Source organism: Dermacentor silvarum, chromosome 6 (genome assembly GCF_013339745.2).
Source record: "Dermacentor silvarum isolate Dsil-2018 chromosome 6, BIME_Dsil_1.4, whole genome shotgun sequence".
NCBI lineage: Eukaryota > Metazoa > Arthropoda > Arachnida > Ixodida > Ixodidae > Dermacentor > Dermacentor silvarum.
Window position 1 is genome coordinate 104095223 of NC_051159.1, and position 72089 is coordinate 104167311.

Below are 72089 nucleotides of genomic sequence, written 5' to 3' on the forward strand. Positions count from 1 at the left end.
TACTCGGACGACATTTGGAACGACGGAATGCCTCTGAGCTCTTGAAATCAATTTGCGCCTTTCGAGAGTTGCTTGCGCTCAGAAATATCTTGCGCGGCTTTTTTTTTTTTACTTGCATATTTCAACGTGGCCGGATCCAAGGGTGTCGCTCACTTGTCTGAGGCATGGAATCTTCTGCAAAATCACATCAGAATATTAGTGCCTGGTTGCCACAGCAAGCGAATTGTTACGCGACGTGCAGACAACATGTTTAGTTATTTTTTTTTCTTCAGATTAGTCCTATCTTTGACATTTCGAACAACACTACAAAGAATAGGCACCAGTTTATTCTATTTGCGAAACACAGGCGAAGTAACCTTCGTAAATGAAGTCAGTCAACATATTTAATCTAGAGAAAAGGCCAAATTGAAACGTGATATCACTGACTTCAACCCCACAACATCCATGACGTTTATTTGAGGGAATAGTGCAGAGTTTCCAACGTATTAATATTTAGGTGCGTCTTTGAACATCCCCGAGAACACATGGCCTTGCACATTGTGTTCTAGCTCACCGATCGAATTTCGGGTGTGAATGATATCTAGGACGCATGAATGTCTAGAAGAAATTATTTACATTCATTGTTCTCGTTTCTCTCAATTTGCTTCTATTCAACTTCACGAGCTGTGCCTGAAGTTTTCATTAAAGAACTTCAACGCTTGTTACTAAGGCAGCACTTTTACGAAATCTAGAGAGGTAAATTAGCAGTCACCGCTCCCTCAGTAACTTGGACGTAGTGCGCAACGACGACTGCTCATGCAGCGTTTAAGCCTTCTTTTCGCCTTCCATTTCATTCATCTGCAAAGCAAGGCCTTCTTAAGGACAAAAAAAGACGGCAGCCAGCGTCTTGAATCCCTAAGGGGTCGCTCATGGGGCACTCTTGAGCAAGGCGAAACGCAAAGGAGGATGGATGACTGCGATAAGATTCCCGCAATCCATTAGAGGGAATCCGCCTCGAAAGCCATTTCCCACTTTAGAGGGACTAGCCTGCCTATACATTCTCTAGATAACACTGCCATAGTGGCTTTAGGTGGCCGCCAAAGAAAGTAATAACGGCCGTGCTACGGGTGCTGAAGCTGTGGTTACGGCATTCCATCAGTTTCTGCGAGTAATATGAAAATAGGATCTTTCAAAAAGAATGAAGCTTATTGTCTTCGAAGAAACTAGCGAAACTTCAGTGGATTCTCAATAGCATTGCGTCCATCATGGAGAGTCGAGGGTGTTTTTGTTACGTGAAAGCTTTGAAAGGCCCAATCCGTCTTTCAAACAAAGAGCAGACGTCCGTCGCTGTTTTCGAATGCAAATACAATACTTTCAAAAATTAGTCGCGGCCACAGGACGCGGCTAGCCATTAGCATTGTAAAGGGTTTTGGAACAGTGATTATGTGCAGTAGTAATAACATGAATTGGCAGCCACGGACTGTAATACAAATACTAAAGTAAGGAATTCAGGTAACATTGCCGTATTTAAACTTTCTTATGTCACGTTGCGCATTGAGAATCAAAAAAGATGGCTGACTAATGGAGTAGCACACGAGGAATAAGGATTATAAACAGGGATAAGGTGCCTCAGAAAGGCTGGCCAACGTTTCGATAGGAGGACCTATCTTCGTCAAAGGCGCCTTTGACGAAGATAGGTCCTCCTATCGAAACGTTGGCCAGCCTTTCTGAGGCACCTTATCCCTGTTTATAATTGCGCATTGAGAGTAACATTTGGAAATCGCAGTGCCTCTCAAGCGCAAATAATTTCAATGACGCGAACGTACACCGTTTGTCCCATCTAATGTTATCGAAGTCCTCATTCAAAGAAGAAAAAAAAGCCGGCAGATCACACGCCCTGAGGGAATCGATGTTATGCGAAGCAGTGTGCGGGGAGCCTACCATTTTACCGAAACTACCATGTGAGCACTAAGACGTAGGCGGCTCTTTCATAACCTACATGACACGCATCTGATGACATTCATGACATGAGTCCTCAGGAGTCCCTTCAGCTACACCTAAGTGACCTTAAGGCGAAATCCTTAGTCATGCTCATGACTATGACTTCGACCATAAACCTTTAGGCTTTTCCTTCACTTAGTGCCACATCCGAACCCATTCCATTGGTTTTCGAGTGTTAATCTTTTTTCGCTGAGTCATTCTCATTTTTGCTGATTCATGATCAAGACTATGACTTCTACCACAATTCTTTAGTGTTTCCTTCACTTAGTCATGACATATCACACACTTAGTCAATACACTTCACATGTCATGACATATTATTTATGTTCGTCATAGCTCTTGTATGCCAATTTTGGTATGACCATGAGACCATGAGAGCACAACGTCTTAGGCGGCTAGATAGATAAAAAGATAGATAGATAGATAGATAGATAGATAGATAGATAGATAGATAGATGATAGATAGATAGATAGATAGATAGATAGATAGATAGATAGATAGATAGATAGATAGATACTGTCAAAGTAGCAAACGTTCGCCGAGAAATGCTTCGCATCTTAAAAAAAACACATTAAAAATCATGATGCAAGATACCATCATAAGGCATATAGCGTTCGGTCGTCACAGGTCGTACGACACCGTAGATCGGAAAGTTTTAACTCGCACCATGCTTCTATTTTTTTAAGCGAAAGCTTCATTACTTCATTACGCTACCTCGGGCAGCCGTCGGCGACTCAACAGTTTTCACCTTGAGAGCTAGAGGTCAAACCACAAGAGAGCATTAATGCGCGTTTATAGTCCGACGTTATCGGTACGCGGGCGAGCGTCATCAGACGCCGGGCGCGTCGGAGCGCATTGGCCGCGCGTCCGGTTACGTTGGCGAGGCCAGTACGTCGAACCATCGATCGAACCATAGCCGCTGTTGTTCTCGCCAGCATGACATAACGTGTGCACGCGTTCGCGCTAGGTTGGACTATATTTCGGCCTTTGTGGAGCCCTGAAAGGAGACATTGCCGCCGTTGGCCGAGCAGAGTTGCAACCGTAGAGTTGCGAGTTGCAACCAAGTCTCACTACTTTACTGATCACCGCAGTGTCTTCATAGGCATAAAAAATGATGAATCAGCCAGGGCAGTGAAGCTTTCGCTATCAACCAGGGCTAACCAAAGCTAAATCACACCAATCTTTTTCCTTTTCAATGGCTGGGCTAACTTTAGCTGGGACACCCTATAGATTCCTCTTTCTACAAGGCAGTGCTCTGTCGAGGCCAAATGTTATGGTGTTCGTGCAGGGCATCAGTGATAAAGCGCAGTAGCTGTTATTTTTTAACTGCTGAACTTCATATCATAACGTTGTTTACGTTGAGAAGCTTACTATTACATTCAAATATGTAATTGCTAAAATCACACACACACACACACACACACACACACACACACACACACACACACACACACACACACACACACACACACACACACACACACACACACACACACACACACATAAATATATATATATATATATATATATATATATATATATATATATATATACACCCTACCTCGATTGCTCTATGATCTGCAGCTCTACTAAGGCACAATAAATATACAAATCGGCAACTTGTAATGAATTCAAAGATCAGTCTTTTTCATGTGCAGCTCTCTGGTGTAATGACGCTTGATTACTCAACGATCCGTGAGCGGAAATTTTGAATAATGCGTGCAAAGTAATACATGGATTATTACTGCCACCGTAGCCGGCAAAGCGAAAAAGGTGGGAAAGTTGCCTTGCGGAATTTGTGGAGTTTGAAGTCATAAAAGGGGCCCAATAAATACGCGTAAACTAAATTTCCTAAAAAACATCTTTTAATGTACTGGGCTCCGTGGGATACTCCCGCTTCTGCAAAGCTCATGTTGCTATTATTGTTCATTACGTTAGTTAATGGAGCCAAAGCAAAAGCAAAAAAGACTATGATGAGCAACCAACAAGACAAGGCAGAAATCAATGCAATAATTAATACAAACGACCATAGTTCAATCACTATAAATTTAGGTTAAAAACCACTTTCGTCAAAAAAGATAAAACCGCTGGCCCGTGAAATGAGTGTGTTCAAACCTAGAGTAAATTGGGACTTTGAATTAAGGAATATGCTTTCTCTGTATAACTCCTGAAATTATGCTAGACTAAAATTGCGTTCAACTAGAACCGCATGCAATTAGAATGCGTACTGATGTGATCATTTCATGGCGTTTGGTGCATAAAAGTTGGTCATTCCACAATGAATAGTTGTTCGTAAGATTGCTATGTCCTCTATATAAGTAGTCACATTGGGTAATTGGTAATAATAGAGAACAAATATCTATGAGTAGTCATACGTCGAACACCAAGCACAGAGGGGAAAGAATTAACTGTTACCATCTCCAATATACATTCAAACAATTGCAAAAAGCATTTACGAAGATATGTAATCCCTATTCTTTAGCTTTATCTACTGGGTGTCTCAGCTGACGTTATCCAAGCTGCCAAAACATATTGGCACAATATACGATTATAGGACTTACGGTGTTCGGTCGTCAGTCATATTGCACGAGCAGAGTAATTTTTGTAAAATAATATTTGCCTAGCTAAATAGAGAGCAAGAATTATTAACATTTTATTGTTTATTTAAGGGCGTGAATTACCAAGGGAAATCTGTTATTGTGTTCTTAAACAATCCATTCAGTAGTGTCCAGGGCCGCTGCCGCCTGCGTAAGTATCTTTTCCGCACTTTAGTCGAAGCGCACGGTATACGAGAAGAAGTGTCGCAGGATGACGGGCCCGTGCGCCATGACAGATGTTACTGCAGAAGTGATTCGAAGGAACTCACTCTGCCTACTGCCTATCTTGGCAACCGGCTGGACGCAGCAAGTTGTTGGTGTTGGCCTTGGCTGATAGCGAGCTGCGCGTTCTGCGCGGCGATCGCAGTCTACGTGATGACCAGGTTTGCCCCGCCAGGCGATGAGCGGAGTTCTCTTCTCAATTGGATCCCCTATGGGGCCACTGGTGTCGCAATGCGCGGGTCCGTAATCACGCGACATTTTTGGTTCTCGTGTACTGGAAGAAATAATTACGAAGTGCGTAGCGAGCTGGAAACACCTGGGAGGGATACTTTATGATGCAATGATGGTTTTCCCATTGAAAATCGCGCCTTTAATTTTACAATTGAGAAGTCGAGTAATATATTTCAAAGCTTTCTCTCCTGAAACGTCTTTCAGTTTGTTCAGCATCGGAAGTCGCTTGCTAAAACCGCATTAAACGCAAACATGTTGTCCTTTTATCGCTTATACACGGTGTCCCAACTGTGATGCCCCCAAATTTAAAATTGTGTAAATGCCGCGTAGCTGGACAGAACCAAGGTAATGTTGTTTGCCGTTGCTTGCAGATATTTAGAGTATTTGTTGCATTCTGCCTAATTACATAATCACTCTTAATTATTATTCAATTTCTCAATTATTATAACTAGATGAACATTTTCAATTAGAAAATTGTGCTGAATACGTGCTGCATGAAAGTGTTTTGCCGAGCTTGAAAGAAGCCTGCGAATACACGCAAAGTGCGTCGAGCGGCCAGTCGAGCGGCAATTTTGAGTGTATTCGCGGGTTTCTTTCATGCTCAGCCGAACAATTTCATGCAGCACGTATTGAGCGACAGAAAGCTGCATCGGAAGTTTTTCATGCTGCTGGACAATTTTGCTCAGCGTAAGCTCCAATAAATGACGTTAGGAGACTCGGGCAGCAACGCAGAGATAATCGAATGCGCACCCGCCACCTTACAACACGGAAGGCCCACTAGAAATAGTGAGCGAGCAGAATTGCAACATTAGACAATAGGACCCCCACTATCTGTATAATAAGGTAAACGTGTAAGTTTTCTTAATGCGCGAATAAATGTTATTTGTGTATTTGCTGACGTCATTTCTGTTCACTAGTGCCCATATACCCTCGGCAGCACACACAAGGCGTTCCACGTACCTCAATGTGCTTGCGGCCAAGGTATAGCCTACCTGTTAAAATTTTAACAACCTGGGTAACGTTAGCTGGGATAGCCTGCATTGCGGCGTGTGCGAAACACACCTGCAACTGTTGCTAAGGTACATTGCGAGCAGTAACTGTGTAAAGTAATGAGTAACTTCCCTAAGTAAAAAATCAACAATAAAAACACACGCGTGCATGATTTGCCGCGTAGCAAAGCAAAGGCAGAACAATAAGATACAGCTGGAGTTCGTTGTACACTTACATATATCTATGCAGTCCGTTAGTTTGTCCTGATTTTCTATTTTTGCGCATAACGTTTCTTTATTTTTGTTTCAGTCATACACTTTTAGTCACGAACTGGGATGGACAGCCGATTAAAGTGCAGAAGTTATATAATTTTGTTTCTAGTCGCTGCAGACTTCCCGAAAGTAAATTCAAAGGAGCAGTTTTGATTCCTTGTGCATTTTTTTCTGATGGTCTTCTGTATTTACGAAGTAATTAAATGCCGAAAAGCTGTACAATGTGTCGTACTTTTAACGCGATAGCGTTAAGGGCTCTGTGTCGCAGAAATTCCAGCGTCGGCAACCGGCGTGTGATCGCGGGTGGCGGAGAAAATCATCCAACCACGTGGACCGCGCAGCTAGGCCCTCCGCGTGGTGCAAGGTTTTGGTGAACGAAAATAGAATTTCTCACAGTGAAATCCGTCAGAAAAATGGTAAAGTACGACTTTACCATTCCGCGTCGGATTGTAATTTAAATGTACGAGAAAACCTAATTCTGCTACGAGGAAACTCAAACATTTCTACCAGACATGCGCGCGTAGGGGGAATAACAAACAATTAATGAAATAATAAAAAAGGTGGTAGGGCGTTCAAATTTTAATGTAAGACCCGTTATATTGCCCCTGAAAAACGTCTTTCCAGCAATGCATTTCAGTTTAAAAGTGAAACCGACTTTAAGGGGATCGGTGTAATCTTGGTCTTTGTAAGCTGGCTTTCCCACGTTCAGTGTTGCAGTGAATGAAGCCTACTTATATGCGAACGATGCGATGTGAACGGGTCCCGATAACTCTATCGCGTTCTACTCTTAAAGGCGAAGCGTAAGCGTCCTCCAAGTTTTATTGCGATAGCAATTATATGGACACTCAAAAGCAGATTTCTGCCGTCGGCGTCGCCGTCGCCGTCGCCGTCGCCGTGAGGTTCCGTATGACGTCATTTGGAGAAGAAATCGTCGCCGCGCGCCGAACGCTGTATGTGCGAGTGAAAGGGCGCGAGGGGCGCGTCTTTCACGGGGAGTGAACGCACGGCGGAGAACAAACGCGCGTTCCGCGCCGTGCTCGCTTAAGGGCTGCAGAAGTAGGCGTCTCTTTTCTCCTTTACAATCACCATATATGTAGAGCAAACGCACCTTCTTCCGACGCGCGAGAAGCCGTGGGGAAGGGGGAGGGAAGGGAGGCGACGTTTAGCTGCGGCACCAAGTGCCTATTTATATCAGAGGCTCCGGCAACAGTCACCAACGCCGCACGCATTTTGAGCTAACGCGGGCAAAACGCCGATGGCGTCGACAACAGTTCTGCGTGTTGCCGATGCTGCTGCATGTCCAAGTTTATACAGCTGATAAAGCTAATATCATTACTCCGTATAGCTCTCTACAAGTTTGCTATCGCAATTGATGCTTCGCCTTTCAGGTGAAACTGCGACTACTTTTTTTACAGCGCAGCTGTATATGGCTAGGGCATGTCCGTTGTCCGCGAACAAAAATTATCATCATCATCAATGGCTCGAGCTTCGTCGTCTTCTTCCACAGCTCGTTGGCGCCCCTCGGCGCAACCGCGCGAACGCGCTCGTGCCAGGGCTCGCGCGTTCGTTGTCGTCGTATTCTTCCACAGCTGGCTCCGTTACACATCTGCTCAAACGTATATGCCCGTATTGCACACGCGCACATGCGCGCAATCTGATACGTCTGAGCTGATGAAGTTTCGGTCTCATTTTAGCTCCACCTTCGCCGTGGGACGGCCGCGGGTGGTTCGTACGCCCGAAGAGCAGCGATTTTATGAGGAACTATGCCGAGAGCAGCGGCTTGAATCTGACCGTCGGCGTTGCGCCGTCTCACCATCCCGAGAAGAAGAGTGCGCCCGCCCCGCGGAGCATCGTCATCGCGGCGACTCTGGGACCCGCGACGCCGGTGCGACCATCGAATCGACTCACCAGCGGGCCAAGTGCCATATACGTGAGGAACGACGTAGCCGCCGCCGTCGCGCCGTATGACGTTTCGTCCACCACCCAAGAACTAGAAAGCGCGGCGTGTTATGCCGACGTGTGCGCCGTAAACACCGCCAACGGGACTATCGTTGCCACCGTGCACGTTCGACCTGCCTCTTGCAAGCGCGACGTAGATGACTTCATGAACGGCCACTTTAGATGGCGGCTCGATCCGGCCGACGACGCTCACACTCCAGTACTCGTCGTTGGCAACTTCAACGTGGACGTGTCATGGCCAGATGGCAATTGGCTGCCCTCGCTTATGCTCGAACGGTTAGGGCGATGATACACCGATCCCAAGGTGCCAACGGCCACGAGGTGCTCGTGTTTGGACTTAACCTTCGCCAAGGACCTGTCCGTCGTCGTCACCGAACACTTTGCCGTCTGCCATCGCGACCACAAAGCAATGGTAACTTGCGTGAAAAATGAACAACACCAAATTTTTGTATCTGTGTTGTGCATTCACATATACCATCAATACAGCTTCACTGGTCGCGTCCACCTTCACAAAGAGAAATGGCTCATGAATTTTTTTTCGTATTGATTTTACATATAAGTATTTGCTGACAGCATCAGAGCACACGACCAAGCTAGTCATTGGCGGCAAGCATTAGGAGAGAGGGAAACAATTGTTGAGCCATCACTAACGGAATACAGCATGTCTGGCATTCCTTGAAGCGAGGTAGTGCCTTCACCAAAGGGGCGGACATAGCATACAGTTCATTAGCGATGGCAGATGGAAAGTGTTTTATGCCGGGGCCCACCAAGACTTCACAATCACGGTACGGATGGAATACAAAGAAAGAAACCAGTTCCACAAACATGCTCGACCTCTCGGTCCGCGACATGCATTGCATTTCTACGCGCCTTATATATCTAACACTCCTCCGTGTACCCGCGTTCTTGCTCGGGGCGGTGCCGCCGCCTACGAGCAGAAAAGAGAAGTACTGCTTGACACTAACGCGCACCGACAGTGAAGGTACGAGATGCAGCTTCTACCAAAGGTGGCGTTCACCGTACTCGTGGCCTCCGCAATTATAAAAATACAATAGCTACTGAAGGAAAAGTGGTCAGTTACGTGCTTCGTCTTTCGCGTTGTGCTAGCCAGCGTAGTGCACATAATGGTCATACAGGTGATGGAGGAGACGTAGGCGTCAGCGTGGGTGCATCAACGCCTCAGCCACAAAACACCAATAGACATTACAGGGTGTTCATTTTAACCGGACAGCGATGGCAGATGTTATTTTTTTGTCACCTCGGGCCATACCTAGCAAGACGAGTCGTGTACGCAATTGCGTACACAACTAGTGAAGATGATATAATGAGTTAACATCGTTACGTAATTGTAAACAGTACCGGAGCCTTTCGTAACGTGTATTCACGGGCAAGGAGCTGAGGCTAGCCATTTTTTTTCCGTCTTCACTTCTGTAGATCACTGCAGCGCAAGTTATGACTAAAAAAAAGTCGAATTTATTTACTATTGAAGCCGGAAATGTCATCTCGGCGAATTACTTCAAAATGTTTAGGCTTCAGTTCGGGACTTCTATAGTGAGAGGCGCAAATGGAGAATTCTCCGCGATGTTTTCATCTGGTTTCGAACGAAACGCTCAATAAGCACCGAGGCCAGCAAAATTTAGTCGGTAAGTATTGTTCCTGCTTGCTAGACGACTGCACGAGAATCAAGTGTGTGCGACAGCTGTTTGACGCAGAGCTCACAAGGTAGCGCCGGAGCCGGAAGAGCAGAAAGCCCGTCAGGGGGCTTTAATTAAATAAAGCATGGTAGCATCTTCTCATAGAAACGGACACATGTTTGTTCTCGCGAGTTCGACCATGTGACATCCGGAAGGCGAAAGAAAAAGTCGGACAACATCCTTATTAGCTGTGAAAATATGGATGCCAGTGAAATAGCGTTGCCATCTGAAGAACGAATGCGCCTGTGAGTTGGGCTTGTGGGATTTTACTTTCCAGCCATATCAGCACCACGTATGCATTCTTGGCGGGTGAGAGACATCCGAGAGGGGTGGGATATCAGGCCGACGCTCTTATGCTCGAGAATGGCTCATCTCATAACTCTGCAAATCCTACTATTGACGTTGCACGGGACAAAGTGCATATCTCGATTCGTTATATGCTTGTGATTCACGTCATCGTGAGGTCGCCTCAAAATTCTGGAAATGAAGTGGACGTGCGTGTAGATGCGTGCACGTGCATGTTGCTCGTGTGGAGGGTAGGGGGGATATGCGTAAGTAAGGTTTATGTGTGAATGGGCAGTAGGACGTAAAGACAGCTGTTTTTCAGCTGAAGCAAGATAACATTCACTTCTGCTACAGTATACTGTACATTTGGGAATAACGAACGAATCTTTTATTTATCCTGTACAGACTGTACAGCGTAATTTATGCTGGGTCAGTACAGTATATAGTTCTGGCTAATGGTCACATCTTCTGGTATACATATGCCTTCCAGATAAAAGGGAATACGACGTGGGATTTCTAATCCATAGGGGCGTAGCGCGCCACATTCACGAAATCTACAGCATTATTAGAAGAGTACGAGTCATTGTATTAATTAACTTAGTTATGGGATTTTACGTGTCAAAACCAGATCTGATTATAAGGCGCGCCGTAGTGGTGGACTCCGGAATAATTTGGACCAACTTGGGTTCTTTAACGTGCACCTAAATCTAACTACAGGGGTGTTTTCGCATTTCGCCCCCATCGATATGCGGCCTCCGTGGCCGGGATTCGATCCCGCGACCTCGTGCTCAGCAGCCCAACACCAAGCCACTGAGCAACCACGGCGGGTAGTCATTGTATTACAGCTCAATAGATTAAGAAGAAGACTGTATTGTATGACAACTCTAGGCCGAGTCGTCTACGCTTGGGGTGGCGGTGCTAAGCGGTGGCAGATTGCCGTGGGGTACGATGTCCCCCTGAATATGGCGGACGTGGCGCACCAAGAGAAGCCACATAATCAGGCACATGTAGTCGGTGATGCGACCCGACTCGCCCAGGTGTAAGGCATGGGCCGGGGATGTCAGCGCGTGTGATAATTTATGGGTGAGGAGAGGGGCACGGGGATAATCCCAGTACGTATGTACCGTATTAAGATGCTACAAACAGACCTGGCAGATTGAGTGGCCTAGCATGCGCCCTAATGTGATGAATGAATGCGTCATTAGGTAGGGTGAGGGTCAGTACGTGATTGTAAGACGGCTGAGACGTCTGCACATAGAAAGGGGTGTAAGGGCTGTCGGTAGGAGCATGCGGTTTTCACGAGCCTCTGTGAATCGAGAGTGCCGTTGCTTGCGTTGTGTGGGCCTGGAGAAACCCAAAAAGGGACATAGGAATGAAGTACATTTAATTCTCGGTGCCAACGGCAGCATTATAGAAGTGTTAGGTAAAGTAAAGGGCAGTGATCACAGGTTATGTAAAGACAATATGTTCTTGCTCTGAAGAGGACTAGAGAAACATTAGCAACAAAATAATAGACAATGTGCAATAATAGACGACATACAACGAAAAGATGCAACACACAAAGACAAAGACAGGCGAAAGTTGCGAGTGATGCTCTTTTGTTTCGCCTGTCTTTTTCTTGGTGTGTTGCGTCTTTTCGTTGCATGAATTATGTACCAACTAGCCCAACAAGAAGTTTTATTTTGACGAACCTAGAAAACAGTGCGAGTAAAAGCGAATGAACTGAGGCTAATGCTCGCGAACAAATATGAGGCTTTGAAACAGAAGCATGAAATTAGCATAGAATTATTGAATAAGACCTTAACTAAAACAATTTCAAAGGCCGCAAGTGATGTTGAGGATAAGACACCAACAAAGCAAGCAGCACACCGTCCCAAGTAACAAAGTACATAATAAAGAAACGGGAGAGCATTAAGGTGTGCAATTTCAGAGATAAGGTTGAATTTTCCGAATTGTCAAAGTTTATAAACAAGAAAAAAATATGATATATTTGAAATTATAATATCGAACATATTATGGAAGTAGTAGAGAATGGTGGCAGCATGAAATAAGTAAAAAGAAAGCTTGGCATTGAATAGAAGAAGGATCGCGATTTAGTAGCGATACCTTCCCCACAATTCTATGCCACTTGTATCATCCAGCGCTCATGGACGGCTGATCTCATTGATAACGCAGGCCGAGCGTCGCTCTCACTACTTACGAAGTGAGAAAAGCGCGAAGACAAATAGCATTGAAAAAGGCATAGCTACTAAATCATCACCAAAATGTATGCAATGAAAGATGTCATCCGCAATTTAGATGATATAATAAAAACAGACGGGAAATTCTGTACTAAACTGTACAGTGCTCAAAGAAGCAACATAATCGTAATTAGACTTAAGGACTAACTAAACGCAGAAGTTCCACGTGTATCTAGGTAGAGAAATGCAGCAGGATAAGATGGAATGACCGTCAATTCGATGAAACACTGAGAAGATATTATACTGGAAAAGCTTGTGACCCTTTTTGGCAATGCACCAAGACTTGAAAGGTACCACACACATGGAACAATGCCAAAATCATAATGTATCATAACAATGGAGATGCTAAAATAGAAAATAGCCAATAGATTGCTTTCTGTATTGTCCAAATTATTCAGCAAGGTAATCTCTAATAAAATCACAACCACGCTAACTAACTAATGCTGAGTATAACTAACCTCTGTATATAACTTCAAGCAAGGTAATCTCTAATAAAATCACAACCACGCTAACTAACTAATGCTGAGTATAACTAACCTCTGTATATAACTTTATCGCTAGCCTCTGTGTATCGGACACGCATACTGATAAACTCGGCGCGGATGCGCATCAGTGATGCGCAGTATATTCAGCGCGCTCGCTCGTGCCTTTGTAAGCTGCGTCCGATAAACGTGGTTATTCGTGGCACCTCACGTTGTTGCTGTTAGCGTCGTCCCTGTGTGCGGTGCTCTAGCCGTACATGGTGTCAGAAGTGGCCCTTTGACGCCGCAGGAAATCCTTCCCGCGTCTAGTACGTCTTGGATCGCCTGATGACTCCGGAGCCATTACTGGCGACTCATGCTAGCCTCTGTGTATCTACACGCATACTGATAAACTCGGCGCGGATGCGCATCAGTGATGCGCAGTATATTCAGCGCGCTCGCTCGTGCCTTTGTAAGCTGCGTCTCGATAAACGTGGTTATTCGTGCACTCACGTTGTTGCTGTTAGCGTCGTCCCTGTGTGCGGTGCTCTAGCTGTACATGGTGTCAGAAGTGGCCCTTTGACGCCGCAGGAAATCCTTCCCGCGTCTAGTACGTCTTGGATCGCCTGATGACTCCGGAGCCATTACGGCTGACGGGTAACGTTACGGAAAACTGGAAGCGATTTAAGCAGAAGGTTGAGTTATTTCTGCAGGCAACGGCGGCAACGGAGCAGCCGAAAACGGAAGCATCAACGGCAGCGCTACTGCTGAGCATTGCTGGCGACGACGCGTTGCACGTCTTCAACAACTTACAGTTCGAGCCGAACGAGGACATGAATGACTACAGCACCGTGCTGAGAAAATTTGACGCCAATTGCACCGAAGGTAGCAATGAAATGCACGAGAGATATGTGTTCCGTGCAAGAAAGCAAGCTGAACTCGGGCTATCATCAGAAACCGCTTGACGAGCGAACTTCGAAGATCTGCACTTTTTCTTCACCGTTCGGGAGATACCGCTTCCTCCGTTTGCCTTTCGGCATTTCATCCGCACCGGAGGTCTTCCTGCAAAGCATGAGTCAAGTATTTGACGGCCTACCGGGTGTACTAGTGTACATTGACATACATCTTAGTAGGGGGTTCTAGCAAGCAAGAACACGATGAGCGGTTAACAGCAGTTCTGAAAGCTGCCGAGAAAGCAGGCTTGACTTTCATCGCGCAAAAATTCAGGTTTTGGGGTGAAAGAAGTGAAGTTTCTCGGTGATGGGTCATCGGCCGAACGGGCATATCGCCGGACCAAAAGATAATCAAAAGCTTGGTGAAAATGCCGACACCAACGTCTAAGAATGACGTCCAGCACATGCTGGGGGTGCTTAACTACTTCGGGAAATTCGTGCCGCGACTGTCCGAGCGAACGACGCTTCTACGCGAGCTTATCAAGTCGCGTTCCGCGTTCCAATGGACAGCAAACCATGCGCAACAATGGCAAATCTTAACGCAAGTTTTAACCACCGCCCCCCTGCTTCCAATCTTTCATCCCGAGAGAGAAACTAAGATAAGCTGCGGCACGTCGAGGGACGGTGTTGGCGCAGCGTTATTGCAAATCTATAATGGCGAATGGCGGCCTGTCGCATATGCATCTCGGGTTTTAACCCATTCAGAAAATAACTACGCGCAAATCGAAAAAGAAGCCCTGGGAATAGGTTTTGGCTGTGAAAGGTTTCACGAGTTCGTATACGGAAGAAGGGTGTGTATCGAAACTGACCACAAGCCGCTGGTAGCGATCGCACGAAAAGAAATCGCCGACATGCCGCCGCGGGTGCAAAGATTTTTTGCGATTACTGAAGTATGACTTTGTGTTGCAGTACTTTCCCGGAAAGCAGCTGGTTCTCGCCAACATGTTGTCACGGTCGACATCGGATCCGGGTGGAGACAAAGTTCGGCCTGAGAACGACGTCGAGGTTCATGCGGGGCAGTCCTTGGGCTACATGGTAACGCCGGAAACGCAGCGACTGCTACAGCTAGAAACATCTCGAGACTGCTATTTGCAGTCGGTCATGAAAAGCTTGGCAAGCGGGCAACCGGTAATAGGTGAACATGAGTCCATTTTCGGCAGAACTGTCTTTCGTTAATGGAGTAATGTTGAAGAGTCTTAAAGTTGTAATACCGAGGAGTGTGCGGCAGAGCATGCTGAAGAGAGTTCATGCTGGCCACCTTGGGCTGCAGAAGTGTAAAGGGAGGGTTGGAGCACTCATATTTTGGCCAGGTTGGAACGGCGACATCGCGGCCATAGTAGCAAGCTGTGCAAAGTGGAGAAAATACGCTTACCGGCAGCCACTGGACCCGCTACTAATGTGAGAAGTACCTAAATGTGCCTGGTATAGGGTAGGAGTTGATATCTTTTCTTATACTGGAACGTCGTACGTGGCTGCCTACAACGCCTTTTCAAATTTTCACGAGTTAGAAAAGCTGGAAGACACAACCGCAGCAACTACGGTCACAGCTCTTACCGCCATGTTTCCCAGGTACGGGGTACCAGTAGAAGTATGTACGGATAATGCACCCCAGTTTTCGAGCCATGAATTTGCCAGCTTCGCCAACAGATATGACTTTAACCATGTCACCTCGAGCCCCTGTTATCCACAGTCGAACGGCTTGGCTGAAAAGGGTGTGCAGATTGTAACGCGAATCCTAAAAAAAGACCCTAGAGGCGGGGGATGACTTCTGGCTGGGCCATCTAGCCTATCGATCAGCACCTCTAGAATACTGGCATTCTCCGGGTGAACTTCTGCAAAGACGGCGACTTCGTTCTAACCTTGCTGACTTTCGCAGGATGTCCCGAACGAATGTGCCTAAGCACCACCAAAACAAAGCTGGAAGTCCTTTGGGTGTACTACATAGGGGCTCAACAGTCCGGCTTCAGGATGCTGCGAGTTAGTCACAAAAGAAGCGAAGGTGATAGCCGAGGCTGCTCCGCGATCCTACCTAGTAAAAACACGAGGTCATTGCATGCTGCGGCGAAACGGCCGACATCTACTCGGGAACGAAAGAACGGTGTAGCAGTGACAGTGATGACGAGGATTGTCCCATCAGTGTCAACTCCCGTTCACCGTGTCCTACCGCACCATCAGAACCACCCGGTCAAGCATCGCCGCCAGCTCCGAGAAGGTCGACGCGTAACATCCCCCCCCCCCCAGAGACTGCGCTATGATAAACACTTTAATCAAGTGCCATAAGCTGTGGTGCGTGTTGTTATTAAGTGTTTATTTTGGTTGTTCCACGAGAGAGGATCTATCGGACATGCGTACTGATAAAATCGGCGCGGATGCGCATCAGTGCTGCGCAGTATGTTCAGCACGCTCGCTCGTGCCTTTATAAGCTGTGGCTCAATAAACGGGGTTATTCTTGCACTCACGATGATGCTGTTAGCGTCGTGCCCGTGTCCGGTGCTCTAGTCGTACTCTGTTTCATAGATTACGCAAATATGTTCGAATGAGTGAAGAGACAAGAAGTGCGCAAGCTTATGTCAATAGCCTAAATTTTGCCAACATATCACAGATACTTGATTTCTTCAGAAAAAAAGGTGAGCATGAAGGCGTTATCTCTCCGATGCTGTTCACTGCATGCTTAGAGGTATTCAAGTCCTTACATTGGGAAGGACTAGGCGTGGGTATCAACAGGGAACAACTCAGCAACTTGCGGTTCGTGATCACACTATCCTCTTGGACGGAGATGACTTGCAACATATGATGGAGGACGCTATAGCTGAAAAGTGCGACAGTAGGTCCGATGAAAATTATGCAGAAGACTAAGGTAATGTTCACCAACCTAGAACGAGAGCTCGCGACTGGCAGTCAGCCTCTAGAAAAGGTGAAACAGTACCTCTATATAGGTCGGTTAGTCACAGGTGATTCCAGTTATGAGAAGGAAAGTTACCGAAGAATAAACATCGGTTGCCGCGCATACGACAGCCATTGCCAAGTCATGATTAGCACTTTACCGCTATTAATAAAAAGTGTACGACCATTTCCGTCTACCAGGGCCTAAATGGGCCAGAAACTTGGAGGTTAACAAAGAAGTTTTAGAAGAAGCCAGGGGACGCACAGAGAACGATGAAATAGGAAGAGATAGGAAGACACCAGTGTGAACTGGGCCAAGGAAATTTAATCGCAGTCAAGGACGGCAGAGAAGAAATGGGTGTGATGAAATGAGAAAATTTGCAGGCAGAAGAAGATAGGGTCAGCTGGCACAAGAGAGGGGTAATTAGAGGTGAATGATCGAGGCGTTACTCCTGGCCTTGGACATAAAATGAGCTGCTGCCACCGCTGCCGATGACATTGATGAATTGTTAATAAAATTCTGCAGAGAGCTTTAAATATATAGCAGAAAGGCTTTGTTATCCATAAAGTCATCGGTGAAGTCCACCAACCAAGAACGAGAGCTGTAGCAGCCTTCAAAATAATCTATCAAATAGCTGAACGCATGGTTTCAAGCTGGGCTATGTTAGCAGAAACTACGGCAACAGTCACAAACGCCGAACCCGTGTGGCACAACCGACCATGCTTCTTAGCCAGTAGTAGCTTTAACATTCAAGAAAATACCAAATACGCGTAGTTTCTGCCGGCAGTTGGCTTGTGATGTCTTATGAACTGGCGTCTAAGAAATGATAGCATGGTTGAGGTTGACCCATGCTGTCCAAATTACCACTGACTTTATTTTAGCCTGGCAGACTGCCATGATGCTGCGAGCTATTTGTCTTTCGCCACAGTGGATCTTTCGCCAAACTCATTGTTTACCACGAATTTTCATATGTAGTCTGTTTGCATCAAGTTAGTGATTTCAACTTAATTGAAATGTTGAAAAAGTTTGAAATGTGGCTGCTCACTATTTATAAAGATGAAAATAAATAAAACAGCCCTCACTGTTTAATGGCGATGGCTACTCCTTTTCAGTGGTGTTTTAACTATTGTCCGGTAAAAATAACAAAACTGCATAAATTTTTGCAATAATGGGGTCCTGAACCACCCCTCGGGATTGGTGAAATAACATCTTCCGCGGATAGCATACGCTGCTGTGAGCACCTCGGGAAAACTTTGCTCTTGTGCGCTGCGCGTGAGGCTCACAAGCGGAGAGCGGAGCGCGAAGTCAACTTTGCCTCAACAATCTTTTTTGAAACACAGGCCTCCTCCTCATCCGTTTCGGAGCTGAGGCGGCTGCGCCTTGGCGTCAGCTGGCAGATTCCCATTGAGCGCTGGCATTGCCCGATAGTTGACATCCATCAAGAAGCGTGTGTTTGGATCAGTGAATGTGCTTCTTTCTGTTGTTACCGTTGTATAATAGTTGATGTAGCAAACATCTGCGCTGCATAATTTCATAAGGATAACGCACTTCAAAAAGAAGCTGACTATCATCTGCTAATGCTCGGCCGCGCCTGCCCGCGTAGGAATGAAACTTCGGCCCCATTGTTTATCAGTGCCATGTCCATCGGCTGTCACCAATTTTCAGTAGTGTAGAACACTCGAACAGCCTTGAACCACGCGAAGCTTAAGCCCAAACCACACGTACGCTATGCCTGCCATGCCTCGCGAGAAATGGCGCTTAGTGTCTACAAGGGACGAGCGCCAGCGAGCGCTCACTCCCAGCCGTTCCTGTCCATACGTGCTTCATATTGAGCTAATGATAGCACTTAAATGTACGCAATCTCTATTTGCCTACTATTCGTGCAAGACAAAGCCGGACCGCACCACCAGCGCATCACAACCGGTGCGGGTGACATGATGAGCCCTCTCGCCATAATGCCGTAGCTGGTACACCGCCACTGTACCGCGACCGGCGCTACCCCAATCCTTCGGATCGTAGGACGTTGCGGGTGAGTGGGAAAGGTAAATATGGCGCTTGAGTGGCTACGCTTGTACAAGGTCTTCTTGTACAAGAAGTATTTGGTCGTATTTTCTTTGGAGGTACCATACTCTTTCCAAGGAGTTTTGGAGAATTCAGAGAAGGGTGGCTCGCGGTCCCGTTGAAATAATGAAATGAAAAAGAAGAAAATGCTGTGACAGTAAGAGTGGAAGTCCCCTGCAAACGGCTAGCGTTGAAGTTGAAACAAAATCTGCAGATGTTAGAGGTGCGCAAGTTTGATTCACCGAGACGCACAGAATGAGAGTTAGACATGGGTTTGAGCAATCACTATAGTTCAGATATACCGGTGCCTTCGAAGAAGCCTTGACGTGCTCCCATTGCTCTGGCATGCACTGCTCTCGATGGCATGGGTATAACACTTTGGCAACGTAAAAAGACCAATGCGAGTCGAGCCTGTAGGTTTCCTAACTTTATTGATGATCGGTACTGCAAGTTTGCTAAGTTGCAGCTTCGCAAATTCACAATGTGTCTTTTGCACCACTCGGGTGGCTCCCAAGAACTCAAGATGCCACTGCTTCAAGATTATTTTTATTCGTCGCAATTGAAATATTAAGGTGCCTCGAACGGCGTCTTGCACGACAAAAAGCTGTTCACAATAAATGAGGGCTCCCTGTCAACAGCATCGCCATTTATTGTCGCCATTATTTCTGGGCTAGACTGCGACGGCACAAAAAAGGTGCATTGCGTCTTTCGCATTAACGGTAATGGTAGCGTTACTACGCAGCGCTCCATTATTAAATTGTGTATATAGATGATTAAAATCAAACAAAAAAGAAAAACAGAGTGCTAGACTTATTTGAACACTTTAAAAATTTGTCATTCAGAACATTATCTTACGGAAGAGGATATAATTAAACCGCCATTATTCGTTCCATTAATGGTAATAATTGCATAAACAAACAGTGCCTTGTCTCTATGACGACAGCTGCGGCAAATAAAAAAATAAAAAAATTAATTCAGCAGACGTTCGCGCCGCATATTGCAGCTCTCTTTGATGAATGCCGCCGAATTTGCCCAAAATTAATCCTGCAACACTGAAAGGGCTTCCCATACTCATGAAAATGTAGGCTTTCGGACGGCCAGATATCAGACGAAAATCGTTTGACGGAGAAAACGATCACCACAGGGGCTATATGAAGCCATGCTCTGCGAACCATCGTGTTTCTTTTATCAGTTGGCTTTCTGACCGAAAATGAAACCCCACATCCTATCTATACACCCATTTTGTTCATCGGCACAGAAACCCGTAAAGAGAGTGACACACGCAATCTTGGCTTGCATGGGGTGCTTCAGGTCAGCGAACTGGCGAAGAGATTTCCGGCTGCTGCTAACCCGGTGATGCAATTATCCCTGCGCGACGTCGTCTGCTGTATGCGAGTGCTGCCTCTGCTATCCATTAGCGTCGACGGTATAATTAAAGGATTGCTTCGGACAGCGTAGGCAGAGCCACTGGCTCGCATCCGCGTGTTTGATGTGGACAGACGGATAGCGGCGCTCTTGGCTTGATAGGCATTTACAACGAAGTCCGAAGTCTATGAACGTAATAAAGAAATGTCTGCAAGAGCATGCGCTTGGTAATTTGTGCTTTAAGAGACAGATTCACAATATGCGACTTTTTACGTTCATTTGGTGTCAGGAAAAGTCGGAGTATGTAATTTGCCCTTGCGAAGTTCATGCTTGGTGAGTTGCGTCTGGTTTTATGCTCATCCAAGCCATGTACATAAGAGGACATATTTCCGCATTGAAACATACTGCACACGCAACCACTCTGATGATCCTCGAACAGAGATGTATGGAAGAAATCAAGGGACCTCTCGATTATCAGCAGTGCACTGGTTCGCGCTCGGTATTGAGTGCAATGTTTTCTGTTACTTGACTCTACTTCTTACATTGTAACTTATAAGGTAGCGCTATAAAGACAGGACACCGGTAACTGCAAAAGCTGGTAACAAGTCCAGCTGGATTGGTATGTACTCCTTACTTGGACACGGCCCGAGGCTGGTGTGACACAACCCTGCAACTAACCGTAGCTCTGCTCACTTGCGATGGTTTAAGAAATTATTTTACAGGAGAGTATATTATCGGACATTCCGTAAAGATCCCTCGAGGAGCCGGTGCGATCTATCTATCTATCTATCTATCTATCTATCTATCTATCTATCTATCTATCTATCTATCTATCTATCTATCTATCTATCTATCTATCTATCTATCTATCTATCTATCTATCTATCTATCTATCTATCTATCTATCTATCTATCTATCTATCTATCTATCTATCTATCTATCTATCTATCTATCTATCTATCTCTTCGAAGCGAGCCAACCAAGGCTCTCTTAGAATTTTCACTTACCAAAGGCCTACATTCAAGGTTGTGAAAAAATCTTTGAATCACTTCGAACACAAAAGTACATATATTCGCAACATTCTGTGTCCTCATTATAACTCCCCTATTTTTTCCCAATTCTTATTCCTCCTAAGCATAGTTGCAGGCTAGAGGACTTTCTGTAGTTCCTCAATAACTTCTCCTCTCTCTCTCCCTCACGAAAGCTTTGCTTCGCGTATAATCCACCATTGGTGTTAGATATGCATAATCACTTTGTAACGACGTGAGGCCTCACGAACAACGCACGCAATCTTTCTGAGCGGCTTGGTAGCAGCGTCAAGTTACAAAATAAAGTTATGTTGTTTTTCTGTAATCATTGTTCTGTTATTCAAACGAACTTAAAGCGGTTGTCGCCAGTTCTAACCAGTATTTTTTTTTTTTTTGCTCCGGAGTAGAACCGGAACTCAACTGTTTTTGTTGAATCGGAATAAAAACAGGAACGGAAAAAAAGTTTCAGTACGACACTGCATGGCTTGGCTTCTAACGCATTTCAATCTAAAGACATTTTGTAATATATTTACGCGGCATCACTCTTCATGTCACCCTAAATATCGACTACCCGTATTTGTCCTCTGAACGGCTAAGCTACATCCGTTTATCTAAGTTGTACCTCAAACATTTTTCTTTTCCGTTTTGTTTGTGCGTGGTCGTGGATGCTGGTGTGAAATCTCAGATTATACGGACAAGATCTGACGACGTCCGCCTCATGTCAAGCAGACATTTCATGTAGGCATATAGGGGCCTTTCATTCACAACAAATGCAACTGAAACACTGCAATAAATAAAGCGCTCAAATACACAAAATACATAAGCATTCGCTGATTAGCCTCAAACAGATTTGGACGCATTCTCGAAAATACCAATTTTCTGTTCACGTTGACTACGGGGGCGAAATTAAACATTTGCCTCATAAACATGAAAAATAAAAAAAGAACCCTGCTTTCGACAATGTTTTTTTTTTTCATTTACACTTTTATAAGTTTTTGCTCTTAATTTCATATAGCAGGCACTACGTGGGTTCCTTACTGACCTCTTCCAAATGCCAATTTCAGCTGTGAGCATTTGGCAAGTTCATTTTTTTAGAATCGTGCATCGCTTGGCACATGTGTGATCCATGCGGCCTTTTTACGGCTGTTATGCGTGAGTCGCTGCAGACTCGTCTCGCCGTTTATGTATGGTCTTACGAGTAAGAATGGCAAGCACCCGTAGATTTAGAGAAAGGGGTTGTTGGCTCATGCATGCATTTCGTGATATGCCTGTTCTGCAAAAATTGCCGGTTGATCTGCGTTTCCAAGCTGTGGCTCCTGCAGCAATTTTATCATCAGCCTAAGCAGTTTGCCTGGATGCAGAATTGGACCTATTTATCCGCAACTTCACCTTTATCTGGCTCTTCATCTGCTGGATTGGTCATCTCAAGAACACTATATATATATATATATATATGCTTGCCAACTGCCTGGCACAATGCTGGGTTTCCAGCGCACACCTCTCACAACAGTTTACTATATGCAAACACCCCTGTAACAGAGCGAGGTTTACCGAGCAAGACCGGTGAGTGCACTTGACAGGCGATCCGTTATGCATATTCTCAAGTCTTTCCGGTTTCATACAACTTGCTTATTTATTCTGCCCTTGACATAACAAGAACAAAGGCAACCAGAAACGTTTAGTGTCATAAAAAAGTACTCCACGGACTCAATACATCATGTTTATACATGGAGCACTCACACATGGCGTGAATGCCGCGCCCCTATCTTTCCAAACTTAAGTGTTGTGCGATGCATTCAGGCCAAGAACTTAACTAACTCGCCCAAATCGCTATACTAATTCAAAGCACTTAGACGGATGAAAACGCTTAGGTTTAACGAAATCTTTGTTTAAACCAGTAATAGTTTGAACTCTTTCGTCTCTGCTACCACATACACCTGCAATGATCAATCGGGGAGATTAAATATGCTGCCCTTCTTCCACAGCTTACAATTTCATTGTTTTTCAAGCGCAACGCCCGACAACAATGGTAAACGACGACTGCTTTGAAGGCTTTCTAATGTCCTACCATCATTGTAACTGGAACCGAATTGCTTGACTGCATCTCCTCCCTCCTCTATGTTACTACAATTCCAAGATCACTGTTCCGCTCCCACGACTACACACTGGAAGCGGGACGTGTCAGACGCTGCGCTTAAAAAAAAAGTTCTGCATTATAGAAACGATGGTAGATTACAACCACTGCAACCATCGGCCGTTACAACTCTTCGTTAGCAACAAGACTTCTTGTCTATTTGTGCTCGCTGGCAGTAAGTTAGTACTGTTTACTGAAACAAATCACTACAAATGACAGCATCAAAATTCCCCGTTTTTCCTTGTTCTTATTTCATATTATTCCATACTACGCTCAAGCGCTTCACTCATTCGCAAACTTAGAACTGTAAAAGCTGAGAACATTTATGTCTACAAACTTCTAAAAATGCATAAGAACGCATAATGCATAAAAACTGAAATGTTGTTACACTTATGAAACTCGAAGCAAAATATGGCGTGTTATCATTTTAGGTACCAGCCGCCATACCAAATCACTTATCTCCCGTACAAATTACGAGAAAGAAAGGGTACGACATACGATCCAATTTGTATTCAATAAATATGACTAACCAGGTTTAGATATAGTTACACTAACAATAAACAAGTGTATATTTGACCTTTGTTTGCTAGAAGCGATAGACTAAACCTGAAAAATGAATGCACCTACTGTGTCTTTATCAATTTGCATGATTTTATTTCATTTCAGCAATGTGGCTTCATGTATACGGGATGTCCAAGCTAACTTTAGGCAGAGTTTAAAAATATGCTGATGCACTCTAAGACGACGTGAGAAAACGTATGTTGCTGAATATTGTATAGAGTAAGTCACACTATTTTTTGTATTCTGCTTAATTGCATAATTAGTCAAGATTAATTAGCCAACTTCTCAAGCAACGAAGTTAGGCAAAAAAATCAAATTAGAAAGTTGTAGAGCGGTTTCCAAAACTTCCGAATAAACAATTTAGAACTTTCTATGTAATAAGTATTAGTATTTTCCCGCTTACTGCAGATGCCTGCGAAATACAAAAAAAAAATCACCGCATATTCACGACGTGAATGATGATGAGTGGGCGAAGCACCGGGGGATCATTCGGGTAAACCAGAGCTACGGACGAGAGAGAAAAAAAGAGAGCGCGCGTCGGGAACGAACGCTCTTGTGCACCGCAGCGCCCCTAGCTGCGGACGAGAGAGAGAGCGCGCGTCGGGAACGAGAGAGAAAGAGAAACACCGCATATCCACGAATGAATGATGATGAGTGGGCGAAGCACCGGGGGATCATTCGGGCAGAACGCCGGAAGCATTCTCCGGAAGCCCGAACAAAAACGGAAGGGGAACCGGAAGTGTAACCGGAAGTGTAACCGGAAGCGGAAGCCGGCTTCCGGTTTCACTTCCGGAGCTACGGACTACGAGGGACCAGGCTCGGCCCTAAGGTGCTTCGCCCCTAAAATATGCCACGTGACATGCCCGCTTGCCCGACGTGGTTGCAGTGCTCCCAAATGTTCCGCTACAAACAAACAGCATTTAGCCGGGTGTGCTGCGCTTAAAAGGCGACAGCGCACCCGTTATCCCAGCGTAAGCGATAACGGTTGCTGGCTTAAATCGCACAGCCAATGCCTGCGTCGCTGCTTCGTAAGAAAACTCGCAGTAATTGCTGATACATTAAGAGTTAATATTTCTGCTACGTAGGCTATGGCCAAGGTTTTCTCAGCCTTCTCCGGCCTGTAAAGCGTGCACTGCCGTGAGATCTAGTGTGCTGAGGAGAAGCTACTTACCCTGACGGAAGGGAAGCTGGAGAGCCATCGTGCGCCGCTGATTGATCTAGAAACATACAATTCAATAAATAAATTTTAAATCCTTCATCATCATTATCATCATAATTCTAACATGCCCTTACCCTAGCTCCACTGCAACTTCATAGGTACCTCACACTTCCACCTCTTTTGAGAAGGTTTTTAAGAGCAGGAGACAATGGTTCGAATCAGGAAACTGAGCGCCTGATTCAGAAAAGGGGAGTTGCAGACGCCAGCACGATGCTGCTGAAGCACATTGACTGGTCTTCATGACACTTACTCGAATAGTATTGCAAGCAGTCACATTCGAAAATTTTGGATGTGTTATTTTTTTTATGGGGGCGGGGGTGGTGTGCAGTTTGAATTCTTAGACGCTCCTTTATAATAAAGCCTGCCAGGTGAATCTCATTAAGATGTCGCATGTACACCTCATATTTATAGTTTTAATGTCGAGATTATCAGCGTGAACCTTTTCATATACAAAATATTTTACAGTATAAGCGGAAGGGCTGTAAAGAAAAAACGCATGAACAGCTTACATTGTAGATTAACGTTGTCCTAAACACAATTTAAGTTACGACCCTCCACAATGTTTTGCTCAGCAACATTCACGCTAAGCACTCTCCTTGGTACCGCTGTTTTATTCTTTGCAGATTTACCGATTTAAATGCTTGCTACCTCGTGCGCTCCAAATCCAGCATGTGCTCGCAAGATGCTTTAGCCGTCCGCGACAAATGTTTTCTTTCGAGAGAATGCAATCTACGTTATTACCTTTGTGGCTAACGCCAACCTGACCTTGTTCTTTATAAACTCATTCCACGCCCACTGTCGCAACCGTGGCGCCCGGACAAATACCCTTTCTTTCACAAAAAGACAAAAAATTACAGGTATATAAACATTACTTGCACATCATTTTACCAAAATGTCTTGAGTGGAAACATCTTTTCTTGCGCCCGTCGGGGCCATTTGAATTTCTAGAAACGGTGGAAGACTAGGCGCAAAGCAAGGATTTGCCAAAAATAGATCGTTTCGCGCGTTCTTTCAAACGCAGAATGTAATGAGCTAACATCAGGGATAAATGAAATGAAATGGCGTACGTTATTTTTTATTTAAGGCCCAAAATCCTTAAATCATAAAACAACCCCTGGAAAGAAAGTTGCACAAGGTTCAAAGCGCTTAGGGCTGTGCTTATTGCGACTGTTGGGTCTGTGAAAGAAATTTCATTTAGTTAAACTTCGAGATAATTAGGCACAAGCTACGCTACCGTGGTGGTGATGTAAGAAAAAAAGTTTGCTGTGAAAAGAAAAAAAGTCACAATAATTTGTAGCGTCTATTTCCCTTCCTGTGATCTTATTGTAAATGACGTCATCTCCATGTTTCTGTAATATCTGAGCACTAAGCGCATGTGCTGCAGGGGTTTCTGCAAACGGTACCAGAGAGCATGGGTGCACAAAAGAAAAAAAAGAAAAACAAAACAAGGACCGTATTGCCAGCGCTGTCTATTTTCTGCGTAATTGATTTTTTCTTCATTTTTATTCCTTCAGGGAAGATTGGCTTTTTTGTGCTTTTATATTACCTTTAGACTTCATTTACGTTCACTTTCTCAATTGTTGCTTTATGTTTTACCTTCTACTCCTTGTTTCACTTCATAATCCTCAGCGTTTTCTTGTGGTTCCATTTCTTTCGTGTATTCTGTTTCGTTCGACATGTGAGTGCTCAAGTGTGCGATTTCCTTAAATGTGCACACTTCAGCTTCCTCCTTTCTGCATGGCGACCGCTGGCCGGGAGCATCCGGTTGAAGTCACCCCTCTTAAACGATGGTCTTCATTAGCCTTTAGGCCTGAATCGGAGGCACGATATACACATTTCACTGCAAGTGAGACCATGGTGAAATGCGGATCTGTCCGAGTTCCGCTTGCCCAATGCCATTAGAATGCTGACCACACAGTATCATTCCGGCAGGCTCTTAACGCAATATCCGGCGTTACTCGCCGACTGAGTTGTTTTGTCACAGGGCCCATCTCTCCGGAAACCAGATGACTTCCGTTTCCGTAATCTGATTTCATCGTAACAGTCGTGGTGCATGTCGTCATCATACAGCCATCTTTCCTCTCAGGCAGACTCTCTGACTACAATTATTGCACCAAAATCTAGGCATCCCAGAAAAAGACCCCGCTTTAAGGAAGAGCACTTTTAATCTCAATATGCTATGCACAAACCATTGAATGCAATATAAGGCTATCGTGATGGGGGCTGATTCATTTAAAGGCGTATCTTGGTATATATTTACCAGAAGCCCCTTTAATTTTATTGTTCTTAGTATTATTACTATATTATTATTTTTAAGGTAAACGAACACTCGCCACATATAATAAAAAGAAAAATGACGAATTTTTGGCACCGCAAAATTCATTTTAAGCAAAAGTAGTGTTGTCTATACTCTTTATTCCGGGTTTGTCCCGAGGAGTAATGAAAACATGAAAGAACGTAGCTCTTCATCACATCTTCTAAACCCAACTCTGCATATTTCTTTTTTGCTGAAAGGAAGAAAAAATACTGTATAATAACAGTTTCCAGAAAGTTACAAAAACATGTGATTACTGAATCGCGCAGATGCATCGGACGTTCGTTTTGCATAGCATTTGCAATGAAAGATCATTTGTTTAGTTAAATTCTTTCGTGGTCATTATAGTCGACACTGGCGACTAATGCATCCTTATCTGTACATATTGGCACATTATTTTCAGTTCTTCTTGAGAAACGTATAAAAAACACAATTCATCGGCCCTTACACTCCATAAAGACGGTTAACCAGCGAAGCTGAAACGGGCGGCCCCGCTGTTTATCATTGGCCCGATCCCGAGGGTTCATTAAATTATTTCTCAATTATGCGGTTACACACACGTTCGACTTTGACGGAGAGAACGACGTCATTGACAGTATGCCTGCACTTCGCCGTTGTCACTTGCGTTCGATGTCTCGAGTTTGCTCGGTGGAGTGGTAAGCGGCATTCGCTCGCCATTGCCGCGTGCGATTCTTCGAAATTAACTTACTTCAAAATTAAATATTTCCGTCACGTAAGACAATGAATGGCTCATACAACTTAAGTAATGGCTCATACCCCCGTAAACGCGGCCTCCCCATTACGAATGACAGAAATGAAATTCTACACTGGAATGATTATCGGCAACGCAGCCAGCTGTGGAAGCAGACGACGACGACTAACGCGGGAGCAGTGGCACGAGCGCATGCCGAGCACGAGCACGAGCGCAACCCGAGGGCCGCCAACGAGCCAGCTGCGGAAGGAGACGACGATGCTCGAGCCAATGCTGATGCTGAAAGTTTTTTGTGGACAGGTAATTTCACCTAGCCATATAAAGTTTTCTTTATCAGTAAAGCCGTCTCTTCTAAGATTCCATGCCGTATTGGTAGGTATCGCTCACTACCCACAGTTGAATCTTGCTGAAAAATACATTCTCACTACAATGCAAGAGCTAGTAGCCGATTCATCTCATTGATGTGACAGGAACTAACAAGCCATATCGGAGACTTTGTATGTGAGACTTCAAAGCCTAAATATTTTGATAGCCCAGTTACCGTGTTGGCATATTGCGTGCATATATTGTTTAAAAATTTCCGCATGGTAGTCAACACAAATTGTTCTGCGCTGAAGGAACTGTTTTGGCGCTCATTGTAGTATCCAATTACATTATTGTTTGCCGTTTGCGTCCGTTCTTCGGGGATTTGACGCCGACTGCGGTACTCACTTTCTCTGGCAGACATTCGATATGTACCACGAAAGCCGTTGTTGAAGTCCCTTTACTGGCTTAGCTGCAAAATAACTGAACCGCTTTTTTGTACATTGCAAAATAGATGTGTCATCTGTAGGTATATAATTCAGACACGGCTGTGGTTGCTCAGTGGCTATGGTGTTGGGCTGCTGAGCACGAGGTCGCGGGATTGAATCCCGGCCAAGGCGGCCGCATTTCGATGGGGGCGAAATGCGAAAACACTCGTGTGCTTAGATTTCGGTGCACGTTAAAGAACCCAAGGTGGTCCAAATTTCCGGAGTCCCCCACTACGGCGTGCCTCATAATCAGATCATGGTTTTGGCACGTAAAGTACCCTATAATTAAAAAAGAAATTAAGAGGTATTTATTTCAGAGCACGCATGCAAATTTGGATGCCTCTTCACACAATTTCAAACACTGCAAGATCGCGTGAGGTCACGGGACCAAATCCTGGCCACGGCGGCCGCATTTCTATGAGAGTGAAATGCAAAAACGCCCATGTCTCATGCATTGGGGCACGTTAACGACCCCCTTGTGGTCAAGACTATGCCGGAGTCCCCACTGCGGCGTGCCTCATAATCAAATCGTGGTTCCGGCACGTAAACGCCAGAATTCAAAGCAATGCAAATCGTTGTGTCACAATATCCGCCAGCGCCATGCGTCAATTGATATTTCGAGACAAAGCTAAACGACAACACACGACAAATACAGCTGACAGACAAGCTCCCATAGAAGGTCATGCGTTCAAAACAACGTAGTTCATTGGCGGTTCATGGGGGCCTAACACCATTTGTGTGACAAAGGAAGTGTTCCGGTGGAAGACAAAATAAAGTGACGTCATATGCCGTTAAAAAAGGAACTGACGTCATTTCAGTTGTCAAGAGCGCGAAACTTATTTTGGTGACCTGCCATTAGAGCAGTATTTTCAAATGCCCCGTCCGACTCGACGTGCATATCGAGCTTGTGGCGAAGAAAGCGAAGCAGGAAATCGCTAGCCGTAAGGATGTCGCAATCGCACCATGCACGGAACATCGTTTTGTTGTGGGCCTGAACAAAGCATCAGCTGGAAATCATACAGTTGCATACGATTACTAGAGGGATGAGGGAGGTAAAAGGCCGAACACTGCACCAGGGATGCCAATTTCTGTTCTTGTGAGCGAGTGCCTTTGTTGAAGCTTAGCGGTCCTTCCTAATTTGGTTGCACCGGGACTAGTATAGCCGCACTGGCTCTCGGCGCCACTCCAAGCCTGAAAAAGTAGTGGACTGGAGGAGTATTCGAGCCGACGACCTTCAGATCAGAAGCCAGGTGTTCTACCTCTGAGAGCAAGTTAAGGACCGCACAAAGAGCGATGGAACGAAAAATGTTACGCCTAACGTTAAGAGAGAGGAAGAGAGCGGTGTGGGTCAGAGAGAAAACGGGGATAGCCGATATTCTAGTTCACATTAAGCGGAGAAATGGAGTGGGCAGGTCATGTAATGCGTAGGATGGATAACCGGTAGGCCATTAGAGTTACAGAATGGATACCAAGAAAAAGTAAGCGCAATCCAGGACGGCAGAAAACTAGGTGGGGTGATGAAGTTGGGAAATTTGCAGGCGCAAGTTGGTACCAGCTAGCGCAAGACAGGAGTGATTGGAGATCGAAGGGAGAGCTTCGTCCTGCAGTGGACATAAATATAGGCTGATGATGACTAGAGAGAATTGTAGCGCTAGTGTCTGCGGTAGCTACAAGCAGGGCGGCTCAGCCAGCATGAAAATTATGGGTGCAGTACATGGATTTACCTAAGCTTCATCCTTCGGGTCTTGAACGGCTTAGTGACTTTGTAAATTGATCGTTTTCAAGAAAGTACCGCGTTATAAATATTTAAATAAACATTATTAAAATTATCCGACGGCCGGATGCGAACACAGGACCTCTATGTAACACAATCCAGACTTTGAAACCATTACGCCACGGACGCATAAACAAATGGGACCACTGCAATTAGCAGCCAATATGCCGGTTCACCGAATCTCATTACGGTCTGCATTTGAAAAATGTACAGAATACCTGAAAATTTAGGTTAATGAAAGCAGATACAACGAAGCCACGATAACGTCTGAAGCCAGATTGAATCACGAAGATCAGACAAGTCCATGTAGTAACCGTCATTACCGTGGTCGCTGAACGATTGCAGTGCCAGTGTTACCTCTAGTAATTTTAGTGGAAAACTCTACAGTGTTAAAGTGCTAGTCGCATAGTTAGATGTCAAGCCCGTCGGCCAACGCAGCGGCCGAAAGCAGCCAAGCGAAGAATTGTCTGGCGGTCCGTAACTCACTACTGTGACTAAATACGTTGACCCATGATTAAACAAACCTCGTAAACGCAGCGCCACCAGAACTCAGATATGCGTTTACAAGTAAACAACGCAACATTGGAGGAGGCCATAGCGTGGCAGGTGGACTGTAGGAGCGCGTCTTTCTCCACACAAAAGCTGCGTAGTGCATTGCAATTGATAGCAGCGCGAACGCCCCCTTCCCCTCCCCAATTTGGTTAAGCGGCACTGAAAAAGAGGTAGTTAATTGTATAATACAGTGAAAGAACAAATTCGGCTGAACACATCGCATGGTGACTGTCGACGGTCATGCGTTAGCATTGATTCAATATAGCGACACAACGTATCGTCACAGTGGCAATGAGTCATGTACATGGAGGAAGGAAACCCAGGAGAGGTCCCGGCCAGCACTGGCATATTGGAGAAAGTGTGGCGGAAGTCACGTGCTGTTTTTCGCAAAGGAGCACTGGGACGGGTACCCCAAATGTCAACGTTGCCATATTAACCGCGCTCCTGAAGCTTTCGCTGCTGCTCTCGGTCTCTGAAAAGTGAGATGAGGTTTTTCCGCCGGTGCCTTTCTCGTAGCAGCTTTTTTTTTTTCGCGAGAAAAGCTGACTTTGGAGTGTGGTGTGTAAGCTTGAAAGTTGTGTGTTGGGTCTGTGAGTGTGAGTGTCAGCCAGCAACAGATACACTGAAGCAATCACGGCGCAGGTCTTTGTCGTCTTCTTCAACGTGCCACGAAAGAAAAAAACAAAGGAGCGCGTCTGCTTCACTAAAACTGCTACAGAACTTTCGCAGGCTTTGTTCTGACGCGCGTCGGCGGCACAAACTTCAGGCGGCTCGTAACAATTCAAGTTCAAAGTTCGCGCCCATCTGCTCCGGCGAGCTGCAGAACCTCCTACTGGTGGCGCAAAGGGAGATGGGACACCAACATGGCTGCACTTCCCGCTTCGAAAACGTGACGTCAGGGCCTCACCTGTTTTGTTTCTTTCCTCCATGGTCATGTATGAGGCGTGTACTGCAGCAGGAGTCCTCTTTCGTGCTTCTTTAAGAAAACTCGGCGACATCTAGCGCCGCCACCGCGAAGCCTGCGCGTGGCTTCCGAAATACATGGCGCGCCGGCGCGTGCGAATGGTGAGGAACGCGTTGTGGCGGCAACCGGGCGCCTCTCTTGCGCTTCTTTCTGGACACGCTACGGCATCTAGTGGCACTTCCGAGAAGCTCGAGCGTGGCCACTCGAAACGAGAAGCGTGGCACACCGGTGCCTGCTAACGCAGATAATCGTTCTCCCACTTGCCGCACACTCAGCGGCACATGCTCAGTGGCCCAAATTGGCGAGACAATCATTCAAGAGCGACGCATACCCAGGGCTGCTATCTTGTACGCGTTCGAAAAGCCGACGTTCGGTTTCGCCTCACGCGATTGGCCTAGATTGGCCTATGCCGCGAAATCGGCGCGGCCTGGACAATCGCGTGAGACGGAACCGAACGTCCGGTTTGTTGAACTCGTACAAGATAGAGGCCCAGTGCATTCATAGCGCAGCTGGCTAAACGCTGGCTGAAAGCCGCTCATCGAAAAGCGCCACCTACCCGGTGCATTTGGAGCACAGCCTGCTAATGTGTCTGGTTACTGTCCTTAAGGAACCTTTGTGACGTTGGTTCGATTCCACCCAGCATAGGAGAAATTTATGGGATCTTGTCCGTCGTTGTAGAGCGCACATTTCCAGTGGCATATACCTAGTTACCCATGTTTGCTTCAAAGACGTTGATTGAACAGCGGCAAACACCTACTGACACATACCCTGCGACCCAAGTTGGCATCAAAGATGTTCATTGGATACCAGCGCAGACTTAGTGGCACATAGTCAGTGCTCCAAGTCGGCGTCAAAAAGTTTCATTGAACAGCGGTGCCTACCCACTCCGGCATCTACAGTGACCTATTTGTGCGTGAATGAAGTTCGCTGAAGAGCGGTCCATATGCACACATTTCCACATACTCAGCCACCGAAGTTGGTCTGACTGTTGGTTTTGAACCCTGTTGCCTCAGCACAGCAGCGCGATGCGCTACCCGTTCGACCATGGACTACGCCGTGACCTCAGTAGGCGGAAAATGATTAGATACCTACAAACATACACAGCTCTCAGAAAGTGCGTGAAGTACGATAAGAATGCTAATGCATCAAAATGTTTTTTCTTTAAGAATGTTTGTTTCCCCCTCACCTCACCGTGCTTCAATTGGTGCTCAGATAACCGCCCTCGTTGATGTCACTGACGATTGGTTCTGGAGCACTTTTTTCAGAAACTTCGCAACCCAGAAAACGCACCATTCGCGTACTTTATATATCAATGCAAGTAGTGCATCTCCGTTTGTTCATGTGTAACTTGGCGTGTAGCACCATGCCCGCAAAAAAAAAAGAGTTGCTGTGTTGGGTTGATGGAGTCAGATTGTAGCACAAAATCTTCTGCACGAAAGAAACTCTGCTGCGCAGTTAGTTGAGGCTTCCTACGGGGATGTGTGAAAGGTATATCAACGCATATTAATTCATTCCGGATGCGCAGAGACTTGCTGTGGAAAAGAACCTTGTCGCAGCCGGACGCACCAAAGAAATAATAGATAGATCAACGAACGGAGTCTTGTAAACTGTTTTCTTCATACAATTGACAACGGAAAACGTATCGTTCTCATAGAGGAAAGGCCAATCATGGAAAGAAAAGTACGATATAGGTAAAGGTCATCTGCACTATATACGTATCGAGCGCGACCGCTTCCTCTTTTACTCGGGTTTGACCGAGCGTGTACGCTCGGTACAAAATACCGGCCTGATTAGTGAACTCGGAAAGAGCCGCGCACCTGTGCGAATCATTTTTCGCATACTTATTTATTCTCTGCTTTGGTGTGGGCTGCTAGCGGTTGATCAGATGAAATCAAAATGATGCCAGTTTCCGCTAGTTTGCGCGGAAGTCATTAGAAACGTACTGGACTGTTTAGTTCACAAGACCATAGTGTACCGTTTATCTTTGTTTCTTTCGTTTCTTAATGACTGCAGTTGATCTATGGCGCTGTAGACTTTCATTCGTTGATATAAACAAGCTCATGATAGGTTCCCATTTAATGGAGCCTAATCTTTGGCGCACCCAGCTACCAGTCGCTTGTGTTGGATCCTTGGGGGAGGGCGTTGTGCAAAATGTTTCTTTCGTTTTTTTCTTGATTTTTTCTCCATTAGCCATGAATGAGGGGAGAGTCAGTAGGCAGCTTGACGGTGACGATACTACGACGGTGGTGGCACCAGGCGCTGACGTAACAAAAGAGACAGACGGAGCAAATCTACATTCGTGTTCTTAATTGTTGTCACCGAAAAATATAAGCTAAGCTCATTATCCTAAGACTATCCTGCCTACAGAGATGCTGATAAACATTGCTTCCAGGGGTAGCTGTGGAATTCGTGATAAACTGTCACGTCTCCCACATATTTTAAAGAATAAATGAGCACATTTAGCAACTCGTGAGGAACCTTAACAATATTGTATTCTTGGTAAAGGCAAACTTAATCCTTTTTGCATAACGTTGGCACATTCATTTCAGCTACCTACCTTGCGGAGTTTCTGTAGAGTCTAGATATTCAGGTATTAGATTTAAAACCGCATTGCATTGCGTTGTCATCCTACGTAGCAAAGCGTCACTTAATGCAAGCAAAACGAAAGAATAGTCATGTCGGTTCAAGCTGCCGAGGCCACCGTGCTACGGAGTAAGTTATCCTTTTCCATTCTTCCCAAGCCATTGCGCCAAGTAAGCGCTAAATATACCGCGCGAATGCCCTGGAGCGAAGTCAGCGTTCTGTGGTTTACGTTCAATTTTTTTTTATTTGTGTTGAAAGGCAGCTAGACCGTGCAAAACATGGGCGCACGTAAGTTTTTCAGGAACAGACAGGTGAGATAAGAGAGAAAAAGGGCGTCATTCACGGACCGATAAAGTCGTCGAGGCTTGAAGTGAAAATTTCCCCCGCGCAATCTCTCCGTTTGACGTTGCGCTGAACAAGCCCAGTCAAGCCTGGGCGAACGTAGATGCGCAAAGAACGATGTTGTGGCGTCACACTGCGGAACAAAGAAAACTGAAGCTCACGCACTCTTTTTTTGCCTCGGGCCGTTTGTAGTAGAAAAATCGCATCAATAAAGTTGCTGCTTTCGGACCGAAGACCATATTTTTTAGACCACAGACTTGTTCAAACTGCAATTGTGCTGCCACTGCTTTTCATATATTCTGCTTTATAGCGTTGACCTGTACCCAAGTAAATGATACGTCACTGGTGCCGAAATTATGGAGCGAAGTTGAAGCTTAGAAAATCATTTTGCGTTACCAAGCCAAAGCAAAAAAAAAATGGCTCTGATATGATTAGCTTCGGTTTCTTTTTTTTTCTCTCTCGCTCTTGATTGGAGCTGAATACAACTCTTTACACCCCTAAAAAGAAGTCATTGCAGGCATGAACCATTTTGTCGTTCCGCTTTATAGTAATGATGCGCTTATTAGTTCTCGAATAACATCTAACATAATGATTTCGCAACGATCAGTTTGCTCATATTATTACTTACTATCCGAGGCAGAAAAACGGCTAGCATTTGAAAGTTCTACCTGTACGATCGCTATAGTGTTTATGGCAGTCTTCGCAATTCTCTAGTTGAAGAGTTTTGGTCCTCAGCATGAGGTAAGTAATACTCCATTTTGAGCGCGCGTCGACGGGTCAGAAAAAAAAATCCTCGTTACTGTGGAGCCAGGAGCCGTCTACGATGGCCCTATCTCAGAGTCTATGTGTGCCTCAGGAATACTAAACACAATAAGTTGTTATCTGTGCATGTATCTGATATGTCACTTCAATCACTTTTTTAACTGAAGTAAGTTACATCATTTTAGTTCATCCAGAGAGCATATAGCTATACTTTGCTGCTAATCTAGCGATCGTCATCGTAGAACAAAAGCAATGACAGAAGGGCACCACTGAAGCGCAGGTTTTATGGAATTCTGCAACCACAACGCTATTTTCAGTGGAAGAGAACACGGGACCACACTACAGAAAACCAATTATAGCTACTCTGTTGACGTACTGAAGACATAATTGTATATATCCCTGTTGCTAACTTTTGGCTTTAAACTAAGTTCAAATTGCTATGCATCTGAAAACACTTATAGGCATTATGCAATTTGCCAGAACGTCTTGGCAGGACAGTTAGTAGCACTTAAAAAAAAAACTTAACTGATTGAGATCACTTTTACTCGCCGTACAATGGGCATGAAGAACACAACACCACGAAATCGTACTAACACGGTGCCCGGAACAAAGACTTTCCGGTCGTTCATCACTATGGGGACTCACGACGTTCTTCCGCCAAAAATAAATGCCAGCTACTCTGTACATCAGCAGAATTCTTTCTCGCGGTTCCGCGATAGATGAGAAAAGCTCGCTCTGACGTCAGTCATACGCCTAGCTGCTACGCTACACGCTTGGTCTCTGGCAGCAGACGTTGACAAATGCTGAATGCACGTGTTCTTGAAAACTCCAGTTTAGAACCTGGATATACTGCCCGCGGCCTCTCGTCACACGCGTTGAAAGAGTGGCATTTATCAGCTTCCTTATAGTACAGCTGCCGTAACTTCCATTCTTCACTATATTTGATGGGAGGTACACGACATATGAGCTAATTCGGGAATAAATAATACACCGGAAGAGGAAGCGCCGAAAAGTGGAACACCAGTTTCCCGTCTCGGCAATCTGGTCTAATTTATCACGCACTGAAACTCCGCACAGAATTGTGGGCGCTAGACATAAGCGCAAATGCGTTACGCTCAAAAGCATTTTCGTTGCTGTTTATACATAAGAACTTGTTGTTATATGCGCGAGTGTGAGCTTGAGATGGAAGAAACTTCACAGGCAGCAAGCATACAACTACAACCAAGAAACGCGGTGCGGTGCCTGCGTCTTACGATAAAGCACGGAGCGCCTTTGAGCCATGTTGCTTTTTTTTCCTTCACTGCACGAAAAAGAGCTTGTGCAGCATCATGTAAACAGCTATTGACCACACGTCAGAGGTCCAAAATTTCCACGATTCGGGGATGATGCATGCATTGTGTGAGGTGTCAGTATACAGTGTAAGGCCACGTTCGAGGTAAGAGCTTCAATGCTATGCTCCGCATCAGGGGTGTTCGGCTTTCGTTTATTTTCTACTATGCTTCTTCAGAATGCTCTAAACGGATGGTGCTGTGGAAACAGATCAATACACAACAGAATGTAAGTGATAGGATTGAACAAAGCAACCATGTTGAAGTTCGCGATAAACTTTAATAACTGTAAATGTAATAGCAGAATTTAACGCCACGTTGCACGGCCGCACACATGCCCCTGCCCACACGCGATTGAGACGTATGTGAATGTTTCTTGATGGGGTTTTGAATACTGTCTAAAAGTACCTGATTGTTCACGTGCGCCAATGTAACGGGAATACTACCCGCTTTGCATGCTGACCTCTGATAACGTAACAAGAGCTCAGAGAATGAACAGCAACTTCTCTGATCTACGTCGGAAATAGTCTATGATAGCAGCGCACAGTAAATGCCTGCGCAGAAAGAGTAAGACGAGACAGGGCTTATTCCGTTTTCCTCTTTATGTGCCATCGTTTACTGTGTGCTTCTATCATGAATATGCTCCGACTCGTCCAGTTCGTCATCCTTGTGCAGTCGGAAATCGGTCTTATGCTTTAGCATACCTTTTCTAATAACTCTTTTTGAAGCCACGGACTTCACTCGCTCGAACACCTGATTTGCCACTCGCAGAGGTCATAAAGAAGATAACGACATTAAGTGGTCAAAGCAAACTAGGACGCCTGCGATTACAGCAAAGATCTTTCTAGCCTCGGACCCCGACTTATGGCAGTGCTAAGCGCAGCGGTGTCCGAAAACGCCTGATCACATTAGGCAAGGCTATTCCATCATGCCTATTCATTAGTGTCAATTGCGAGAAGTTAATCACCCTCAACGCAAGTCACGTTTGCCTGCTTCCTCATTTGCTTTCTTCTCCGGAGCCCTAACGCAAAGGAAAAAAAAGAAAGCAAAAGCGGAATAAATGAGGGCAAGTAGTACATAGTGTAGAAAGAAGCTTAGCAGAGAGTGCGGCAAAGCAGTGCTTGGCTGCTGTCACCGGCCGCTTTACCACCTCATGAATCACGGAGCCACATCAGCCTTCTGCGCACGGCAACCGGGCCGTGCGCCCCCCGAGACGTGCTAGCAGCCGTCGAGGGAACGTTTGTCATAAGGCCCCAAGCGGTGACACCTTACTGCGCGAGTAGAGACATGGGCTCGAAGGAAAAGAGGGAAAGAAATATAGACGTGAATATATACTGCTGGAAAGTTACTGAAGTGAAGCTGGTTTCTCGCGAACTCACATCGCAACGCATGCTTTCGGCTATTAGAAGTCGCTTTTAGCTAAGAAAAGTTACAAGAAAAGTTATTTTCCTTCTCACAGCATAGAGAACGACACCTTTGCTTTTGTGAGCAGGAGCTAAGGAGATACAATATTGAACAAAAATTTATGAAAGTGGAATAACTAAGAAGCGTAAACAAACAAAAAATTTGTCGCAGTTTCACCTCGAAAGGCGAAGCACCAATTGCGATAGCAAATTAGTAGAGAGCTATACGGAGTAAGGATGGTAGTTTTATCAGGTGTATAAACTGGGACATGCAGCAGCACCAGCAACGCGCACAACTGTAGTGGACGCCGTCGGCGTTTTGCCCACGTTCGCACCGAACGCGCGTGGCGTTTGCCGGAGCCTCTGATATAAATAGGCACTTGGTGCCGCAGCTAAACGTCGCCTCCCTTCCCTTCCCTCCCCCTCCCACCCTTTCCCTCCCCCACGGCCTCTCGCGCGTCGGAAGAAGGCGCGTTTGCTCTACATATATGGTGATTGTAAAGCAGGAAAGAGACGCTTACTTCTGCAGCCCTTAAGCGAGCACGGCGCAGAACGCACGTTTGTTCTCCGCCGTGCGTTCACTCCCCGTGAAAGCGCGCGCCCCTCGCGCCCTTTCACTCGCACATACAGCGTTCGGCGACGAGGGTGGCGCTGAGCCGTGCTCCCTCAAGGGCTGCAGAAGATAGCGCCAACCTTTCCCTTTCCCTCAAGAACCACTTATCATCATCGGCGACGATTTCATCTCCATTGACGTCATACGGAACCTCACGGCGACGGCGACGGCTACGGCGACGGCGACGGCGACGCCGACGGCAGACATCTGCTTTTGAGTGTCCATATAATTGCTATCGCAATAAAATAAATTTGTCGCAGTTTCACCCGAAAGGCGAAGCACCAATTGCGATAGCAAATTAGTAGAGAGCTATACGGAGTAAGGATAGTAGTTTTATCAGGTGTATAAACTGGGACATGCAGCAGCACCAGCAACGCGCACAACTGTAGTCGACGCCGTCGGCGTTTTGCCTACGTTCGCACCGAACGCGCGCGGCGTTTTTATATAAATACGTATTTGGTGCCGCAGCTAAACGTCGCCTCCCCTCCCTCCCTCCCGTCCCTCCCACAGCCTTTCGCGTGACGGAAAAAGTTGCGTTTGCTCTCTACATATGGAAAGGAGGAAAGAGACGCTTAATTCTGCAGCCCTTCAGGGAGCATGGCGCAGAATGCGCGTTTGCTCTCCGACGTGCGTTCGCTCCCCGTGAAAGCGCGCGTCTCTCGCGCCCTTTCACTCGCACATACAGCGTCCGGGGTGCGGCGATGATTTCATCGCCGTTGACGTCATACGGAACCTCACGGCGACGGCGACGGCAGAAATCTGCTTTGGAGTGTCCATATAGTTGCTATCGCAATAAAAGTGAATTATGGAAGAGCTTATTGTAGCCTCCTGGAAAGTGGAGCCAAAATTTTCGCTTGTGTGCGAGCAAAATGTCTTCCCTAGAATAACGTTTTTAAGACGTTTTAAAAAATAACATTACCGCGTTATTCACGAGACCCTTGAATACGTTAAGATTTGAAGTTTATCCCATTCACCTTTTACCCGAGCGTAGAGTAGCAGGCAGGAGACACGCTCTTCAAGCCAACATCACCTTTTTACCTATCATTCGATACTCTTCCCTCTCTCTCTGACTCTCTGTGGTAGTCGGGAGGCCGTCTTAAACTACACGGACTGCTGCCTAGCCTCGTGCGCAAAGAAATTTGTGAAGGTAATTCCGTTCGCTTAGCGTTCGGCTGTCGCTTTTCTATGAACACCGCTTTTATAATGAAACCTCGGGGCCTTGGTGTTTCATCGCGCTGATTCAATACTTTGACTGTTTCAAGTGACTGTCTAGTTAGGCTAAACAAAGCCTATGGCAATTGTCAGAGCGCGGTTAATTGAGGGAGCTGATAAGGTTGCAGTTCTCGGCCACCTGAACGGTGGAATAAAACAAAAGTAGGGGCCTATGCTAGTGCTGTATGAGACATAATGTTGAAGTTGGCGCACAAGTTTAACCTGGAGGCAAAGCAGGTAAAAAAAAAATCGCCAGCGTTTTCCCTGTCGAGAAAATGGAGGTAAGCGAAGCTTGTCGTGTGTGTCTCTGACCTTCATCAGGGTGACGTTCGGAAGCCGTCGCCTCGGGATTCTCTGCTCGTCGCTGACGGCGGGCTTCGGCTTCGGAAGCCCTCGCCTCGGGATCGTCTGCTCTTCGCTGACGGAGAGCCTCGGCTAGGGAACCCCTCACGCTAGAATCGGCACATCGATGACGAGCCCTTTCCCGAGCGAGTTCACGCCGGCGTTCATCAAACGCAGCTTGCTCATTTGCAGAGCGCACCACGCGTGGCCTTACCATCTGTTCGCCGAAACAGATCTGAGGGGAAGGAAAGCCCGGAGGAGCGCGCGCCATCCCGCCTTCCTTCCATGTCCCTAGGGCCTCGCGACACACCAAACGAACCTGATTGGCCGCCGTGTGTCACGTGATTACGTATGTAGCATATCCAATGCGGGTGTGCGCCGCACGTGATTTATTTCTTTTTATTTCTATGTCTTTCTGTCTTCCTTCCTTCCTTTCTTTTTTGCTTTATTTCTTTCTTGTAGCTGGTATGTGCCATTGAGCTTGGAAACTTTCTGCGCTATCATCAGGATTGGCCCACACGACAGGAGTATGTGCCATTGAGCTTGAACCCTTTCTGCACTGTCGCCAGGATCGGCCCACTTTTCAGCGTGACACCACCACCACCACCGACACTTGTGAGCCTATAAAGCTTCGCTTAAAAATTGGAGGACGCTTAAGCTTCGCTTTTAAGAGTGGAACGCGATAGCATTCAAATATCCCTGACTGCTTCTTACGCTTCTCGACAACTGCAGCTTATGCAAACTTAATGATTACCTGGAAACGCTGGCGCCGAACGCTATGCACGAAGCCGAGCTTTCTGTTAGAAACGCGGCCTCTGGCATGGACCGATCCCGGAGTCAGTGCACAACCCTGCCAAAAAATTACCTAGTTTTCAAGTTGCCGTTATTGTTTCGCACTTTGAATATTTCAGTCTGAGAAGATTTAACATAAAATGCACGCGCTATGGGTGTTTTATTTCACGACATTTGTTTGTGGGTTGTCATTCTCAAAATTCCGAGGAATATAGCTTTGTCAAGAATGTAAGACAAGGTATGAGCAACATTGGTGATATAATGGTGTTGCAATATAACCCGCATATGCCACACGTCATATAGCAAGGCGAGACATATACATCCACCTAAATATATTCTGGGAGCCTGCGTGGTTCAGTGTCGGCCTCGGCGCCGGCATCCGTGGCCGGTGCCGAGACCGACACCTAACCACGCACCGACACAGACGCCGCATTTTCTGCGACACCGTGCCCTCAACGCTGTCGTGTTAAAACATGTAACGCAGATTACGGGGAAACAGCGTGAAAAACGCAACAATAAAGCCAGGCATGACAGACGCTGTCCTGTCCGTCGTTCTAGTCATGTTTTTTTCGCGCTGTTACCCCGCAATGAAGCCATGCCAACAAGCTCAAGTTAAAACTCTTTCAATGTAACACACGAACAAAAACAGGGCGTGTATTAGAGCGAAAGATTCACTAACCTAGTCGTGCCGAGTTTCGCCGTCGCCAGCAATTTGACCTTCATTTGACCGCAGCTGCACCGCAACGCATCACGTGACTCCATGCGTTCTCCGCAGCAGGCAGTCCTAGCGTCGGAGATTGAGGAAGAGCGAGCCGTTCGGCTAGCAGAACGCTGGAAGCGGGACCACCACCGTAGACAAAGGCAGGCTTTGCACGAAAAAAAAAGAACATTGCCTATCCAGGCTTAGCTGCGCTAAGCCGCAGCAATTTTTATAGTTTTAGCTGACTTTCGGTAAAGTTTCGCTGGCAAGAGATTTCATGCACTGAGGCAATACAGAGAACTGAGTTGATTTCGCATATTCGATAACTGCGTCTTCAAGAAGCTCGAACGAAGCGCACTAATCTTCGCTGCAAAACGACAAAGAAATCACGTGCGCGCACAGTAATTCTCCGATGAATCAGCTCCATTGTCGAGCGAAGGTGGCTCCGGTCTTAGCGAAGCGGGCCGTAAACGCTCAGCTAAATCTCTCTACTTCTGCGAAATAAGTAATACTGACACACGTGGCGCGTATGCGCCATCGGCGCCTTCGTGCTGTCCTGATATCAACAACACATACGTGGGTCATGCATAGATAGCATATGACCCTCACAGCTGCACATTGCCTTTGGCAGCAAGCACGACGAAGCCAAGAGGGCACACTCTCACGCTCTTCTCGATTGGCTCTGCTGGAGCCAGGGTAGCGTTCCGCTGCCTACTTGGATGAGTATTGTGCGTTCACACATTAGTGTTACTCTTGAGGAGTTGCGTGCGTACCACGCGATTGTGCATACGCTGCTCTGAGCAAAACGCATAGTAGGCATAAAGCTAAATGTATGCAATCCTTTCGCTGCGCTCTAACAAACGCCGACGGCATTCGGTCGTCCTCGCTCTACCATCATCCGACCGCAACCTTTCTCCTACGCATCTCAACTTGCTGAGATACGCCTAACTCTGCAACACTACCCCCACCTCATCCTTCCCTTACTCGCCGACAGGCTGTCTGTTGGACGATAACTACAAACGAATACTTTCCCGACGTCCCTTTTCTATTCCTACCTCTACCCCTCCCGTGGTCCAGCTCAATGCCCACTACTACGGTGACCGCCCCACCCTACTGCATATGGTCTGGCTTTGCCAAGACGTTCCGAACGTCCATCCCATTCCAAACCCCACCCTCACCTCCTGGGAGGAGCGGCTGACCGACGCGACGGCGACTGGCCAGCAATGGCTGGTCGACCGTGCCGAGGCGGTGGCTGCTACCTATGGGGCCCCGGAATAAGGGCTCCACCTTCGAGGCACAACTGGTCTCCACGATATTTTAATAAAGTTTATTCTCTCTCTCGTCTCACGCACAACCTAGATGCGATGCCTGTAACGCTGATAAGGCGGTATTCATCGCGCCAGCATTGACACGCCTGGTGTCTGCAAGACTGCGGTTCCTGATACGCAGCCGACGTCGTCTCGAATGCTGCCTCGCGTCATGTGAACTGGCGTATATTGTTAGCATAGAGGAAGAAAGAACAAACCGGAAGCACAGGGTCACGTGACAAATTTGAAGCCTAGTCTTAAAAAAATATAAAGGAGAAGTAGGCCCCCCTCACGTGATACGCAACCGGTAGCTTCTCGTTGCCCACCTATAAACGCGAACAGTTTTGGGGCCATTTTGAGCCCATGCAAACCTTATTAAAGTATGATATTCCAGATCCGGCAGCACACCTTGCTTGCCGCGAGTGGCTGCGGGCACCGTAAAATCTTGGCGGCCATTTCCAAGTTATGCAACCGCTCTTGTTAAGCCTATAGTGGGCAAAGAAACCGACCACAAATCTTGAAAACAGCGCCCACTTGTAACAAATACCTTGGTGTCAAAGCGCAATGATTCAAATATAAGGAAAATACAATTGTTTGTTGGGAGCGATAGGTCGTAACACTGCAGGACGACGACTTGACACATCCGTTGCGGCCGGCTGCGGCTCCGTATGCGTAAACGTTACCACAGATCAAACAATCTATCGAATGCTCCATAAAGCTTGCATGCATATTAGTTCCCGAGTACCAGTGCGCAGGTGGGCCCGGGACGAGAGGGGAGAACGTCAGAGGAGGTTAGCTTGCCGAGGATAGCTGAGTAATGTCACGCTCCCTGCTAGCTGTTTGCCTTCTCCATGATTGTTAGTGTGAGGAGCTCGAGCACCAAGTGTAACCTTGCTATCGCTTTCGATGTATCGCCTTCGAACGAAAGTGTCAATCTTTCTTTCTACAAAAACTACGTAAAGTTCAAACCTAAAGGTTACGGAAGCATCAAGAGGACCGGGCCTGTAAGATGCATGTGTAAGATGTAGGATGCACACACGAGTAAGCACCGGGCCTACATTCTGTAACAACTTTTCGTTGGTTACCGGCGGGCATAACGTGACAGCATCGTTATCAACATGTAAAAAAATGAATAACTTGAATCGAAGAAAAAATTCCTAAATGCCAGTATATCTGAGGTAATTATAGAACGCAAAGATGGGATATCACAGGATTGCTATGGAAGGAATGGAGAGCTCTTCCATCTCTGGTGTTAATAAAGTGAACGCAAAATTAAAAATTTGAGGAAAAATGAGACGTTGGAGACGATGCAACTATGACGAAGTACTTTCAGTGCTTTCAATTCCATGTAGGCATCGAAACAAGCTAGCATGTACACTAAGGCGCGGATGCCGATATCACGAACAACAATTGAAAAATGCCCCAGCCAGCTGTTAGCGTTACTACGCCATCATCCCTTGGTGTACCATGAATCAACCCCTAAATCTAAAACGCAAACATTAAATCGTCTGTAACATCCCAAAGTAAACAGAAGGTATTAGGTACGCCGCATTGGAAGGCAAGGTGTTCATTTTCACCAACCGGGGTTCTCTATCGCGCTCCGATTGTTCGGCGCGCGAGTGCGTTTGCGTATCACCCCCCTTGGCAAAGCGGCCACGGCAGCTGTGGAAGCCCCCCCCCCCCCCCCCCTTCGTGCACAACAGAACAAAACCATAGCAACAACGCCTCGGCAACGGGTACTAAAGCAGAACTAACACAGACTTACTGACAGCGAACTGGAAGTGTCAAGCTGTCTACAATAGAACACTTGCAGTATATATAATACATGCGACATTCACATTATTACGCAAGTCAAAGGAGGCTCAACAGGAGTTCTCCGGCACGAAGCGTGTTTCAGCGTTCCCATATGGAGCTGGGGGTTGTACTGGCGCATGTCGTTAAAACAGCCGGAGCCATTATCCTGATGAATCCCCACATGCACCAATTAAAGACCCGTCTCGAAGCTTGTAGGCGCAAAAAGAAAAAACAAAAAAAAAAGAATGAAAGGAAAGGGCGGGAGGCAGCCGTTCACACCCACTTCTCTCCTCTCTCGCGGTTCCCTTCAGTTTCGTGGTGTTGCCAGCGTGAAGCAGTGATTAGAATTGACGTGGCGCACTGCCTACCTGCGATGATGTATATATATATATATATATATATATATATATATATATATATATATATATATATATTGTAGCGATGCAGAAGAACAGGACCAGCAGACACGAGACGATGACGAAGAAGGGTTGCTGCTGGCGCTTCCGCCGCCATGTTCTAGTGTCAGCTGGCGCCTTCAGCGTTCGCCTTGCATATACGACATTCGTGCTTGTTTCCGCCGCAACAAGATATACTGTCATGGCCATGACCGGTGGCGCTGGCTTACACTCCCAGGGTTAGTTCTATCAGACAAACAGAAATACCCCCAGAATGTGCATGGGGAGACGGCGCCGAGTTGGCTCAATTGGTAAGAGCATGGCACGCGTTGTGCAAACTGGGCTCGTATCCCACCTTTGTCGAGTTATTTTTCATCCACTTTCATTTTCCTTTGTTTATCATTTGTTTATTGCAATTGAAACTTCAAATTATTTAGCCTAAGGTGTCTTTTTTGGTAATTGTTTGTCGGCTGCTCATACCTTCACTATTAAACATCGGGCCCCTCAGCTTCCTTTCTGCTCCTTCTATATATATATATATATATATATATATATATATATATATTTATGTATGTGTGTGCATGTGTGTGTATGTTTTATTTCTGAGTTGTTGCACCGACTCCAAATCTCTAGGGCTTTGACAGTGCGATTCGACGCGAACAATATGGTTTTAAGAAAGGTGCAAGACATGAAGCATTCGGTTCAGTCCCTTAAATTGTACGTAAAGGACTTCCTGCTCCTGTGGCTTTGCGTATATGTAGATGTGCATTGGGCTGATCATTTGCGCATCTGGAAGAGTGTCATACCTCAATTGCTACGACCACGCGAGATAAGTGCGACACCACGTACATGCATGCGTCTTCGAGGACGCGCCTGCATTTTCGTGTGCACAGAAGTTCGCAGTTTTCTTCAGGGACCGCCAGTGCATATTCACGTAGTCGTTGCGACATTACAATGCAGAGCTCGCCTTGTAGATTTGCTTCTCTTGTGTCTGCATGCACACCGTTTTCTTTCTATTTTTGGCATAAAATTTATTAAAGGATACATGTGAAAATTCTGAGACATCAGAAAACCGGTTCATCCAACAAATGTAAGCGAATGTGGACATGTAGCTGAGGTAAATGTCGCAGGTGCTGATTGTCACAAGAACTGCAATGTAATTGTTCCTCTGCGACATCAAAAGGGTGAGGCGAAAATCTTCCGTATTCAACAGAACATACACTTTTCTCGCCTTCTGGTGTGATGGCGGTCTAGCCGTGCAAGTTTTTTTGGTGTTAAACCTGAGTCGTCAAAGTAAATGAAATGCTTATTTGGCTGGGTACACTCCACTATATTTTAGCTGCCCTGCGCCTAGAGGCATGTCGCAATAATGCTAGCATCAGCAAAACAACCAGCAAGCCTTAGAGAGGAAGACCGAAAGAAGCTCCTAAGTGAAAACTCGAGAGGTTTGCCTGGCAGCATGCCTAACAGCATATGTCCGCGCATGTAACCCAGCTGAGTTTTTCGAGGACGTTACATTATCAAAGCAGATGTGGTACAATTCGCATATATTGCGAATTGTGCGAATAGAAAATTGCAAATCAAACGCGCTGTTTCGTGATTTCCAGCCCAAAAGAACTAGTTATTAGGTAGAGCAACCAGCACGCAGTAATTAAAATTACGGTAATTTCTCCGAGATGGGAGCATAAGTTCTGAAAACTCTCCCAGATAAGTACACTTAGTGCCCTGTTCACTTAGTACTTCGGACATAATATATAGTCTCAGCGTCCTTTATTCATGTGTGCAAATTTATTCCGCAAAATGAACTTCAGACCAAACCAAATAATGACAGCTTTTGCTCTGATACCTTGGGTCGGTGGATTGCTTTGCAAGTTGAACACAGTTAGTTTTGTTCACCGAATTTTCTATGCCGAGAGAGATTGCTTCATGAGTACAAGACATTTGATAAATGCCAAGAAAAGATGGAGAACAAAAACAAAAGCTTTTGTTGATCACGTAAACTCATTTCATATAGTAACCCAACCCTTGGTCATACTGAAGATGAGGGAAGTCTTAATAGCGCACGCACACTAAACTTACCTTTCCTGTACGCACTCGTTTTTTCGAGGTGTTGGCGTAATAAATTTTGTAGTCTAAGTTCTTCTAGTAGAGACTTCACAAGTATTGTAGAACAAAACTCTACAAATGCGAACATATTGTCACAGTATGTACTGTGGGAAGAAGAGGACATGGTTGGTGCCCTGCGGGGACGACAAAGAAGATTCTGGGTTTCGCTTCTCTACGCAGCCATTAAAACCCATCTGTAAATACCAGTACGCTTCTTCCTTCCCGTCACATTATTGGTGGACGTGCGGGGTAGTCACTTGCGCAAGACGGAGCTCCGCAGCGGACGTAACCTGGCCGCCGTATCATACGAAGGGGATTCTTCAACCGCGGCCCCGTCGACGCCACCGACGGTCATCCTAACCCAGCCCCGCGACCCTGGCATGTTTTCTGGGATTGACAACGTTGACGTCGATGTCTGGTTGGTAAATTACGAACGGGTCTGCGCCAACAACAGGTGGGATAACACGCTTATGCTGGCCAATGTAATATACCACATAAAAGAAAAACGGCACGGGTCTGGTTCCAGACACATGAAGAAATTACAAGTTGGGATCAAAGCAAACAGAAGCTTCGTGATTTGTTCGGCAAGGCCATCGGCCGCCAACGTGCTGCTCAGAAGGACCTTGGGTCCCGTGCACAGACGTCCACTGAATCTTACGTGGCGTACATCCAGGACGTCTTGGCTCTTTGCCGCAAGGTGGATAAGAACATGACAGAGGCAGACAAGGTCAGTCACACTTTATAAGGCATAGCGGACGACGCGTTTAACCTTCTGGTGTGTAAGAACATTACAACAGTCAATTAGATCATTAATGAATGTCGCCGCTTTGAAGAAGCGAAAATCCGCCGCACAGCTTCAGCAGTTCACGCGTCTACCCAACACCGCTGCTTCATCGACATGTGAAGACCTTTGTCTTCCGCGTGAGCCCACCCCCTCCGAGAACGTCGTACGTATAGTCCGGAGAGAAATTGAAGCAGTGTCTCCTGCCACACAAGTGACGCAGTGCTTTGACGATTCCCGGCCGCTCGTGCCCCTCATTCAATCGGTCGTTCATCAAGAACTTTCCAATGTGGGTCTGATAATGTGACGGGAAGGAAGAAGCGTACTGGTATTTACGAGATGGGTTTTAATGGCTGCGTAGAGAAGCGAAACCCAGAATCTTCTTTGTCGTCTCCCAGGGCACCAGCCATGTCCTCTTCTTCCCACAGTACATAGTGTGACAATATATTATCTATCAAGCGGTTTCGCTCGATGCGTTGCTCTTAACTTACTTCCCGAAAGTTGCTGACATCTCTGAAATGGGCAGCTCAATGAAAGGTCTATTAACCATGGATCCAAAGAGTTACGAAAAGTTTGAACTTCTGGGAGCGTTCTCAAAGGATCTGGACATGGGAGACAAATCCTCGTGACCACATACTGAATCGAAGACGATGTTTTTCTCCAGATGGCAAAGTTTGCTTTAAAATGTCGCTCTAACCACTCTACTTCTGAGAAATAGAAGACGTTGCCGTAATAAGATATTCTTGAGATACAAGAGGTGCTTATGAGACATGGTGCAAAGGAAGATGAAGAAGGGCATCTAAGCTCTTGTGAATGCATCGTAGTTAGTTCCTTTGTTTGGGTCTCTCCGCACGTAACATTTTGGTGGGGGTGCTGGCCACTTTTGAGCGTATGTTGGACTCCTTGCTTCAGGGTTTCACCTGTTTCACATGCCTGTGAACGACGTCGTTGACTTTTCACCAACACCTGACACTCACGTTAAAAGTCTCTCAAAAATTCTTGACGTTTTTCGTAAGGCCAGGCTGCAACTCAAGTCATCGAAATGCCGTTTCGTCCGCCGCTAAGTTACGGTTTTGCACCATATTGTCAACGCTTCCGGAGTACAACCTGACCCAGACAAAATTAGTGCCATTTTGTTAGGCTGTGTTCTTCTTCCGCCGCTTTCTCCAAGATTTTGCCACTATTTCTCAACATCTCACTGACTTTTCAAGAAAGGCGTACCCTTCTCATGGTAACCTCCACAATCTGCCGCCTTCTCCCGTCTCATCCTGCATTTACCTCACCACCGATCCTCGCCCACTTTGACCCTAATGCCCCAACAGAATTACCTACAGATGCCAGTGGTCATGGTATCGGCGCTGTCCTAGCGCAGCGAGAGCATGGTTAAGATTGAGTTATCACTTATGCCAGCCACCTCCTCTCACCACCAGAGCGCAACTATTCTATTATGCAAAGGCAATGCTTGCTGTTGTCGGGGCGGTTGCCAAGTTCCATCCTTATACCTTTACGGCCCTCTCTTTTCCGTAGTAAGCGACCACCATCCTCTCTGCTGGCTTTCCTCACTCAAGGATCCCATGGGCAGTTTGGTCATTGGGCTTTGACGCTCTAAGAGTTTTCATTCACTGTGATTTACCAGTCCGGATGCTTTCACCAAGACACGGATAGTGTGCCGCGTTACCCCGTCTACTGCTTTGAGGTACCTGACATAGAGAATACCGCCTTGTGTTTTCTCCATGTCACAGCTCCTCCGTATCACCGATGAGCAACGTCATGATGCCTCACTAAAAGTGCTCATCGATCGTTTTGAATCCGCGCCCGACGACGCTTCCTTACGCCTGTTCGTTTTCCGAGATAGTACTTTCTATTGTCGTAATATTCATCCTGAATCTCCTGATCTCCTCCTCGTCATCTCAAAGCATATATGTGCTACTGTTCTAAAGGAACTTCACAACGCGCCCACTGCTGGACATCTTGGCGTGCCTCGACAATACGACAGAGTGCGCCACCGCTTCTGCTGGCCTGGTGTAGCACGTTATATGCGACGTTATGTCGTAGCTTGTGAGCCTTTTCAACGACGCAAGAAGCCATCCCTGCTTCCCGCTAGGTACCTGCAGCCACTTGAAATCCCGGTCCAGCTATTCGGCCATGTCGGCTTGGACCTCCCGGGAAATTTTGCGACATCTGCGTCAGCGATTAAGTGGATAGCTCTCGCTGTTGACTACGCGACCAGGTACGCCATTACGCGTACTCTCCCAACCAGTTGCGCTACGGATTTGGCAGGTTTCCTGCTACATGCCGACACTTTGATGCATGGAGCTCCACGCCAAATGCTCAGAGACTGAGGTCGTATCTTCTTGTCCAAGGTCATTGATGACATCATGCCCGTCTGATCTATCCAGCATCAGCATACCACCTCCTATCATCCACAAACCGACGGCCTGACCAAGCGATTGAACCGTACCCTTACAGATATGCCGGAAAAATACGTTTCAGCCGATCATCGCAATTGGGACCCCGCACTTCCGTACATTACCTTCGCCTATAATTGCGTTATCGCTTATGCCAGCCACCTCCTCTCACCACCAGAGCGCAACTATTCTATTATGCAAAGGGAATGCCTGCTGTTGTGAAGCAATGAAGCAAATGAAGCATCAGCTTTCCGAAGCGCAGTAAGAGGTCGGGCGACTTCCGCAAAGTTGTGAACAAAGCGGCGGAAGTAAGAACACAGGCCCACAAAGCTTCGTACATCCTTGGCGCTGGTTGGTACGGGAAAATTCTGCACAGCCCGCACTTTATCTCTGGTCTGGGCGCACACCAGATGAGTCAACAAGATGGCCAAAGATAGTGATTTGGCGGTGACCGAAGTGACACTTAGACGAATTAAGCTGGAGGCCAGCATTTCGAAATACAGAAAGAACTAATGAAAGGCGCTCGAGGTGTGGGGCAAACGTAGGAGCGAAAACGATGACGTCATCTAGGTAACAGAGACAGATGGACCACTTGAGTCCATGGAGAAGTGCGTCCATCATACGTTCAAATGTGGCTGGGGCATTACTCAAGCCGACAGGCATGACTTTGAACTGGCATAGGCCATTCGGTGTTACAAACGCTGTCTTCTCGCGGTCCATGTCGTGTACAGCAATCTGCCAGTAGCCGGACCGAAGGTCAATGGAAGAAAAATATTTCGCACGGTGAAGGCAGTCCAGCGCGTCATCGATGCGGGGAAGAGGATAAACATCTTTTTAGTTATAATGTTCAAGTGCCGGTAGTCCACGCAGAAACGCCAGGTGTCCTTCTTTTTAGCTCGGACTACAGGGGACGCCCACGGGCTTGAAGACGGCTCAATTATTCCCCGAGAAAGCATCTTTTCGACTTCCGTTTGAATAACTTGTCGCTCATGCAAAGGCACCCGATATAGTCTCCGGTGAATCAGATGGGCGTCGCCAGTGTCAATGACGTGTTTCACAATGGAAGTCTGACCTAAAGGGCGACCATCCAAGTCAAAAATATCGGTGAATGAGGCGAGCAAACGACGTAACTGGTCGGCGTGCTGAGGCGCGAGATCAGGAGAAATCATGTTGGAGACGACGGGTAAGGTAGTTGGTGAAGAAGGCGATGAAGCACCTTGAGACGACTTTTCAGTCGTCAAGGCCGAGAGGTGGTAGTCTTCGCAAGATGAAAGCGTGCCTAAAGCGATGTCTTGTGGTAGAACGTGGCTGTATGGTCCAAAGTTTAGAATATGCAGGCACGTAGAATTGTTCGTAACATTGACAACAGTGTGAGAAAGCGCAATGTTATGGGTCAGGGGGACGTCCGAAATAGGAGAGACGATGTAATCGCCGTCAGGCACAGGTGGGGAGGGCGAAAGAACGACGCACGTCATAGCTTGGGGGGCAAGACGAATGTGCTCGGTTGAACACAATCTGCTGGAAACTTCCTCAGGAGGGTCAGAAGAGCAGGGCAAATCGAGCTCAACAAGTCCCGCGGAGCAATCAATCAACGCCGAATGCGCTGATAGAAAATCGAGACGCAAAATAACGTCGTGGGGACATTCTTCCAGAATAGTGAAAAGAACAGAGCTCTGACGGCCGGCGACACTGACACGAGCAGCGCACATTCCTATGACGGCCAAAGTTCTGCCGTCGGCGACACGCACAACACAGGACGCAGCAGGTGTGATGACTTTAGTCAGGCGTCGACGAAGATGGTCACTCGTGACAGAGATGTGCGCGCAGGTATCAATTAAAGCCGTTACAAGGACACCATCCACATACACCTGAAGTAAATTTCTATCCGTCGGCAGGGTCAGCAGAGGAATTTCAGTCCGGGTCGATGTAGCAGCGTCACCCCTCGGAGCTGCACCCGTGAGTTTTTTGACGAGCGCCGGTACATGGGTGACGGAGAACGGCGAAGAGTGGCTGGGCGAGGCAGGGGGTGTCGAGGAGAAGGCGAGCGACTCTGCCATGTAGGTGGGGAGGCCTCAGCACGGTGGTAAGGCTCTGTGGGTTCTTCCGGCGGCGGGCGACTACCTGGTGAGCGATGTTCTGGTTGAAATGCAGATCGAAATGAGGGTGTCCAGGTGTTACGGCAGTGACAAGAAATATGGCCAACACGTCGGCTTGTTGAAGCAAATAGGCCTGTCATCTGGTGCTCGCCATTCCAATGGGTTACGATAGGGCAGTGATCACGAGAAAGAAATTTACAGAAGAATAAAATTGGGTTGGAGTGCATACGGTAGACATTGCCAAATCCTGACTGGGAGCTTACCACTGTCGTTGAAAAGAAAAGTGCACAATCATTGCTTTCTACCGGTGCTAACATATAGGGTAGAAACTTGGAGGTTAACAAAGAAGCTCGAGAACAAGTTAAGGACCACACAAAGAGCGATGAAACGAAAAATCTTTGGACTAACGTTAAGAGACAGGAAGAGAGCGGTGCGGATCAGAGAACAAACGGGGATAGCCGATATTCTAGTTGACGTTAAGCGGACGAAATGGAGCTGGGCAGGCCATGTAATGCGCAGGATGGATAACCGGTGGACAATTAGGGTTACAGAATGGATACCAAGAGAAGGAAAGTGCAGTCGAGGTCGGAAGCAAACCAGATGGGATGATGGAGTTAGGAAATTTGCAGGTGGAAGTTGGAATACGCTAGCGCAAGACAGGGGTAATTAGAGATCGCAGGAAGAGGCCTTCGTTCTGCAGTGGACTTAACATATAGGCTGATGATGATGAGGGACGTGAGAGGTACTGGTTTCGCGGAGCCCGGACAGTAGTAGTAAAGGCGTCGGATCGGTTGATGGGGCAAACGGAGGGAACACCAAGGTTCGCCAGCTCTTTGCGAACGACAGAATGGATTAGGGAAACCGTCGGTCGAAAATCGTTCGGGGCATACGTCTGGGAGTTAACCGGCGATGCGGCCTCTATCTCTCGGCGAACGATGCGCACAATGCTTTCGGACGTGGTCGGCTGAGGCGCGGAATGGTCTTCGCACGATGATGTAGCGGCTGTATTTGGAAGACGGGTATACAAATCAACAATTCAACGGCCTTTAGCTTCTTCGAAACGTCTGCATTCACTTATGATGTTGTCGATGATGGTGCAGTTCTTGTACACGAGCAGGTTAAAGGCATCGCCAGCTATGCCCTTCAGCACATGGTTCACCTTTTCATCTTACGGCATTCGCTCGTCCACCTTGGGGCAAAGGGCAAGAACGTCCTGAATATACGTCACGTATGACTCGGTTGACGTCCGGACTTGAGTTACGAGTTCGCTCTTCGCGGCTCGTTGTCGCTCAACTGTCCTCCCGAAAAGGTCGCAGAGCTTTTTCTTGCATTGCTCCCAACTCGTTAGCTCCTCTTCGTGTGTTTGAAACCAGACCCTTGCCGTGCCTTTCAAGTAGTAGATCAGATTGGCCAAAATAACGGTCTGATCCCACCTGTTACTTTCGCTGACACGCTCGTACAGCTGGAGCCAATCTTCGACGTACAGGTTGTCGGTACCCGTAAACGTGTCAGAGTCGCGGGGCTGAGCCAAGATGACGGTTGGCATGGTGGGCACCGTTTTGGTCGCCGTTGTTATAGCCGCTTCGTCAGTCAACATGGTGGTAACGGCCAGGCTACGTCCGCTTCGGAGCTCCGTCTCGCATGAGATGTACCCCGCACCTCCATCAAAATTTGACACAAGGATTAAAGTAACAGTGAAATCTATTTACAGCTGATATTACAAGAGACAGGCAGTGCAGGCAAGTCCCTGACGTTGTTGTCTTCTGACACCAGCTCGTGCCCTTCTTCTTCCATCTTGTTCCCAGCGTTGTAACAATAGGAATGATCCGTACCAACTAGCTCGCACCCAAACCCTTCAGAGTGCGTATCCTAGTTTTCCCTGGATATGTGTATAAAATTTATGATCCCCAATACATCCCGAATTTCTTTTGTTGCCACCAGTGAATTAACACAATGAGTTAAACACTCCATTCTTCGACAGTAGCTCATAGTTCCTGAAGTTTCCAGAAACTGCAAACATAGTAAAGCAGGTGAGTTGTCGTGTCTAGACACACATGCCCAAGAATGCGTCAGCGCTATAGTTGTTAGATGACAAGGAGACAGCTTTTCATTTTCCTCTGATACGTTGGTCTGCTGGTGTTCTACTTTTTTGTGCGCCGTGTGCATTTACAGTAAAAGATAAAGAATATCGGCATGCATTCGCCCACATTTTCTCTCCCGGAACTCACTAGAAATCTTGCATTTTAGATTATCAGGCAAAAACAGAGAGATGACATGCATCCATGGCCAGTAACGTGACGCAAATCAATCACTTTTTCTGCGGTCCGATTCTGCCTTTATAACGTACACTGCGATCGATTCCGCTTCCCCGTGTGCACTTGCTCGCCAACTGTTTCTTTCGCACAACCGCTTCACTATCGAAAGCCGTGGTTTCCGCGACGGCGTGTCTTCGATTTGTCTTTTCGCCTGCCTTTACCACCGTTTTATTTCAAGTTTGTTTCATTTGAATCGAGCTCGTCCCTGCCCTCTTTTTTTTTCTCTGCCTTTGTTTCGAGCCGAGAGCTAAACGAACAACGTTGCAGCACGTTTTGTTGGAGAGACAGATAAATACTTCTAAGCGAAAAGTTTTCTTGGTACCATCTCTTCCGGCGACTTGCTGTACGTGACCACTCTAAAGGAGATAGAGGTCAGTAGATCCGTGAGTTCTATGGAGAAAGAAGGCTTTGAATCAATTTCTAACCTTTGCACGTAAAGAATAACGCCTGCGAATACATTGGGCCCTTGTCGTCCTTTCAGGCAGCGGCGCATTTGGGCTGTGTTCTGCGGTGAAGGGTGGTCGGCCTTCACTCCGCCGATGACCCTGTACGAAGGGCTTGCCGTAGGAGCGTTGATTCAGCACTACTGCTGCTATCCACAGCGTCAGTCGGGGCTATGCTCGGCAGAACTACAGAACAGTGCTACTGTGACTAAATTTAAGGGCCTCATGTTGATCTGGGTGGTTCAAGAACCACCCACCATGAAAAGGAGCAATGCAAGCTCGCTGCACAGGTTACGATTAGGCGTGGCTTTCACCCGGCGCTACTTACATCTCACTGGCCGGGCGGGCAGTCCGAATCGTGAGGAATGCGGTATTCCTGAGACGACAGGCCTAGGACACCTCTTGTGCGCCTGCCCGGGATTTCATGTACAGAGAAAATCGCTGACAGACATTCTTGTGGAAATTTGTCGCGGCACCATTGACTGAAAAGGTTCTATTGGGACTTTCGCCGGATCCTCGTCATCAGCTTGATAGTCTGACGGCTCTCAACAAATTTCAGCATCAAAGCGGACTGGACAAGAGACTTTGAAGAGTCTCAGACCGCGTAAGTTTATCACCAGCATCTTCATTCTCGTAATCCACGTCGTCACACCCATTCCCCTTCCCCCCACGCCGAGTAGCAGGTCAGAACATTGGTTTAGGCCGCCCTCGCAGCTTTTCTCTCTGATTAAATATATATATATATATATATATATATATATATATATATATATATATATATATATATATATCACAGCCTTTGCACTCCAATTAGTACCGCAAAATTATAAAAGAAACCAAACGCAGCCTTCGTTAACGACTTCTCGGCTGCCCAGTTGTAGTCCAAAGCAGCTGCTCCTGAATTCTCGAAAGGTTCCGGTAAATTTGATTAAAAGCGCTGTTACATAAAACAAAGGTAAACCTGTAGCAGGCAACGTCTTCGTGGGGAGTGCAAAATTTGTTGGCATACGTGCCTTTATCTCTGCCAACGACGAAACGTAGCTATATTCTAAAAGGCTTTCCTCAAGCCAGAATTTCCGACAAAACCAATTTTACTTCAAGTGGCAGCTGCAATGCGTACGTTTCTTGCTTTAACTCTTATTACACACCGCATACTTACACAGGAGTTTTTCTTTCTATTCCGCGTCTATAGAAGAATACAGCAGCCACGGCCAGAAATATAACCAGCGACCTCGTACTCGGCGGCAGAATGCCTCAGCTGCTAAGGCAGTGTGGCTTGTCAATGCGTTAAGCGGCTTTTGGTGCAAACTATATTCATTCAGTTTTGCGGAAGGCTGACCCCTCACAGATTTGACCCCTTTCGCATGCTACTCATGTTGTCAATGATGTGTCGGGGAACTTCGATCGCGTATTTCTATTTCACCTGCTGTAGTTGCTGGAAAAGGACAACTGATCAAATAAAATAATCGTTATTGTTACTTATAGTATACCTCACGGCTAAAGGTATTACTGTGGGCAGTGCCGAAACCCGTTCAACATAAGCGCAAAACGAGACGATCAACGAGGCAATCAAGTATTAGCATTTTACGATACTAGAAACATGCAGGTCACATTTTATAGCCAAAGTTTCCCCTAAGCAAAAAAAAATGAACTGATGCTTATGAACATCTCGAAACAAATGAAAGTACGTAGAATAAAACATCACGTAAAGCGTCTTTGAAATGTTGGATTTCACTTAAGGAGGCGGCAGGCACTGGAAGGCGATTCCACACTTCGGATGTTTAACCAAGGAACAAAAGAAAGCAAAAAGGACAATGGTCTACATGATTGGATTCCCAACTTTCTGTTATTGATCAAGCCGAGATTATCTGTAATGGAGTGGTCAAAGAAGCTCTTGCCTCAGTAATTGATGAATGCCTCGCTTTAGTTTCCTAACGATACAATTTTTGTTACCCTGTTTTCTCGCAAAAGTGTATGTCCGTACAATATACAATCGGAATTTCAAGTCATGCTGCACGACACACTTCCGTGGGGAAAAAAAAAAGGCTATTGGTTCCAACACAATAAATAATGGGAACAAAAGTATTTTACTTTCGAGCAAAAAAAAAAAAGCACTTCAGTGTCCAGCGCTCCTCCCGTATACGATGCGTGGCGAATTAACGAGCCGTGTCTTCAAGCCGTAATAAACGAACTGCAGCGTTAATCAAAAGAAGCAAACACACTGGCCTTAGCGTGTAACTGCTGCCTTAATGTTTCGGTTGAGCTTCTCTGGGGATTTGTTGAGGTGTACTTTCTCCCAGGGGCTTTCATTTCTGTTCTCTCCGGCTAAGGCCCCATGCCTTCGCCGGAAAACAAGAGCGAGCGCAACTCTCAATCAATTTCCTTCCTCTGAGTTTCACCTGAATGCAAAAGAGAGCAAAGGTTTGCTCCTCTAAACTTCTCGGAGTTAAGATGGTGCATGTATATAGCCTACAGTAAGCGCAGCTGGAGTATACTGAGAGCTGTGAAAGCAAAAAAAAAAAAAAAAAACAATTGCGGGCAAAATTACGTTAGGGACGATGTTTGGGGCGACCTTAGAGAAGTCGGTTGTCAAACATGCTGGAAACCTTCCTTACTTAGAAAGCTCTGACCACTTTATCCATGTAAAAAAAGAAACATCTCTTTATTTAGCTAGCGTTGAGGTGAATGCGTTTGCTCTTCGTTTCCAGAGAATAGTGTTCCGTGTCATAATATTGTCTTTTGAATTTTACTGATTGCGGTATCCAAGGCCTTATTTATCTAGGATCGACAAGTTAACGAGATAAACCGTTGAACAAAGGCTGACAGAGTTTTCCCTCGCTAACGAATTTCTTCTTTTGTAAGAGAGTACTCCAGCGGTCATCCGGTTCCATTCACTGAATTGTGCTGAACATTTTCGGGACAGCAAGCCGTCGACAGCACATTTCAACGGCAAGATATTATTGCGAAAGAATCATATGCCCCATTAGGCGAAAATCAGCGTCACACGTGTTGCAATATAAGCGTTGAATCTGCCATTTTTTATGCAAGAGCATCAAACGGCTCACTGAGCAAAATAACCAGCGTCAGGCGTCTGTAGTAGGGAGACGGCACCTAAATTAACATTGGCTGCGACGGCACGTCACGAGCCCGCCTCGAAGAAGCAGAGCGGGCGAAAGGGGACACCTGCTGCTGCAATAGTGTGCCAGGTGTAGCGGGAGGGAAGAGGGCATCGCCTTGATGCCAAATCACCCTCGCTCTCGGCAACCTGTGTTATCCGCACTTGCCTTGTACGCGAATGCTCTCGCCTGCGTTCTCACTGGGCTTCTGTAAGGCCAAATCACGCGCCACGCCTACCAAAGCGCTCCCATGTCCTCGAGGGGTTCATAACTCGAAGGAAAGCGCAACGGTGTCGAATTGAACATTAACGATTTCGCATTGACAACTCATAAGGAGTGCTTCGGTGCCCTTAGTATTCTTTCTTTATATTTTTTTACAGCGAAGCTGGCGAAGGCTAGGGTTCTGTGCATTTTTTATGTTGGTCAACGGATCTGCGTGTGCAAAAACTCAGGTCCCGAATTTGACGCGAGGTCACTTCATTCTACGCAAAAGCTTATACCCCAGTCACACGGGCACTTTCAAAGTCCTTTGAACCAAAGATCCTTTACTTCAAGGAAAGATGCGTGTTGTCACATGGGCGCATCAAAGGAGGCCTAGTTGAAGGGAGCTTTGAGTCAAGGGAGTCCGCGTTTGTCCTTTGAAATCTCAAAGGAATACTTTTGAGCATAGAGGGCGTCCGACAGAAGAAAACAATCTTCTGTATAAATACGAAAGTTCAATTTTTACCTGTTAAAAACAAGTTTCACTATATTATAGAAGTTTATAAGCACTAAACACTTTCGTGACGTCCGCAGTCTCAATGATAAATGCGCCGGTACAACAGCGCCGGCACGGCCTGTCACAATCAGCAACACCGACGCAAAATCGGTCTTGGAGGTTAGCACGATTAAAAGACAGAACAAAAGAAGACACAGGGACACACACGGCGCTAACTTCCAGCAGTGTTTGTTATCGAAGCCAAGTTCGTACTTTTAACCGCGCTACAGTTAACCCTCCAAGATGCGTTACTACATTGCAACCCTAGTGAGCAAAATGGGTGCCATGTGCGATTTGGTTAGCGGCTGCTACGCATCGAAGTTTCCTCGAGTTTTTTTTTTTTTTCTCTCGTCCCTTTTGCGTTTTAGAATACGTTGTGGTTTCTGTCAAAAGCTTCAGCGGAGACCACCTGGCGACCGTGTAGCACTGATACATATCCCTTGAACTAATGTTCCTTTGACAGCTCTATGCTCCTTAGCTTCAAAGAACCTTCAGTATGCCCGTGTGACTAGGGTATTATTCTTTCATCACTTGGATATACATTCTCAGTAGTTTAGTCATCAATAGTCACCATTTCGAAAATCAGTAGTAGATTCTCAGGTAGGTACTAAGGGTTTCTCAATGATTTGCCGCTGTGCGACCCGCGTCGGCCATGTGTACGCTAACACCGCCCTCGCTTTGTCATCGTTCCAAGCGCTTGCTTGCCTAGTTTCATTCCGCTCTGGCGGCGTGGTGGTCCCGTGTCCCATCGAGCGTGTCAACTTTCCGCCGGGTGGTGGTCCTGTCATGCGGGTCTAGTTTCCTCTGGCTCCCCGAGGGGCCGCTAGTCTTCTACGCGAATGTATTCCGCCGATCAAGACCGCAGATCAAAATAAAAGTGTCTAGTGTGTCTTTGTTCGGGATGACCACCGTCGCCACTAAAAAGAAATACGATTCACTCATGCCTTTTATCTAAATTCTGTGTCACCTCTATGTCGTGTGCTAAGCTGCTTCGCTGGTAATCCACCTTCACAGCATTGAAGTGGCGCGTTCAGGGCATGATGTTCAGGGCATGATGTACTGTGTAGACAGATGCGCTCTGAAGCCTATCACTTTGTGTGGGAGAAGGTTGTTGTCTGACGCGCACGCCTTGACCCTGTTTAAAATCATATTCTCCATGAGCTTGCCTAGGCATGACGTAACAGAGATTGGTCCGAGATTGTCAATGTTCATGCTTTTATATGTTTTGGGATGAAGGTGATTCGGGCGTGTCTCCATTCTTGAGGAATATCCCCTTCCTCCCAAATTCGTTTAGGGCGACCTTAGAGAAGTCGGTTGACAAACTTGCTGGAAACCTTCCTTACTTATAAAGCTCTGACCACTTAAACCCTGTATAAAAAGAAACATCTCTTTATTTAGCTAGCGTTGAGATGAATACGTTTGCTCTTCGTTTCCAGAGAATAGTGTTCCGTGACATAATATTGACTTTTGAATTTCACTGATTGCGGTATCAATCTGACGTCGTACACAACGTCAGGTTGATATTTCTAAGTGTTTTCTAGGTCACGCCATTTGGGGCCCGCTTCTGACGTGGCTTTAGTTGCCTGAGGGTGTGGCATGCCTGTGCTAAACTGACTTCCTGGCTAAATATGGGTTTTCGTCACCTTCATACCGTGGGTACAGAGTGGGCGTCTAAGGCGTATTGAAGTATCTGTCTTTGAGGTTCTTTATGAGATCCCTCGCAGTGCCCTCGAGTTGATGCGCGATCTGAATGAATTTATTTCGCTGGGCTGACTTCGACTGCGCTCTGTCTTCAATGCCTTGCATCGCGAAGGCGACGGCAGAGCCGGTCGTGCCCACAACGCTTCGCCTACTGTACGAGACCATGGCGCGCAGTTCAATGTTGATTTTGGACGTTAACGTAGACGCCACATGCAAACACCACTACGTAGACACCAAATGTGCCATTTGACGCTTTCGCATAAAAAGAAAACGTTGCGACGACAATTGTCTTGGCCGAAGTAATTGAACATCCCTGCCTGTATTACACGCTACGGAGTAATTTCAAAGGAGTTAATAAACACTTAAGTATTACAGAAGTCCTATTCGCCTATAACTACAAGTAAACCATGCAACAAGAAAAATATTTAAGGTACACTGTACCAAGTAGGCCAGCAGCACGCACGGCTGCAAAGTGTGGATACTTCTTAAAGATAAAGATGGTTTTCTAGAATGGTCACAGGTGTACGCATGCATTGAGGTTTACAGAATTTAATTAATCGCCTCCCAATATTTTAGTGTTACACAGGTTGCTATATAAGTGCTATATCTGCACAACATTTTTTTTAAAGCGAAAGGTCAAATGGCTAATTGAGCGAAATAGCCAGCGTCCACCGTCTGTAGCAATGAAACAGCACTTAAATTCCCATTGTCTACGATGACACGTCATGAGCGCGTCTCGATGGAGTTCGCATTGGCTGCGACGCCACGGGACGAGCGCGCCTCCTCAAAGCATAGCGAGCGAAAGGGGACACCTGCTGCCGCACTAGTGCGGCCAGGTATAGCGTGAGGGGAGAGGGTATCGCCGTGAAGCCAAATCCGCCTCGCTCTCACAAGCCTGTGTTATCCTCACCAGTGCCTCCCCTGTTTTTTCACTGCCAGCCAGATGCGGCCGATCCAACACTTCCCTAACCTCACTATCGTCCTTTCCTACTTTCTCGGTCGGCTAGCGTTCGCGCCTGCTGTACGGTCGGGGGGGGGGGGGGGGGGGAGTACCCGAGTACCCTCACGGTGGAAGTCGGAGAAAATAACCCTGACAGACTCGTAAAGTGTCTACCGCATCTCCTCCGGAACGGCACCGGCGTGCACTCGGTGGCTCAGACGCACGCGTGACACAAGCAGTCGTACCCTCTGGGCAGCGTCACGTCGCGGCACCTCACTGAACCAAAGCGCACCAATGGCTCCCATTGCAGAGCGAGCGATTGCACTGGCATTGAAAAAATAGTGAGGCGCTGTCCTCACGTTCCTTGTCCACCGAAGCTCTCGCCTCCCTTCTAACTGCGTTACAGTAAGGCCAAATCAAAACGCGGCACGCTGTCGACGCTCTCGCTTGCCCGCGAGGAGTTCGTTAGTGGCAGGACCACTAAGTGGCGTTAAATTTGACATTAATATTTACGCTTTCACATTCCAGCAGAAGTGCTTAGGTGTCATTGCATTTCATTTAGCAGCGGAGCTGTTTAAGCTCTTGGATGCGCCGCGTAGTGCGAACAAGAACTGCTCCCGTTGATGACGTCACCGCACGTTGCCTAGCAACCACCTCGCGGAGTGGTGTCTGCTTCGCCCCCTCTCCGTGAAGTGCACTTCTTGCCTTGACATGGGACATTAAGGAGAGGGAAGGAGAGTATGCGAGTTGCGCGCGCTATGCAAGAGAGAGAGAAAGAGAAGATGAGAGTGAGAGAAAAGGAAAGAAATTGTAGCAGCACCAACGAGGCAACGCGCAGGGCTGCTGCCAACGCCGTCCGCGTTTCCTCGTTTCCCCGCGTTCGCACCGAACGCGCGCGGTGTCCGTGAGTACAGCAGGTGCCTCTGGCGGAGGCTCGGCAGGTTTCGACCAGCCACGCCCCGGCAAGTTTGGAGGATCAGTTTGGCCGTGACGTCACCGGGAAGCTAAAGCTCGGAGCCACGCATGCCACAGATAAACACATGCCACAGAGCAATTGCGTTTGTTGCAATAAACAAACCTCTCTTAAATACGGTTATTTCAAATGACTGCTAAATTACTGCAAAACGTGGACAACTTAGGTGGGCACACCGATATTCAACAAAAAAGGTATATCTTGGATTTCGCATAAAAATTACCAAGAATCATTTTCTGTCTCATGTCATCGGCTTTGTCCACAAAAATGTTTGCATTTAACCGTTGTAGATGATTGTCAAAACAGGCGAATATCCTATGCGGAGTGCAGAAATCAAATAGACACGCTAATACAACAAATCCGAAGTACACTTCTGGCGTTGGCAACGATGCTTGATGATGGCGGCACAAATTATTGTCATCATGTTTCGGTAGACGTCATGATACCCTGATACCGATGATGATGGTGTTATGACGAAGCTGATGACGGCGCGACGATGACGCTACCGTGAGAAAGACGGCGTGATCACAGCGGAATCACGAATACGTCCGCACGAAAACGGTTGCGCACCTACGCTTTCTTCTCTGCTCATTTACTCCACTGAGGCCACATACCAATCCTTGACTGTCCCAAGCACACTTCACCTAAACAGTGCCTTTGACAAAAACTGCGTTTAATTTACTAGCATTGGTATTTGCCCCCTTGTCAAGGAGTTAGGTCCATTGCAATTTGGCCACCAAATATATTGCATCGCAAAGCAATGAAAGCACTGCAACACTTTTTGAAGATGGCGGAATATGTCAGGATTATTTTGTGCAGTTGTGAGTGTCTCAATCGTGTGTCTGAAAGAAACATGTGTAACTCCGAGTTACGAGGACATGATACTTTTCGAGGGGAGGTGCACATGTAGTGTCGATACACATTCTTCTTTTAGTTAAATATTACATATACTCGTATTTTGACATAGGTTTCGCGCAGAAGTGGTTCTCCTTGAGTTTTCCCGCCAATTTTCATTTCATGGAAGCTACGTAATCATCCTACGTGGCTTCACATGGGACGGGACACATATAGGAGTTGGTGTATACGTATAGACATCTGTAGTCTACCACCTCAGAAGTTTCGGTTACCCGATCAGTTCTCTAAAGAAGTATGCATGAAAAAAGAATGCGGAAACACCACTAGAGTTGTCTAAGCCATACCCCCAAATTTCAAGTTAGCCCATCCCCAAAATAAGGGCATCTGAACCACTTGTTATCTATCAGGACTTGTTGCTGGGATAGCTGGTTCATCTTATAGCGTAGTGTCAAGACGCAGCCTGTTCTGATCCTTTTTTCCGTCCTTGGTTGCGTCTTAACACTACGCAATACCACTTGTTATCGAAGTGGAGAAATGCATTTTAAGGTAAAAATAGCCTTTTTCAGAAATACTTTGCCGCAAGGAGTACTTCAAGGTGTTCGGCCCCGAAGCGGAGTTATTTGTAATCACACACGCCCTTTACGGTGCTTCAGCGCCTTCTTCAATGCCTTGCATTACGAAAGCTACGGCGTAGAGGGGCGTGCCTACAACCCTCCGCCTACTGAACGTCACCGTGGAGTGCAGTTAAAATTTGATTTTGGATGTTAACGTAGACGCCACATGTAGACGGCACAACGTAGACGGCAAATGGGCCATTTGACGCTTTTGCATAAAGAAAAAACGTTGCGACGTCATTTGTCCCTTTCTGAAGTAATTGAATGTCCGTGCCTAAATCAAACGCTACGGAGCAATTTAAAAGAAGTTAGTAAACGCTACAGTATTACAAAAGTTTCATTCTCTTGTAACTACAAGGAAACAGTGCAACAGGAAACTATTTGAGATGCACTATATAAAGGAGGCCATCAGCACGCATGGCAGCAAAATATGTTTCCTTCTGAAACATAAAAATGGTTTTCTAGAATGTTCACACTTGTATGCATGCATTTAGTTTTACAGCATTTAATTAACCATTTCACTACAATCGTTGTGTCACAAAGATTGCAATAGAATGTTGGATGTGCATGCTTTTTGGCAATGCGAAACAGTAAAATGGCTCATTTAGAGAGATAGCCCGCGTCGGGCGTCTGTAGCAGGGAAAGAGCACCTAAATTCTCATTGGCTGTGACACCACGTCATGAGCCCGCCACGACAGAGAAGAGCGGACGAAAGGGAACACCTGCTGGCGCACTAGCGCGGCCAGGTGTTGCGTGAGGGGAGAGGGCATCGCCGCGACGCCGAATCACCCTCGCTCTCCCAAACCTGGGTTATCCGCACGTTTCTTGGCCGCGCATGCTCTCGCCTGCTTTCTGACAGCGCTTCGGTAAGGCCAAATCAAAAGGGGCCAAGACTATCAACGCGCACGCTTGCCCGCGAGGAGTTCAATAATCGAATGAATGCTCAGTGGCGTACAATAGGTCACCCGTAAAAGAGCGAGGGATTCTGGGATGCGCCGTCTGCTGACTATTTCCGGTTCGAGGCAACGTAGCGACCGCCACCGCTTCGCCGTTGAAGCCTATTGATTCGCTTGCAATGCGCCTTAAGGCCCGCTTATAGTCCAACGTTATCGGCGCGCGGGCCAGCGGCGTTCGCGGCCAGCCACGCTACGCCGGTTGCGCTGCGCCAGCCGAAACGCCATCTCTTCTATACTCCAACGCGCGCGCCGTCGGCTGTTATATTCGGAACATGCGCAGAATGATCCCAAGACCGCGCGCCACTTTGAACGGCTGTCTGCGACCGTCGGCGAAGCGGCGTGGGCACCTTTATTTCTTCGCGCGAAATGCATTGTGGGTTGGCGCAGTCGGCGCCACCAACGCGCGAATGTGTCAGGAGCCAATAGGTGACCTGTAAAATAGCGAGGGATTGTGGGATGCGCCGTATGCTAACTGCTTCCGGTTCGAGTCGGCGCAGCCGCCGCCACTGCTTCGCCGTTGAATTCCATTGATGCGCTTGCAGTCCGTTCTTCTTTCTGGGGTTTTACGTGCTAAAACCAGTTCTGATTATGAGGCACGCCGTAGTGGAGGGCTCCGAATTAATTTTTTCACATGCACTACAACGCAAGCACACGGGCGTATTCGCACGTCGCCTCCATCAAAATGTGGCCCCCGCGGCCGGGATTCGATCCCGCGAGCTCGTGCTCAGCAACGCATTAGCTGACTGAGCCACTTGCGCTTGCAGTCCAGCTTTGTCTTACTCGAAGATTACCCGGTTGCAGGTGCCTAGCAAAACCATCATCGGCTGTTCAGCTGTTGGCGGCTCAAATTCAAGCGTTAAAGGTGAACGCATGTAACTACTGCCTTGCATCAACCCTTGCTGAGTTAGCTGTGCACAATCATTAGAGGAATGGCTGCCACTTCCAAAACTGTAACAAGGCAGAGACCATCCGTGAACAAAAAGAAAATTAACGTACAGTGCCACTTATCAGGCGGCGATTAGCTGGGTAAAGGCCGACACGGGATGATTCGCCAAGATATTTCTTTCTCTAACATTGACTCAGGCAACCAGAACTATGTCAGTACTCGCATGCACATATAGAGGTATTATGAAACGAGGTTTTACGGCGCGATTTTAAGCGGGAGACACGAGATACATAATACTCGTAACCAACTAGCCCTCCTTAGCTCCATCAGCACAGATAGAGATAATGCGCAGCCGTAATATGATGGCGATACGGCCATGGTAGACAAAAAAAAAAGCGAGAACGTGTAACTACGTACCACTTTAAATGAACCTAGAGTTTCGACCGAGAAATGCCGTTGAGAGAGCGCAAAGTTATTATTTTCAGCGCTAGCTTCACCGTTATAGACCTCTTCACTGATTACAAACATAGGCCCTGCACGGCTTCGGGTTTTGCCCACTGACTTAGCTGCTAAATGTAACTAGCAAAGAAGCAACCATACGATAAAACATAGCACACTGATAAGGCACGTGACTGGAAGTTTCTGGGGGTGGCACGCTCGCTGCTGTTATCGCGAGCATGAAACCGTCTATACCGACAATATCGGTTTTTAGCTACGATCACAGAACAGCATGCACCGCGCTGTAGCCATCGCCCTGCAGCACTCGATTTTCTAAGTAATGCTTCTATACCCTTGATAAATTATCGGATAACGATAACTTATTCACCTGTCTGACTGACCCGCAGGCAGAGCAGTCAGTGACGGTGCGTCCAAGCAACGGCAAATGTCGTGAGCTAAACCTGGCAGAAACAAAAAAGGCCACCGAAACAAAAACCAGAGTTCCTTTATGAATATAAAAGCCTATCCTTGACTTTCTTGGCGCGTCATCGTCGCGCCCAGAGTGAACTGAAACCTAGAAATCAGCTGCATGAATGGTATGACACTGCTGGTCGACAGAGCGGACGGAAAGCTTCGCACGACTGAGAGTTGAAACCGCGTAGAAAAACACGTGCGCCGGGCATGCCGCCGATGCCGCCGCGTCGTCCATCGAACCAGAAGCTGTTAGCAGACGGCGCGCCCCACAATTCCCTGCGATTGCTCGTTTTACGGGTCCCCTATTGAGCGCCGGGCCCGTCGGGGCGCGTCGGAAGCCGCCGGTTACTAGGGAGCCTACATGCAAGCGCTGCTCTTGCATGTAGGCTCCCTACCGGTTACGTTGGCTGCGCCGGTGCGCTCGACTATAGAGGAGTTGGTTTTCGCCAACGTGACGTAGCGTGCGCGCTCGCGCGCTCGCGTTACGTCGGATTATAAACGGCCCTTTAGTCACACTCGAAAATTACCTGGTGGCCGGTGCCAAGCGAAACCATGGTCGGCTGTTCAGCCGTTGGCTGCTCAAATTCAAGCGTTAAAGGTAAATGCATGTAACTACTGCCTTGCAGCATCCTTTGCTTTGTCAGCTGTGCACAATCATGAGAGGTATGGCTGCCACTTCCAAAACTGTAACAAGGCAGAGACAATCAGTGAACAAAAATAAAATGAACGTACAGTGCGAATTATCAGGCGGCGATGAGCTGTGTTAGGGCCGACACGGAATGATCCCCCAATTTATTTATTTCTCTAACATTGACTCAAGCAACCAAAACTATATACTCGCATGCACATGCATATAGAGGTATTATGAAACATGCTTTTACGGCGCAAATTTAGGCGGGACACAGCGAGATACAAAAATAATACTGGTAACCAACTAGCCCACCTTAGTTCCTTGAACACAGACAGAGGTAAAGCGCAGCCGTAATGTGTCGGCGATACGGCCATTACCCCATGTCGGCAAAAAAGCGAAAACTTCTAACTACGTACCACTTCAATTGAACCTCAAGTTTCTACCGACAAATGCCACTGACCGCGCGCGAAGTTTTAAAACATTTTCATCACTTGATTTTGTAATTACTCTAGCTGCGCGTGTTACCGACAATATTGGTTGTAGCGACGATCACAGAGCAGCATTTACCAGAACGCTGTAGCCATCGCCTCAGCACCCGATTTTCTAAGTAATGGTTCAATACGCTAGTGAAATTATCGGATGAAGATAACTTTTTCAATTGTCTGACTGACTCGCAGGCAGAGCAGTCAGTGACGGTGCGTCCAAGCAGCGGCAGATGTATAGATAAACCTGCCAGAAACAAAAAGTCAGTCGAAACGAAAACCAAAGTTTGTTTACGTATAAAAGCATATCCTCAGTTTTCACGCCAGCAGACTACGCACCCACAATACCCCGCTATTGCTCGTCTTTTCGGTCACCTATTGGGCATTAATGCTTTCGTATTCACAGGTTATCATAGGAAGTACTTAGGTGTCCTTGGATTTTTGTTTTTTCCATACTGGCGAAAGACTGCCTTGATTACTTTGGCAAAATGCACGGTTGATAGAGCCGCATTTTCGACACGCCTCTTGATGAGTCTGTTTTGACGAGCCTCCGGGCTTGCCCTAGGTAGTCTGCAGATTTCGTCTACATATTTAATTTGCACAATAGGAAATATCAACACAGTGATTTAAAAATTTTACTTTTGAAGCGTTCTTTGTGTCCTTTAATACAAAATCTCCCAATGCAATTAAAAATTGGCTGAAACTATGCTGTGAAATTGTTTAACAACGGAGCTGTTTAAGCCGGGTGTAATGTGTCTGCTGAATCCAAAAATATGGGCCGCTCCTGGCATAAGTGCAGAAAGAGTCCGAGCGCAATGGCACATAGTCCTCTGAACTAGCGAAGCTGACTGAGCCTGGCCAAGTCTAGCTAAGCATTTTTGGGACTATAATACTTAGTCAGTCATCGATAACCAATCGATAGTCAATCAATAGCTTAACCGGAAAATGCGGGAAATGCTAGGGATGACTTCTTAGTGCTTAGCCTAGCCCAAATACGTGGCCAATTCCTTGCGATAGCCAATCGATGGCCAGTCAATAGCTAATCGATAATCGATCAATATTCAATAAATTCAGGAAAATGCTGGGATTGACTTGGTAGGGCTTAGCCTAGACCAAAAGCCAGAACTAGCTAGAGTCCCATCAGCTGCGCTGTCTCTTTAGCATTCCGCCTCCAGTGCAAGCTACGCTAATTTTTTTTACTAATGAATACTCGAAGTCCGCGTGATAAAGAGGTTGAGACTCTCTTGCGACAGCAATTTCATGAATACTTGCGCACATCTACAGCCGCCGCAGCCTCCGAAGATGTGCGCTTACGACACCGAGCTGTCTGGAGTGGTCTGAACGGAGTGGACAGCGCACTTCAAGCTACGAACACTGACGGCGTTCCTACTGTCAAGGTATCGAGAGCGGCACCTGCAAAGTAGCGTGCGCCGCGCGATTTGTCCCTCACCAGCTACACTGCGAACACTATAGAAGGAAGGAAGCAAGAGAAAAGCAGAAGGCAGGGAGGTTAACCAGGATAACGTCCGGTTGGCTACCCTACACCGGGGGAATGGGAAAAGGGAACAGAAAGATGACAGGGAGAGATAGGAGGGAAGGAAAGACGGGAAATGAGCGGTTAGTTCGCTGACGCGTGTGTTAGTGCACTAATAGTCACAGACGTTGACACAAGCCCGTCGTCCTCAAGAAGCACAAAAGTGCCTTCACCGCTTTATGGGCCGACGAGCGATGGGGGCGGTGTTCCAGCAGCACCTGCACGGAAAGCGTCCGATTGTCCAGTTTTTTTAGCGCATTAGCGAGTTCTTGTCTTTCTTGGGCATATCGTGGACAGTGGCACAGCAGGTGGTCAATAGTTTCGTTGGTGCCGCAGACCTCGCATGCTGCACTGTCGGTCACTCCAATTAATGTAGAGTATGCCTTTGTGAAGGCAACTCCTAACCAAAGGCGACAGAGAAGCGAAGCTTCACGTCGAGGAAGTCCGAATGGAGGTCGGAGTTGCAGTGAGGGGTTTAATTGATGCAGTCGTGTAAGTCGTAAGTTTGGCGAGTTCCACTCGGTCAGTGAGAGACTGCGTGCCAGGTGTCGAAGCTGCCTTGCGGCGTCTGTCCTCGAAAGTGGAATTGGAACGCTGAGCTCTTCTTGGTGTGATGTGCGAGCAGCGTTGTCTGCGGAATCATTGCCACTGATTCCACAATGACCAGGTACCCATTGAAATACAACCTCGTGGCCTTTTTGTTGGACGTGATGGTGAAGTTTCACGGTTTCGTATGTCAACTGTTCATGACAGCCGCGTTGGAGAACTGACTGCATGCACTGTAATGCCGGTTTTGAGTCTGAAAACACCGCCCATTTTGTAGGTCTTTCAGAATCCATGAATTCTAGTGCACGACGCAGAGCCGTTAGTTCTGCCGCCGTTGAGGTCGTGACATGCGATGTCTTGAACCAGACAAAGCCGATGACATGAGACAAAATGATTCTGGGTAATTTTTATGCGAAATCCAAGATTTTGGAAATCGAACCCACGACCTCTCGGTCCGCGACGATAGATCGCCGAGCGTTTAACCCATTGCGCCACAAACGCATTTGCAGAGAGCTACACAGACGCGCCTTATATATCTAACACTCCTCCGTGTACCCGCGCTCTTGCTCGGGGTGGTGCCGCCGCCTACGAGCAGAAAAGAGAAGTACTGCATTATGACACTAACGCGCACCGACAGTGAACGCTTCGGTGGTCTCAGCACTACGACGCCTCGATGCCAGCATTCGAAGGGACGCTGGCATCAAGAAGCACTACCAACGCCACCTAGGTGGCGTTCACCGTGCTCAGCACAGCGGAGCGTGGCCTCCGCAATTAGCTCTGAAAATGTTTCTGAAGTTGATCGCGGAGGCTGCAATTACGACGCGCTGTACGCGCTGATTTGACTCGGTGACGATTCAGTTACGTGCTTTGTCTTGCGCGTTGTATTAGTGTGTCAGTTACGTGCTTCGTCTTTCGCGTTGTGCTAGCGTGTGCAGCGTAGTGCAGCTTCCATATGCACGACGGTTGCTCATGGTCATCGACGTTGGTAGTCGTGATGGAGGAGACGTGCCACCAGGCGTCAGCGTGGGTGCATCAACGCCTAAGGGCGCTTTAGCCACAAAACACCAATAGACATTATATATCAATGTGCAATAAACATTACACTACTTCTGTGAAGACACGTTTCACTTTCGTGTTCTATACCGATTCCTATATAAGAGGGATCAACCACATTTTTTGTTGAATTTCGGTGTCAACATCTATGTTGTTGACACCGAAA